This window comes from Petromyzon marinus, chromosome 43 (genome assembly GCF_048934315.1).
Source record: "Petromyzon marinus isolate PM22_M1 ecotype Great Lakes invasive population chromosome 43, UKy_Petmar_22M1.pri1.0, whole genome shotgun sequence".
Classification (NCBI taxonomy): domain Eukaryota; kingdom Metazoa; phylum Chordata; class Hyperoartia; order Petromyzontiformes; family Petromyzontidae; genus Petromyzon; species Petromyzon marinus.
In genome coordinates, this window is record NC_133709.1 from 6,148,975 (window position 1) to 6,209,922 (window position 60,948).

The 60,948-nt window shown below is 47.0% G+C and overlaps 1 protein-coding gene across 2 annotated transcripts; it reads left to right on the forward strand.

The window, feature by feature from the left end:
• The first annotated feature begins 22,765 nt into the window (after positions 1 to 22,765).
• LOC116951673 (vasorin) lies at positions 22,766 to 60,694 on the forward strand. Of its 2 annotated transcripts, XM_076073743.1 has the most exons (4): positions 22,766 to 23,099; positions 23,888 to 23,973; positions 33,534 to 44,348; positions 55,396 to 60,694. In XM_076073743.1, exons 3-4 carry the CDS (start codon positions 44,302 to 44,304, stop codon positions 57,560 to 57,562), a joined length of 2,214 nt encoding a protein of 737 aa, XP_075929858.1. In that variant the 5' UTR covers positions 22,766 to 23,099; positions 23,888 to 23,973; positions 33,534 to 44,301; the 3' UTR covers positions 57,563 to 60,694. The 2 variants fall into 2 exon arrangements, with proteins under 2 accessions (XP_075929858.1, XP_032826374.2); XM_032970483.2 differs by lacking the exon at positions 33,534 to 44,348 and having other exon boundaries at positions 22,767 to 23,099.
• The last annotated feature ends 254 nt before the right edge of the window (positions 60,695 to 60,948 follow it).

The following is a 60,948-nucleotide window of genomic DNA, read 5'->3' on the forward strand; positions in this document are numbered from 1 at the left end:
AATTTGATCATGAGGCTAAATTGTGACAGTCCGCTGGGAATGGGGGTAATACATTGCCAAGTGGCCAATAAGTCTGTGGAATAAGTCTGTGGAAAGTCAATATTTACTCACTTTACTAACCTATTAAGCATATAACACCCCCCCCCCCAAATTTATTTTTATTAATCTGCAGCTACCCAACACTTTGTTCCATGACAGTAGCAGCAGAGATATGTACACTCCTATCGTGAAATCAAAACCAACATGACGAGTAGATATGTCTGCTTCAGAGCCAGTGACATTACACCATTTAATTTTAGTCATCTGCTGATTAATAATAATACCTTTGCTCTTCCAGAAAATTGCTTTAGCCAGGGACGTGCTGAGTCATGTGGCTGATATAAAAACAATTTTTTTGCATTTTTCAGTGCACTACAATGCAGACCACGCATTTCCATTAGCGTATTTATAAACCGCCTAAACACCGTCAGCTAGCGAATAAGTAAAGACATACAATAGTGAGAGGAATATTTCTTAGAACATTAAACCAACATATTTTGCCACGGCGTTAATAGCGGACAGCAACACAGGAACTTGCAATCCAGAAGGTGGCACTGTTAAACGTCGACCTCCCGGCACGGCAGTCAAAACGATGGGGTGCAAGTTTCTTAAATGCCCACGGCCACCTCTGCCCACCGAGTCGTACAGATGGACACACCAGGTCGCGCGCTGTTGTGATCAATCGTGGCGACTCCCACCTCTTCCAATGCGTCTGGGCACCGTAGAAGAGTAGGGCAAATACCCCCTCTAGAGCCCCCCCCCCTCCCATCGTATAGGGCCTTCCGCCAGCATTGCCACTTCAGCAAGAAATCGCAGGGCCTTCACCTTTCACGTTGCTGTACAGGAAATGCATTGCAATGGACGTCGTCTAGTGCTTGCGGACAGATGTTGACACACAACTAATTGCGATGAACCCATGAGTTTATACCAAAAGATAGCTCGTGTAATGATGCCCCCGAGTGAAACGGAGCCGCATTTCTCTGCTAGTGCCCGCAGAGTGGCCATCTAAAAACCTGGCCTGCTGCTGAAAGTCGGAACAATGAACCGTTGTGTCCCCCCCACCCCCGCTGCCCCACCGCCCCCGGCTTTGTGTTTCCTTCAGCCTTAAGCTAAGGGCAAATGGAGCCACTTCATTTCTTAGTTTTTCGGGGGCAAGATTTCAGACGCGCACACGGCAGACGCAGGCGGGCCCCGTGGCAGGGGAGTGTGCGACCCCCCACCCCACCCCAGCCAATCACGGATGAGGGCTTTGCATTGTCTCCATGTCTCTACCATCTCGTGGGCGATTGAAGCACGGCAACAGCCCCGCAAAATCTAAAGCGTCCATTCAGAATTCGTCTTTTTTTTTTTCATCGAGGTAGGCTTAGGGTATTATTGCCAAGGAATTCTTGCCACCGCAATAATCCTAAGACTGTTAACCAGGCCTGCCGATAGAAACATGTTGCCTTTTATATATTTTGGCTACGATAAATTTCCACGTGGTAAACCACTTCGTTGAGCTGTCATATGTGGCAAGGTCGCTTCTGAAAAACGAGCTATATAGCTCAGTGGGCTTTACCTGATGATATATATAAATAAAAAAGTTGATAGTTTAATGGTTTTAATGGTGGCCTCCCACCCCTTCCCATCTCCTCCCCTTCCCCCACGTATATTCTTGCAAAAAGCATCAACGTTGCACATGTATAAAGGTTGTTAGACATTTTATTTTCTATATTAAGCTCTTACTTTGGAAATGTATTTATTTGTGTCTTAAAATAAATGAGATAGGTAGATGACATATTACTAATACAATTACGTCGGCGTTTTCTCCTGACCTTCAGTATGATATCGGAAATGATTTGATTGCTGTAATGCCAGTGTTCATTGAAATTTTGAGGTGGGTGGGGGGGGTACGTACATACGTTGAACTTCATTCGCACCGTACGTGGCCAACCGTGCTAATCGGAGGTGCCGTAACAGTTGTGCACCCCATCCCGCCTCCTCTCGTCGGGGGCCTGCTGTTCACTTCCGCTAATCGTCTCTGTGTGTGTTGTGTGTGTGGTGTGTGTGTTGTGTGTGTGGTGTGTATGTTGTGTGTGTGGTGTGTGTGTGTGTTGTGTGTGTGGTGTGTGTGGTGTGTGTGTTGTGTGTGTGTGTTGTGTGTGTGTTGTGTGTGGTGTGTGTTGTGTGTGTGGTGTGTGTGTGGTGTGTGTGTGGTGTGTGTGGTGTGTGTGTGAGGTGTGTGTTGTGTGTGTGTTGTGTGTGTGTGTGTGTTGTGTGTGTGTTGTGTGTGTTGTGTGTGTGTGTTGTGTGTGTGGTGTGTTGTGTGTGTTGTGTGTGCGTTGTGTGTGTGGTGTGTGTGTTGTGTGTGTGGTGTGTGTGTGTGGTGTGTGTGGTGTGTGTGTGGTGTGTGTGTTGTGTGTGTGGTGTGTGTGTTGTGTGTGTGGTGTGTGGTGTGGTGTGTGTGGTGTGTGTGTGTGGTGTGTGTGTTGTGTGTGTGGTGTGTGTGTTGTGTGTGGTGTGTGTGTGGTATGTGTGTTGTGTGTGTGGTGTGTGTGTGGTGTGTGTGTGTGTTGCCACGTCGGCGCAACGTTTGCCCGAAAACGTTTTGAGCAACGCATCCATCACGACAGAGTGAGTGGCTGGCTCTCCCATTTCTAAGGCGATCGGGCGGGCGAGCAAACGTTTTGCTTGTGCTGCCCGTGTTGTTTGTGAACTCAAGTTTCCGTAAAAAAAAAAAGAAACCTCGCGAATGTTTGTTAACGCACCTTTGTGTAATTTCGAAGCTGTTCGACAGATTTCTTTTTTTCTCCGGGCTCGGGACAAGATTTACGGAGGTATTTTACCAAAACGCGTTGGCATTTCAAGTACTACTAGATGATTATATATATAAATGTTTAACCGTACATTGTATCGTAAATTGTTTTTATATATATAAAAAAAAGTTGCTTTTAAGTCAAATTTCCCATGCTACTTAGGCCAATGACGAGTGCGATACGAGTGCGTGCCCAAGCATCGTATTTATTGACTCGCTCCGCGCCCAGCACTCAGGGACGTGGGTGGCACGCAGCGGGAGACTCAACTGACACGCATCCGCCCCCCCCCCGCCCCCCCCCCTTTTCAAACGCCCAGCAGTTCCTGAATTTTCGACTACCGCCGCGTCTTTTGGGGGAATATATTCCACATCTTTTTTTTGCCACCCGTCTTGGCCCCGAAACACACTATAGGCCGCGCAGGCGGGGGAAATCCGCCTCCCACGTCAAGTGTAACCTCAGCAGGAATTACCGTTGCCAGTAAATGCCGGGTTTGTTTTGGGGGTGGGGGTTCTTCTACGGGAATGCTGCCCGACGAAATTGCTGAATTTATTTTTGCTACACAGAAGTCGAAGAAAGTAACAGACTCTACTCACAAGTTTTATATATGTATTTTTCTCTCTCTCTCTAACTCTCTTCGGCAAATATCTGCTAGTCGCGGATGATTGTCTTCCATCGATGTCTTATCTGTGGGTCCGAATGTGGCTGTTGGCGGGGCCCAATCCTGGATTTAGAAACTGGAAGGGGAGAGGATATATAGTGCACAAAATATAACGAAACGGGCATGGTGCACCGAAATTCTAAACGTTTTGCGCATGCAGTAAATCTGACAATGAGCACTGCTCACAAAAAAAAATCACTTATCGCATTTAGTTGACGGAAAAAATGACGCCAAAATCCAATAGCATGTTCTTTTTCTCCATGAGACTTAAGAGAAAAAGCCAAAAAAGGATATTATCCGTGCTTGAAAAGTCCAATGTGACCAAACTTATCATCGATTTGAAACTGCAAATGTAACTTTAACTATACGGGGAGGAGGAGGAGGGGGACGGGCGGGTGGAGGAGGAGGAGGGAAAAAAGTCAATTGAAAGTTGGACGTAAGTCAAAGTTTGTCCATAGGGCTTTCCAAAAGAATGCAAGTGCTCTTTTGTGTTGGGCAGGGCGGGGGGGCGGGGTGGGGAGCGAGTGTCGGCTTTATAAATGGCTCTATAATTGCGCACACATGTGTGCCTCAAGCTGTGGCCCATTAATTGCGAGATTTCAATCGAAACGTCTGCGGGAATCTCTCAAGGTCACGGCGCGCGCATTTGTTTAATGCGTACGCGAGCACCGAATATGAGCCGCCACTTGCTGCTGCTGCTGCTGTCAGTTTCGGATGCTGTTACCTTCCTTTAACTTCGGGAATGCCCGGCAACTCTCACGGGGGCAGCTTTTGCCCGAGCATCCCGGTACGCTGGACGTTTCGTTGAGCTGCGGGACAGGCCCGAAGGCCTTTTGTGCTCAAATGAACAATGGGAGCCGCCGCCACGGTGGTAACGGGGTCAGCTAGCGCACCGGCCTTGCAAATCCCAGAGATGGCCGGGTTGGTTTAATAAATACATGGAAATACCTCTCGCCTCTATCCACTCTGCAGTATACGCAGGGGGCACAATCACGGTTGATGTGGCAGGTCGCGTGTGGTGGATTAAAGTGTGGGTGCTACCACCTTTTCCAAGACATCTAGCCAGCGTAAAAGAGATTTACACAAGGCAGCAGACATCGCGGCTATCGCGATTTCCACCTGAAGACGGGCGCTTGTGTTGCGTTCGAAACGTCGTGATTTATTTTGTTTTATTTCTACCCTACGTGACTTTACCGAAAGAACCAAAGAGTATGGATTCCTGCAGTCACGAAAGCTTCAAACCAAGATTGAGATATACAAACCAAGATTGACATATACAAACCAAGATTGAGATATACAAACCAGGATTGAGATATACAAACCAAGATTGAGATATACAAACCATAATGCAGAGCGGTTCCCTTGAGCTCCCCTCCAGTGGCCGTCTAGAACGCTCTTCCTCCCGATATTAGGAATCCATTGGAGCTAAGCACTTTGACATCTAGATTGAGAACTCATTTCTTTTCAACTGATTTTCCGATTAAGTTTGTTGTCCTTCCCCCGGCAGCTTCGATGAGCACGGTTCGCTACGTACGGTGCGAAAGAAGTGCAACACACGTACATTACTTCCTGCAGCAGTGACGTGAGCAAGCATTTGCAGGGCTGCCCCGTAACCTTAAAGAACACACTCGCGGCACAGTGGCATGTGCATTTCACAGGCATGGTATGTGGACGTTGCATTGGCTCTCGGGTTGGCCGAGGCTTTGTGTAAATTCACAATGGTCGCTCCTTTGCCATTCAAGAAGAGATGTTTTGACAACAAACGTTTTAAAGAGCAATTTCAGATTATAACTGCACATCCAATTATTCGCAAAAGCTGCACTGTACAGGCTGTTGGGGTAAATGCTGTTAGCAAGCACCCTATGATGGCCGACACGGCACACGAGGGGATGGGTGGCCAGCACCACACCCAGCCGCCTTTGTCTCCCTAGTGGCGATGTATACACACCGCACTAGGTACTCATTGAGGCTGAGTCGACCTAGGGGAGGTCCAGAACTGGTGCAGATAATATAATATCGGAAGGAAGAGCGTTCCAGACGGCCACAAAAAAATCATATGAAAGCGCTGCACGATGGAGCCTAGCTGAATCCTAGCCGAGCTCAGCAACTGAGTAGCACACACATTTTTAAAAAAAAATGCTCGCGGCTTCTTTTGCAATGAGCATTTTTTTGGTGATGGATGCAGTGGCCAATTTGGTGGGGTCCTGATATCGTGGATAGGGGAGCAACTTCACCTCTTTCGCATATACCGGACGGCGTTGTGATACCACAATAGCGGCATCATCACGCGGGCGGGCTTAAAGGTCCACGCATCCCCGTGAAATTGAACTGTCAAATGCCATGTGCATGATAAGCTAATTCAAGTCACACTGGCCCATTAATTCTTGTATGTTGAAAATGATTGATGGGATAACAATTAAACAAATAAACTTCACTAAAAACTAGTTTTCATTTTACCGGGTAAGGCCTACTGAGCCATATAGCTCTTTTTCAGGCGCGACCTGGACACAAATGATAGCTCAACGGAAGTGACTTAACACGTGGAAAATTCCAGCAGCCAAATACTCCAAACCCATGTTGATTCTGAATATGGAGGGAAAAACCGGAGGACCCGGAGAAAAATCCACGCAGCCGCAACATGCAAACTCCAAATATGCAAGCGGTCGGGGTAGGAATCGAACCCACGCACTCCTACGTACCAGGCGAGGTAGTTAATATCTCGACACCGTGACGCGCAAAATGACGTGCCGATGCTGCTGCTTTGGCAGTGGTGTGCAAGCACAATTGACAAAATAACTCAACAAATGAGTCAATAACACTGGTAATATATATATGTAATAACCGATGGTTCGGGCAATGTCCCTTCTTCACAGTATATATATAGTTCGACGTTTTCGGTAATGCCTCTTCTTCACAGCACATATACATTGCCTAAAAAGGTTACATATTATTATTATATATTTTTACTTAAAAAAAAACTATTATTGACGAATGTGTTGAGGATTTTTTTTAGCTTGTTCACGATTAAGGTGAAATACCGCTGAAATCAATAATTCGTTATTCTCACTTAAAAGTAATATTATTGTTTGTGCCACAGGCGTTACATTGCGCGACCGAGATTGATTCCCGTTAACGGCCAACACGAGTGACGATTATCTGAACCGGTTCTGGGCCTCCCCTAGGTCGACTCAGCCTCAAATGAGTACCTGGTGTGCTGTGTAAACATTGCCAGTGGGGAGACAAAGGCGGCCGGGTGTTGTGCTGGCCACCCACCCCCTCGTGTGCAGTGTAGGCCTTCATAGGTGCTCACTAACATCACTTGCCCCAAAGTCTGGTAAGGCTATACGGGGGATATTGTCTTTATCTTTTTTTAACATTGTGCTGCAGTGCACACGATTTTAATTTAACGTTACAATTATATTTTTAACGAGCCAAACAGTCTTTGGCCTTCATGTAGCCACTTGGCGTGATTTCCAAGAAAACCTCGAACATAGCCTGAGGGGTACAAGGTGAAACAGCTACACTGCCTTGCGTAAACAACGTTAACAAAATACAAATCACAGTCAAGAGCCCGGCATGGAAAAACACTCTCACCGAGTCTATTTATTTCACAGATATTTTCAAAAAGTATTGGATGGAGAAAAAGAGGCTCACAAATGAATGGAGAAAATATGAACCGTCCGAGAGAGTCACTTGACGTCATTGTCATTATAACAACGGAACGGTGACGAACTGCACACAATCATTGCGGAATTTAACAAACAAGCCGCCAGCAAGAGTAGCGCGAAAGATCAATACGAGTGAAACAAAATTAATTGCGCGACACGTTTGCTAAACAAAAAGGATACAGTTTGACGAAAGGAAAAACGGGAAAACACGACAATGTGTATATATAATATCTCTAGAACGATTATTGAAGATGAACCTGGATCAGAACCTCGATGGAGACCATTTTTTGGAAACTCGCATTTTTCATCATGTGAAGTCGCGTTCCAATGTTCCTAACTAGGAGAGGTTTGGATCAATGCAAAGGACGTGGAGCATCAGCTGAGAGGTGCACAAACAAAATATGGAGCGATGCGTTCTGGGAATTACACTGAAAAACAGGAAGAGGGACACTTGGATCACAAATAATAAAAGTAAGTGGACGTAATAAACCATTACACTAACCAATTTTTTTTTTATTTTACCAGGTAAGGCCCACTCGGCTTTCGAACTATTTGCCACAAGCGACCTGTCCACAAATGATAACTCAACGAAGTGGCTTATCACGTGGACATTTATACCCTACAGTATTTGGCTGAGGACCGTTTACTTTTAACCCCACTTAGAAGTCCGTGAGCTTGGGTGGAACACATCACGAGAAAGAATGATGGCCGAAGGAGGGGGACACACCTCAGAGCACGACCACTGCAGTACAGAGATGGAGCGATACGATTCACACAGGGGGCGTGAGTGGGATGGATTGTGGCATCGCATCACCATGAGGGATGGCAACGACGGAAGGAGCCCATTCGGCAGTGGATAGAACATGTCTGCTTGTATATACTGTTTCAAACAGGTTGGACGTACGAGTGCCCAAAATGTTCCAACAAAATTAAGCAAACTAAAAATATGGAGTTTATATTTTGAGTAGATATCGTTTGTGTGCGCACGCACGCTATATATTTATATATGCACACACATTTGCTGGTTCTCTGCTATTCCTGTCAGTGTCCACTACAAAATGAGGGCAGAGGCGTGACAAGGGTGGAATCAATGGGGTATTGTCTGCATGCGGCCTTGCAGAAGGATGAACAGAGGAACGTTTAGTTGCTGAGGTGACCATGGTCAAGTGAGTGTCTTAATTCAGATTTTCCCACACTAAGCTTAGACATAGCCATGTCAGCCCTGTGGCCCTGTTTAGTGCTGCTCGATTATCTGCAGTTGCATTTTCCATACGGTTGTTTAAATGGAATTGAGTATTTGTTAGTTTGTGCCGCACTCCCGTTACATTGTTGGCATGTAATGTAACACATGTCCTGTTGTGAACATATCCAGCGTGGTTAGACGTGAGGAATGTTGGCCTGTTGTAAATTTACAACAAAAATGTTGCACATCAGCCTTGATTATTGGATCAAAGTGTCAGTTCAAAATCTCACAAATTCCCAGGCCCCTCTAGATTGAAGTGCAAAATTGTCAAAGCCAGAAGGCACGCTGAGAAGCTAAGGTCATGACATTTTGGCAAAAAGACTTGCATCGTGGCCCCAGTAATCTCTTGCGATCCAGAACGTATGACTTAGTTGCAGCATATGATCGGTCCTCACAATCGGATAAATGTTTTTGAAACAGATGAAATATACTCTTTGGTTCTATTCGGTAAAGTCACGTAGGTAAAAAAATAAAACAACAAAAATCACGACGTTTCGGCCACAACACAAGTGGCCTTCATCAGGTGAAGGGACTAGACTGTCTAGAGGACAAATCTAGAACAGATGAAATAATTAATGAAAAACAATACACACATTTTTGGAATTCAATACGGGGTTTTGTCTTCTTCTTCTTCTTCTGCTTTTACAATTCAGTAAAACTGAACAATGTATTATGGCTGCGACTTGGCTACTATAAATGTCCGTGTGATTGGCCACTTCTTTGAGCTATTATTTGTGGCCAAGACGCTTCTAAAAATAATCGATACGACTCAGTGGGCCTTACTTGGTAAACTTACTCATTGTTTTTTTTCGGTAAAGTCACGTATGTAGAAATACAATAAAATTATATTAAAACAAAAAACAATCACGACGTTTCGATCACAACGCAAGCGATCTTCATCAGGTGTCAAGAACAAATCACGGAGGTAAATACAACAAAAAGATGAGAGATGAGAATTCAACAAACCTGAAAAAACATTATGTGAAGCACATCCAGTCAGGCCAACAACACAGTGAGACACTTCCTGGCGGACCACGAATTTCAGAAGAGTGTTAAATTTCGTGTTCAACCTTTGGATTGCACATACCAGCATAGATAGAATGAAAAATACGAGGTACACGGTCAGTAGAAATACATATACAAGTTCACCAAGAGGTAAGGAGGGAGGAAAGACGGACAGGGAGGCACTCCTATCATGTTTTTGTACTGTTTGTTGTTGTAACGTTCTGACCCGCCCCTACTGGGCATCTGTGATAAAAGAGCTTCTCAGATTCCTCCAGCATAAGTAAATTAAGATTCTAATTCTGAAAACACGAGCCCCTTGGCATGAGCACAACAGACTTCCCCATGTTTACCTCGAGCAAGCAGCGATCTCTGATTACGTGTAGAACTTTCCCACCCACTTCATATCCAAATCCTACCTTTTCCCGTCGAATATTGATTACCGGAGCGTAACTTTTAGTCAATATACGCTCACAACGGAGAGTCAAAATCCATATACTTTACAGCGGTACAGACGACAGCCCACGCTCCAGACCATATCGGCAAGTTAAATGAACCCAAAAGTTTTAGGTGATCTACAAAAAGTTCAAAATAATCAAATGTAAACGTGTAAAGGTTGCAGCCCTGTAATAACTTCCTCACGCCAACTGCTCGTGGAAGGGCTTCCACTTAGACTCTTAGAGGGAGCTCGGGAGAGCTCCTCTTAGAGGGCATTTTGGCCTACTCCTTTACAATATTACAATAGCCAGACTTCTTGAGAAAATGGTGGGAGTACCCACACTTTACCCCACCACACGCAAACCTGCGGAATCACTCGCCGTGGTGTGCCCATTGATCCTGCTCGTTGGATCGGGGCAGGGCAAGGCCAGGCAGGGGAGGGGAGGGGGGGTTAAGAAATGTAGCCAATGTTTCAACTACCACACCTGTTGATGGAATCGAACTTGTGAACGTCTAAATTGCAAGCCTAACCATTACACCATGGCGGCATTCCTAAAAATAATAACCATCGTTTGTTGTCCTTCCCCCCCCCATACCTCCGATTAGCACGGTCGGCTACGTACGGTGCGAACGAAGTTCAACGTACACACGTACACCATTTTAAGTGGCTTAGCGAGGATTTTTGCTGAAGCATGTGAACTTTCTAACACCAGGGCAAAAAGGTCTTGTAGCCCTGAAAGACCTGTGGTGCATCTGTCACTCGCTACCCAACCCGTCGCATGATCACACGAGGAGGGGAAGAGCAGGTCTGAATCGTGCGACACTGCCCTCTTAGCTCCTGTGGGGAACGCACGTCGGGTATATCCGCAGGGCCACCGCTTTCGATCCTTAAATGTGCGAACCAGCAGTGTACACAGGTGGAGCCGGTGATCCACCTCGCGTTTAATCAGTGTGTCCTCAATTTAAACGAGTCCACGGTTTTAAATGTTTTCTGCCTGTCCAGCCCATGCGGCAGGGGACACGTGTATCCATTTTTTTTGTAGCGTTATGTTACGTATATATTGACATGATATAAAAAAAAAACATTGTGTGGAAAGGCTTACACTCTTTCGGCCCCATCACCGCTTCTCACGTCACATGTGGATATTAATTAAGAAATGCCCGTGTGCGTATTTTTTTTGCGGCAGAGAACTGCGCAAGTCAATGGGCATTTGTGAGTCTCAACAGATGTCTGTTGAGGGATGCACAGAGGTCTTCTGTTGTCGTGCTGGACCCGTCAGATTTTTCAGCTGGGTTTATCATGCCCCCTTGTCCATGTGCTCACAATGGCTTTGACCCCACAAATGTTGAGCCCTGAGGGCTGTTCCACGTCGTCGCAAAGGAAATAGCATTCGTTGAATTAAAAACATAAGCAACGTTTTGGAGGCAATAAAAAAAAACAAAAACTCGTTTTTCTAAAGAAAGAAAAGTAGATCATTATAAATGTTACAAATAGAAAATTGACAAGGAAAACAAATCGTGAACGTACATGGATTCTGTAACGCTGCAATAGAGAGGTGTAGACTTAGGAATCACGATAAGAAAGAAAAAGGGAAAAGTGGATAAGAGAACATGAAAGTTAGACATATTTCATTTTCATGTCGGATTGGACAGAGCATGATGGTAATGAAAGCATGGAGAAATGCACGCTTGGAACTCAAGTAAGAGACACAGAGAGGGGTACACGGAGCATGCAACAAACACAAATCAGAGCCATTGTCTTCATCCAGCAGTGGATAAATCATAGCGTCATCTGGTCGAGCACCAATTGGGTCGAGGCTCAAAAGAAAGCCGTCCCTTGGTGTGGACCAATCAGTTTCAAGGACAATGCATATATTATCATAGTATGTTTTTTTTGCATTTTAACTGCAGGTATTGTGGTTAATGCAGACATGAATCCTTGTAAAAAGGTTTCAGTTTTGTTGCCAGAAAAAAGGGGAAAGACCCTATTATTAAATCATAGCTGTTCGTGAAGATGACGAAAGGAAACTTAGGTCTACTGTGGTCTGGCCCAAATGTTCTTGCTCGGGGAGGTACAAGGACCATGGCCAGAGAAGCCAGCCGAGGCAGGCCTGGCCTTGCTGGGACAGATAGAGGGACGGGCAGATGAACTGAGCTCACGCATCAACGTTAGTTGTAAAGCATCACAATGTTAAAAGACACAAATAAATGGCGTACGTTTTAAAATTGTATTCACCATAAAAAGGAAGAAAAAAATAACTTGCTCGTAATTATACGCGCAACTTAAATCCAACCCACTGTATTTATACGGTCCGATAAGTAATGTTTTAAAAAAAAACTGTTTTTAAAAACACGCGTTAATTAAATGTACCGTACTAATAATGGAAGAACTCCACGACTCCAAGGGACCGTGGTGATTTACAGCCAACGTTAGTTGAGCGTGGACAATTAGACCCGAGCCGATACATAACAAATGCAAAAAATAATGTTTAAATATATATTTATATTTTTAATGATAGAATATAGTCTTGTCATCAGTATGACATACGTATACCACGTTTGCAGTCGATACCACATTGGAAATTCGGTAAAAATTGAGTTACAAGATTTGAGGATAAAACAATGACGACGACAACAACAATAATTAAATAAAAACGTGTAACAACAACAGACAGAGTGAGTTAAATAAAAGCGTGTAATAAAAGAGCAGCGGTCATTACTTATTTTGCCTGGTGACATCGGTTACATAAGTACACAGTTGGGGGTTTTTTTGGGGAGTTTTACAAAGTATTCGTGGTTCTTATTGCAACGTGGGCCGCTTCCTTTACGAGGGACACCCACCCCCACTTCCAAACTATGGGCAGATTAATGCACTGCTTCTCGTATTAAGTCCCTTTTTTCCCACGAGAACGTTGGACAAGGATTCACTCGATAGAAACACACTTGTTTTTTTTTGCCACCCGTGCACCATTTCCCACGTTTTTAATTCAGTTCTCTGTATTCGAATCCTGACACACAAGTACACTGCAATAAACACCGCGTGTAACGTCACAACGAGATCGTTGAATGCACGCAGCTTTTCCCAGGCAGGGCAGAGCAGAGCGAGCAGGGCCAGACACATCTGCTATTGCTAATAATCTGTGACCTCAACGCAGAATGCTTTTAAAATGAGCTGACGGCTAAATGGATTTAAAGGGGACGGCTTGGTTTGGCCCCGCGAAAGGCAAACCCCTCGCCCCGCCCCGCCCCCACCGCCCATTCGCCGCCCGTCTCTTCCTATTCCAGAGCGCAGTGCCAGGCGCATCTGGCCTTCCTAACGGTCAACTCCTGCAAAGATTCCCATGGACGGGCGTCTCGGAGCCGAGTCCACTGGCAAACCCCAGCCTGTTGAAAGCTCCCACGTGCAGCGTAGATTGATGCCCGCGCTCGATTCCTCTTCGTGCAAGTGGGGGGGGGGGGGGGGGGGGAAGAAGGCGCTCCCCACGAGATGCGTTGCCGATTGGTCCGGTTTAGTCCCTGTCACTCAAAGAGTGGCCGGTTGGCTGGCTGATCCAGGCACTTTTATTATGGAATCCGAAGTCGCCGCATGGTTTTAAATCTAGATTGAAAACTCACTTATTTTTGTGTGTGTTTAGTTTGTTGTGCCCCCACTCCACCTCGCACCTCCGATTAGCACGGTTGGCGATGTACGGCGTGAAAGAAGTTCAACATGCATGCATGCGTACGCCGGAGAGAGTGGTATAATCGGCTGCTAATAAGGGAAGCAGACGGGGTGTTTTGAGTGCAGGTCACAACAAAAACAGGGAACAAATTGCTTTAGAGATATTCATACCAACGAGAGTAGAAGTAGGAGCATAATCTGGTATTGTTTTCAGAACTGCCATGTGCAACGTATTTCTGTAGGCAGTGTCATAGTAAGGGTTAAAACTTTGCAATGGTTTTAATCCTGGCAGCCGCCTGTGATTAAGCCGTGTTCTCAAGATTTAGTGCATTGCTGGGTTCGGTCCGTTCACCAAATGTTACAAACGTAAAAAAAAACCCAATCATAATAAATACAATTCCCAGTTTTGAAATTAAATATAGAATTTTGACTGTCGTGCAATGGACATTTCTCTGAATTGTATGTGCTGCCCCCACAGTGTGTGTGGATAAGAGATTTAAAATATGGTCCCACGATATCTAAATATATATAGGTCACGTTTTGAACAATGGCCCTTCGTGGCCCTTACTGTGCTATGAGGAAGGGTTATTACCCAAAACGTCGCCTATTCAATATTTGTTTTCCTCTTAAGGCCACAGTGTTATTGACGAACGCGTTCTTTTTCTTATTTGGTTTGCAGTCTAATAGTGCTGACGTACAGACACGTCCGTTCCCGCTGCACAACACCCTAAATAACACATATTCGTCGCGTGATATAACGTCGAGCGAGGAAAGGAAAAAAAAAACCCATAACGGAATAACATAACTTCGGGGGAAAAAAATGTGCCAAACATAACACGAAAAACATGAAAGGGTGTTTTTGTAAATGTGAATTCATCGGGGGTGACAGCCACGTTTTCTCACTGCAGCAGTTTAGGATGACGCTTAACACCAGATTTCCAAAACATTGCGGGGAAGGGAGAAAAAAAGACGCTCCGTGGGAGACAACAGCGTCACATGATGAGTTTCGTGGGACGCATGGAAGGCGGGGAGAGTGAGGGTGTTTTGGCGTTGTCTGCTAATCAGAATGTTCTCCTGCACTCAACACTTACCCACTTCGTCGCGAGCATTTTTTTCAGCTGAGTGGGTGATCACGTTCTCAGTTCGTCAACGCGGTCACTTAATTGGACGCGAAGAAAAGAACGTTGTTCGTGTTATGGTTATCGTTCGCGAAAGGTTCCACCCCCCCCCCCCCCCCCCGCAAATGTAATGAACGCGCTGACACTCTTGAGGCCTTGGTGATGTGTTTTGGTCCTGCAGGTATAGAGGAACTGTGCATCCACGCGCAGAGTTCGTGGTAGACACGTGGACACATTTCAGCTGCGGGTTCTAGCCGGTACGAGGACCCGGGAAATATGTCCGGACCCGGAACATCGCGTCCAGTGAACCTCTCGCTGTGGGCCGTGGCCACTCCGTTACGCGTCGAACTCCGCGAGTCGACCGGGGACACGGAACATATTCAATGAGAAATTGAAGTATCTCAAAGCGCTGCACACAGAAACAAAACCGCACTCGCAAGTACAGATACAATCTAAGCGAAATAGATGACAATAACAACATCAATGACTACACTCGAAATTCCAATAAAATGAAGAACTGTGATTAAAGCGAATAATAATTACCGAGTTATCCAATCAGACAACAAAACTGTTTTCCCAAAATTGAAGGCACGGGGAAAGCCTGCAGTGCATATAGGTGAGTTTTAAGACGTGATTTAAAACATTTAAACAGACTCAGAATCCCTAATGGACGGAGGAGAGGCAATGGAGAAACGGTGCGTCTCAATCTAATCTAATTTAAGGCTGCACTGCGAGGCCTGCACAGGTGGGAGCTCACCCGACAACACGAACCGTGGCCGTGGTGTTGGTGGTAGTGCAAGACGAACGATGACAATGATGAAGATGATGGTGCGCCTTGCATCACCGCATCGCGCACTTTCAACTGTGATGCTTTTGAGGCCGTCTGGAATGCTCTTGAAAACTATTTTTTTAGAACACCTTTTTGCGTTAAGTTTGTTGTCTTTCCCCCCACACCTCCGATTAGTGCGGTTGACTACGTATGGCGCGAAAGAAGTTCAACATCCATAGGATAGATTCCAACCGCACCTCCAATTAGCGCGGTTGGCTACGGTGCGAAAGAAGTGCAACATACATACATGTAAGTTGATGTAGGGATAATGTGGGGGAGGGTGGGGGGGGGGAGGCAGGCTGGTGGTCAAGGACTAAAATCAAATAGAGCTTACCACTGAAAGCTAGCCGTAGCCAGGAATCGAACTCAGGTCACAGAGCTCATTTCGGTGCAGTGCAACGAGACATTACCACCGCTGCACTCTGCTCGTGCCTCTTAGTTTTGTGATAAAGGAGCTGTATGGTTGTATTGTGGCGAGCGAATGGTGCGCATTGTTTACGAAAAAAAAAGTCACCCGGGCCTCTTGTGAAGTTTCACGGGAGGCTTGAGATGTGTTCGCCGGCGCTCTTCCGGCGCTATTCAGGTTCAGGTCACAGCGTTGACGCTGGCAGGTGACAAGCGAGGCAGCAACCGTTAACAAGAGTCTCCGTGCCACTCACCACGAGGAACGCCCCCGCGGCAGCCTGCTGACAGACTTTACATCGTGAACCTGATGGATCATCGGTGTAGAGGGATGCGACCAAAAACAAAGGTATTTATCAGTAGACTGGATCAATCGCCTCCCGTGGTAGTTCATTTTCTGTGGTGAATTCCCAAGGTGAGGCCGTGCTCGGATACGCACCCGTCACAAAACAACGAGCGTCCCGTGGGGTTTTTGCCCCTGGCACGGCAAGTTAGCGATGCCCGGGCGTCGGTTGCCATCGGCGCGCTTCGTAAAGACGGCGACGGAGGCGGCGGCGTCAGCGCCGAAGGAAGCTCGTCAACTGCTCGTGCCACCTACAGGCGTGGTTAACAAGCAAACAAAACAACTCAACACATTTGTCAACAACACTGCGGGGCCTTAAACATGCACGTAATAGGCGACACTTGGGGCGGTGACCCTTCTACCGTGCACACACAGATCGGGAGGCCGGAGATTATAAAATGGATTATCAGAGTTTGAGACTGCTCTTTAGACTATGGGGCATAATGAGTATTCCGTTAAAACACAAATGTTTTCTGATGAACAGTTTTCAAATTGCCAAATGAATAGTTTACACGCGTAGTAGCTACTGAGTAACAGATACACCCTTCAACAATCAAACAGTATTACTAAATTAACGCATTTATATGAGTGGCTAAAGAGACCACACAATCCAGCAGCGGAGGAGGACAAAGTTCTGGGGTTTGTTTTATGTTCCCCCAAGGGTTGCGACACATTTTTGTAATCGTTCTCCTTCCTTCATTCTGAATCAAGCACTTTTTTTTAATTCTCAGCCAGATCTCCAGCGTGGTCTTTCAATTGCTCTCGTGTCCCAGTTTACACGACGCACGTTTGAAGGATTTCAAGTTTCTTTTGGCCCGAATTCGACCCAAAGGTGGAGGCATCATGGCCAAGAAGTGTTCGTCTCTTTTAGGAAGGTTTAGTCCGCCGTTTTTTTTTAGGAACAGGTGGTCGGATTTTGGTCATAAACTGGACTGCAGATCTCAGGAATTAGAGGGGTTCATCAAGGCCATCAGTCAAGGTTGCTTCATCCTGAGGAATCCCAAAGGCTTCTGTTTGCTGTGAATCTGTCAGCGAATGCACCGAGTGAGGACTGTTTTCGTTTTTTGCACAGGTGAAAACCACCAGCACACCTTGCACCAAACGCAACGGTACATCCACAGCAATCGCGATGCTTCAACGAGGCGCTGCCTTATGTTGGCGACAGAGGCTTGAGTGACAATTGATCTCAGTAGAGCTCCTGCAAAATTAGATAGGGGTGCTACTGGACATTTGTGGAAAAGAGCTTCATAGCTCATGGAATTCCTCCAGTATAAATATTCTGATTCTGATACCAGTGTTCGCTTCACCATCCTGCACTGACCAGCGTGGTGAAGTATGGTCAAACGCCCCACCCCCCCCCCCCAAAAAAAAATGTAATGCAACAAATGTGTTTCATTAATTATAATTAAATTGTAAATTAATCTCTGTGGTGAATAATCGATTCGGAAGTTGACTCATGCCAGTCGGGTTGCTTGAGGTTAATGTGCCTCTATGAAAGGCTGTTGGGATAATAATGTAATTATGTTTTTCAGTACCGTAATCATAATTTAGAGCCATTTGGTAATCCACTTCTAGATGATGGCCTCCCCACGCCATGTCAGCCGTGGGGGGGGGGGGGGGGGGGGGCGGGGTGGGTTGTTCGACCATACTTCACCAGGCTGGTCAGTGCAGATATGTGAACGGCGCGGGGAAGTGGAACCCAGGGTTCAGTTCAGATATCACTCATCACCAACGTGAGCGATGACTGGGAATCGCGCTGAGATGCCGGGTTCATGGTGAGACGCACGAACCCCTGTGCTGCCGCTTGACCCCGCTATTTTGAACGGGAAATAACGACGCTGTTGTGCATTCATCTCCGTTGCAGATAATCACTTGGTAGAAGTTGAGCGGTTTGTGCGTGAGAGATGCACGTGACACTGCCCGGTGCTCTTGGGGGCAGCAATGATACCACGACGCAACCGTGACCTGTCGCGACACGGGGCGGGGAAGCGGCACGCGGTTACCTGCAGCTCCCGACCCGCTGTGCGCCAACAGCACCGGCAGTGGGAAGAACGCGCGCCACGGTAAACAGGCTCGAGGGAAGCCCTCAGTGTGAGCGCAAAGGCCCTTTTAAATGCCACTTGCGAAACCACGCGTCACGGTTACTCCATTTCACCTCTTAGCACCACGTGTCAATAGGTAAGGTGGTACAACTATAACCAAGACGTTTTATTTTACCAGGTAAGCCCCGCTGAGCAATATAGCTCTTTTTTTTTCATAAGCGACCCGGCCACCATTGATTAGCTCAACGAAGTGGCTTGTCATGTGGGAATTAAAAAAAAAATACTCTAAACGCATGTTTCTAAATGTGGAGGGAAAGACCCGGGGAAAAAAATCGACGCGACCACGGCGAGAAACATATAAACTCCAAATATACAGGCATCATCAGAGTCGGGATTGCACCAACGACCTCCTGTATACCAGGCGAGGTAGTTAACATCTCGTCACCGTGGTAAAGAGATACAGCCTTGGCAATGTCTTTGCTTAATGCCGCCGCCTCTCTAGAGGATGTTTTTGGCCTACTCCTCCACGATGGTCAGACGTCTCGCAAGCTAGAGGTGGGGGTGTACCAACACTTTCCCCCCACTACACGTTTCGATCTGCCCATGGACTAACTACGGTGTTCCCATTCACACCGCTGGGCTACACATCTCAATGACGAATCGTTATCGTCAACGTCTCGCTGCAGTGGCTCGTGCGCGCGCGCGCGTGTGTAGGTGTTGCAGACAAAACGTTAGAATTTGCAACACTTTGAAAAAAAATAAAACTACGCACGGCAGCTGCCGACAGGTTTCTCAGCCGAAGTGTTTTATAGTCTGCTCATGATCGGGGCTGGCGAGCAGCGAAACGACCATTAACAAGGACGCCTTCTTCTTTGTGGGATTGTTTTAGCGCCGCATTCCTAATTTATATCCGTGGCTTTTTCCCACACTTCTGCCTTTCCCACCGCCTCTCACTCACTCTCCCTCTCTCTCTCGGTGTCTCTCTCACCCCCTCCCCTCCACTCTCTCACTCTCGCCCTCTCCGTGGTTGCTGCTTTTCTGCTGCTGTGTCCCCTCTCTCCACACTGGCCCCGTCCTCTCCAGCTGTAAAACAAATTAAACATGTCTCCCGCTGGGCACGGAATAGTCCAACCCCCCCCCCCCCCCCACATCTACACACACAACGACGCACACCTACCACACATAACAACAGCTCACAGCGACGCACACCCATCACACACAACAGCACACAATGCACACCCACCACACAACGTACTCACTACAAAGGCACACATGCACAACACTGCCTTGCACACAGGCATGCACACACATTAACTCTTTTCATTTTACCAGGTAAGGCCCACTGAACTATATAGCTCTTTTTTTTTAGAAGCGACCTGGCCACAAATGATAGCCCGACTAAGTGCCTGATCATCATGTGGACATTTATAACAACCAAATACTCTAAACGCGTGATGTTGATTCTAAATGTGGAGAGAAAACCCGGAGAACACGGAGAACAATCCACGCGACCACGGGGAGAAGACACAAACTCCAAATATACAGCAGGCGTCAGGGTCGGGATCCAACCCACGACTTCATGCATACCAGGCGAGGGAGTTAACATCTCTCCACCATGACGCCCCATACACACACATGCACACACCCTTGCACACGGGCGCACACACACACACACGCAAACACAGAGGCAGGCACACTCATACACAGAGGCACCCCCACACAAACACACAGGCAGGCAGACTGGGCGGGCTTGTGGGTGGGTGGGTGGAGGGGATGGGAGGGGGAGTGGGCAGAGACAGCGCATTTTCCCACAGCTCCCCGATGGGTCTCTGTGGGCGGAGGGAATGGGGTGGAGGGAGAGAGGGAGGGAGGGGGGGGGTCCGTGTCACTTTTCAGAAACTTCCCACACTGGGCCACTGACCAGCGAGACTTTAAGAGCATTGGAATCCATTTCCGCAATATATAACCATCGACTCCCCAACCACCGCCACCACCACCATCCCTCTCCCCCATCGCAGCCACCCACCCCTCCCCATCTCCTCGACTACAACTGACCAGAAACAGCTGTTTTGATAAAAAAAAATTTTTGCAGCGCAAGTTGAATTGAATGAATCAAGGGAGCTTAACCCCCCCCCACCCACCCTGTCATCCCCGTAGACGTGATTAATTCTGAGGGCCATTTATCAAGTTCAATGACTGGCTTTTTTTTTACTATTATGCAGATATCAAGTGCAGAAAGAGGGGGGCGGTGGGGGGGGGGGCTCCGCTTAACGCGGCAAGGCTATTGAGGTGGCTTTTGGTGGATGCTCCCTCCTTCAATTTGTTTCTTGTACTTGTTTGGACGGTGACAGCACCCCAGCGTTTTTTTTTCGCCCTCGGGTATCTGAATGATAGCTCGGGGGTTTTTTTTTTAGGCATTCATCGGAAAAGGGCTGGCCAGTTTATGTCATTGTTATGTTAGTTAACGTCTTTTAAACAAGTTGCGGGGTTTTTTTTACCCACTACCCCGCTTCTTGCTCCCTCCTCCCTCTTCCCCTGCCCCCCCACCCCCCCGCCGCCGCCGCCGCCGCCGCCCCTTCCAAGTTCCACTCCTTCCCACACTCAGCCTCTAATTCCCACCCTTATTCCCTCCAAGAAAGATGAGTTATTTATTTATTATTTTGTTAATGCGGCAAGACAAATTCTACTCTGGAGGCTGATTGCGATGATTACAGTGCGCGCGCGTATTGCGATTGGTTACGTAGTTTCGGTGACGCAATGCCGTTTTAAGTTATGGAATCGTATTGTTTTTTTTTAATTATCACAATATAGTTGATACTGTTGTGTAAACGGCAATGCTGTGATGTGCTGTTATATTATTGCATGATCTCTGTGTTTAGTTTGTTGTCTTTCCCCCGCACTTCCGTTTCGCACGGTTGGCTACATACGGTGTAAAGTTCAAAACATATACCATACGTGGCATGCACGTAGTCATTTGCTTTGCACGCGGCATTTAAATCAAACACACCCCTTACACAACAAATTACTCTATGCACGCGGTATATGCAGTGTATGTATAAAGTAGCATCGAACAATATGCATGTTGAACTTCTCTCGCACCGTACATAGCCAACCGTGCTAATCGGCGGTCTGGAATTAGCCATCTCCTGCAGAATTGACGTTAAAGATCGATTGATCTAATTCGCATTTGGGTGGAGCGGTGGCGTAGTGGTGATCTGAATTTTATTCTCAGCCACAAACTAACATCAGTGGTGAGTGATATATGAACAAATCCTGGAAACTCCCACTCTCCCCGCTCCCTCGAACCTATAAAAACGATATATTTTATTTTTTTCAGGTAAGGCCCACTGAGCTATATAGGTCTTTTTCAGCAGCGACCTGGCTATAAATTATAGCTCAACAAAGTGGCTTATCATGCGGAAATGTATAGCAGCCAAATACTCTGAACGCGTGTTTCTAATTGCGGAGGGAAAACCCAGAGGACCCGGAGAAAAATCCCCGCTACCACGGGGAGAGAGAGAACATGCAAACTCCAAATATGCAGACGTCAGGGTTGGGATCGAACCCACACCCTCCTGTATACTGGGCGAGGTAGTTAAAATCTCGCCACCTCCTTCACTGATCAGCGTGGTGAAGTATGGTCAACCTGCCAACATTTTTTGCAATCTATCTGTACAACAGACACGAATTCATTATGTGTTGCTGCGGGGCATAATGTGTACCAACATGTGAAAACAGACCTCCGTTCCTTTGGCTTTCCACAACAATATTGTTATTATCCAGCACCAACCAATGCTGCAGGATAAGCCAATACAGACTATGGTTATTGTTTTTATCGGTATGTGGAGACACAATGGAGAGGTCTGTTCATGTGTGCTATGAATAGATACAGTTATAGACAGCCATCGAACAAAGACGGCCACTTGCATCGCACACTTTTGGATGCGCTTCTGTGGCCGTCTGGAACGCTCTTCCTTCTGATATCAGGAAGCCACGAGAGCTATGCACTTTTAAAGCTAAATTTAAAACTAATTTCTTTAAAACTGATTTTTTTGTGTTGTTAGTTTGTTATCCTTCCCCCAAACCTTCAATTATCACGGGTGTCTACGTACGGTGCGAAAGAAGTTCGACATACATACATCAATTATTTCTCTGTGGTCGTGAGTGTTGGCACGGCCGCCCATAGGTTCGTGGAGGTCCGTCGCAGAACGCGTTGTGGGCCACTCTTTTGTGCAAGGTCCGGGACAAATTGCCCCTTCTGCTCCCCACTCTGGGCGGCCCTGTCCCAGTGTTGGGATGCGTTCGCATGTCACCAGGATTATCGCTCATGCAGAGTTTTGATCCCAGTCCCGCCTAAACCCTAACCTCTGCTTGACCTCTCCCCAGCCCTGGGGGCTGAGCGTTGTGAGACTGTGCAGCATGACCCACGACAGAGCCCCCGTTTGCATGGGGCGGATCGCCTCGCCCTGCCATTGGAGGGGGGACGCGTGGAGGCGGGCGTCGCTTGACTGATGCTGCCGGGAGCCCCTCGTTTTGCTGCCTGCCTTCACGCACGACGACGAGGAGGGAGGGCGGAGGAGGAGGAGCGGCGTTTTATCCACACCCAGTGGCTTGCCTGTGGTGCGCATTTCGCCAGTTGTCTCGCTTTTAAAAGTCTACGCTCACCGGAGTCACGTTCACACTGACCCTCCGCAAGCCCTGGTGGCAAGCCTCTAGCTCTGCACGTGTCTTCTGCACGCGCGCGTGCGTCGCTGGTGTCGGAACTCAGCCGTTATTACTCTTCGCATGTAGACTTCACGCGTCCTCTGCAGACTGGCAACCGCGCCTTCCTAGCAAGTGCAAAGAACCTGCTGAGCCAGAGGTGAGTCGAGCGCGCACCCAGCACCAAACGTCGCTTTGCTGTTGCCGCTGGTAATGCTGCCTCTGCTGCGCGCGCGACGTGACTTTGTGTGGAAGCCCTGGGCAGGACATATCCGTCCACACGGTGTCCGAGACGTGCAGAAAACAGCGTGCTTCTGGCTGTTGTCAATAAACTCTAGACTGTGGCCTTAAAATATAAATAATAGACGCCGTTTCGGTAAACGGCCGTTCTCCATAGCACATGCTAATTGCAGATGTTTGTGAATCGACTGCGAATGAAAATGCAGGGTATTATTTACACCTACCTGTGCTACTCTCTCGTGTACACGGTGCATACGCGGTGGGATATCAATGGTAGGCTGGTAATGATTATTGAGAGATGCAGTGTATGGTTATGCATTTAATAAAAAAATACTTTAATCAAATTCCAACACGTGTTTGTTCTAAAGTGTCATGCACTTTAGGCAGTGCATAGAACATAAGGAAATGTATTAACATTAAACATAACACTTTAAACCTCAATGTGTAGACTTCAAAGTGGCATTGAGAGGTGGCGTCATAGCTGATGAAACTAATTTTAATCACTGCTGTAAATTTTGTTGTCTTATCCTGAGAGATAATGGGCTCTGGCAATTTAGACATAGGCGAATATATGCTAGGCATTCCACACAAGTATTCGCCGACTGATAAATGACTTTCTTTAAAAAAAAGTAAGACGATATAGGTGCAAATTTGTTAGTGCATTTCCTGGTAAATACACCAACTCAAGTGTTGACTTTAACCCGTTAGGAACTCACTGGATCCCTCAAGCCCTGTACATTGTCTCGTCACAAGCTGCCTGGGTTGAACAGGTGTGATTGAAGTTCCCAAAGCAGGTAACCACAGTCCCACACCCTTAACAGACACCACTCAACTCCACACTAAGCTTGCAGTACAATTCGAGTTGGACTTACACGGTCTCTAAATGCAGCTGCATCTCAATGTTGTTGTTTTATAATACAGCCCTTCAACTCTTCATAATAACATCACATTTGCCCTGCATTCATATTGAATGGTGGTTCCGGATGGTCTTGTTATGAGAAAGCTTCTGCCGCAGTTCCCCTTCGCGTTAACTTCAACCACTGATACCTGCACCCTTTTTAAGGACGCGGGTCTACAAGGTCGACTGTTTCGTCTCATCCACACTGCGCTCAACCACCATACACTGCAGGTCACAGCACCTCCCTCTATGCTTCTTCCCTCCTTACCGCTTCACTTTGGAATTCCATCCAATCATCGATATTTCCCCCAAGTTCTTATAATAACCACGCTAAATTATCTATTACTTTAAAAGCGCTGTTTGTTGCTGGTCGATTGGCGTCATGGGCCTTTAGGCTGATACTCAGCAAGTGATGTGAGAAAACAACGAGTGGGCTTAAAGTCCTGCCAAGGCTTCATGAGTTTGTAACACAGCCTCGTAACAGTGTACAAACTAGAACAACTTTAAAAAAAATACACAGCGATTGATTGCAATAGTTTCTTATTGGAAGCATCTCTTATATCCGCTATTGCACGGGGTGGATGAATGGAACGTTGCGTCTGAGAATTGGGACTTGCGTTTCGTGTCGAGTCACAGCATACGTGAACTGTGCAGACCTATGGACTGAATTCAGGAGTTCGATCCCAAAAGTCGTGCACGGATATGCAGCAATGTATACCGTGGCAGATTTGTGGTACCAGATAAAAAGGAATAAAGGTGCCTTGGTCGGACCCTTGTCAGCCTCTGATAGAATGGAGGTGGCAGGGTTTTGCTCACGCAGTAAAAACCAAACGGGCTCTGTGATAAAACCAGTGACAAAGGGCTTCTTCTAAGAGTGGGTGTGTAACTTGGGCGTTCTTACCACAAAGCAATATTAATCCAGTACAAGGTAATTGTTTTAGTTTTTTTCTCAAGTACTCTTCTTACAAGTTACAAGTGTTAAAGTTCTGGAAACGCACAAACGTTTCAGTGTACACAATTGATATATGTGATATTTATAAATAACGGCTGGCTTCAGTTTTTCTACATGTGTGGTCTGAAACTGCAAATTATTCTGGATACAAAAGATAGGGATATATTTTTTAATTATACGTTTGCTGTTTATGTATTAATCATCATGCTTATCATTTTGTAATTATAAGCGTATTGGTGTTGTCACAACTGGAATGCATATTTTTAAAAGTGGTTGGTTTATGTAACTGTCGGTAGATCCAGAGCAATTTTAAATATAACTGCAGGCTTAATGATTTTGAGAGAGTTTAATCACCCAACCTCCCCAACAATACCCACGAATAAAAATAATCAACTTAAAATTCCAACGATACTTGAAAATAGGAATGATCAAGGGTGTAACACACAACTACTCAGGGGTTATTTTTATCCAGATTTGTACTGTCAACGTCTCATTGCCCTCACGGTTACAGGCCAATGTCTAATGATTGTAGGAAGATTGTCCTTTAATAAAAAGGTGATACCAGTTCTTGGTAATTTCCGTAGTTTGGTTGCCGTATCTGAGGGTCTTCTGGAATGCAAATTACTTCCCTCTTTGCCTGGATGTCCACGGAATAATTGTGATTATGTCGACGTAAAATCTGAATTAAAAAAACACGAAACCCTTAGGCTCGTGATTTGTCTCATGTTAGGGTTGATCTAAGCATGCCTCGGCCGGGTTTCATTTCCAATTAGTAGCAAATGGAATGGGTTTGTAATTTGAGCTGGGACCACATTGCAGCTGTGTCTGCCCCTACACAGCAGTGGCTGTGGGTCAATTGCACCGAAGCGTGGCGTGGCTGCCCCTCCAGGAGCACCTTAAAACCTGCAAAACCAGACCTCGCTACGTCTGCGCCCAAGGCGGCGGTGGGGTCAGCGCAAATACTTGAAGAACTGGGCTGCCTCGAAGGAAATGTAGCTCAGTTTTGCTTAAGTGGTGGCGCGGTTCCAGATTTGGAATTGTGGGTGGGGTGCACTTTCAGTGAGGGTTCAGTCAGCTTTAATTGAGTAAATGAGTAAGCTCATCTCGCTCTACCCCCTTTCACGTATCCTCCGCTCCAGCAACAAGGGCCTTCTGTCAAAACCCTCAGTCAGCCTTCGCTCAAAGGGAGGGGGGGGGCACTCCTTCTCTGCTGCTGCCACCCCCCCCCCCCCCCCGTTGCCTGGAATTCCCTTCCTTTGGCTGTTCACGACTGCCTAGCACCTTACCCTGTTCAAGTCCAGGCTCAAGACTCTTCTATTCTATGACTGACCCTCCCTGTGAGGTGTCACCATTTGCACTTATATCATAATGTCGCCTCTGCCCCTAAGCATGTTACCTGTCTTTCCCTTTAACAAAAACAAAACACCATCCGCGTATTCAAACTCTCCAGGTGTGCGCGTGTCTTACAACCACTTTGTATCGTGACTTGACATGTGGCCGCATTTAGATGCTCCTATGAATCTGAAACGTATCGTAACACAGGTTTTTATTATGATAAATCGACGTTTTTTTAAAGCTGGAATAACCCGATGAGCTATGAATCAAGGGGTCGGCAATGTAGAAAATATATCGAGGAAGTTACATAGGTAGGCACATTAAACAATCGTTCATCAGCTCAAGAAAATGTAGATGCAATTAAATGTGCACTCAATCATATTTAAACACGACCAAAACAATATTATATTTACTGTATATATCATTTTAAAAAATACACCGGTAGTTAAATATTCCACGGAAAAAGGATACGTTACATTTGCAAATGCACAGCTGTCAAGCCACGGTTGCAATCCACAGTTGCAGGTCTCGGTTGCAATACACAATTGCAAGTCTCAGTTGCAAGCCACAGTTGCAAGTCTCAGTTGCAAGTCTCAGTTGCAAGTCTCAGTTGCAAATCACAGTTTCAAATCACAGTTGCAGGTCTCAGTTGCAAGTCATAGTTGCAAGTCTCAGTTGCAAGTCATAGTTGCAAGTCTCAGTTGCAAGTCTCGGTTGCAAGTCTCAGTTGCAGGTCTCGGTTGCAATTCACAATTGCAAGTTTCAGTTGCAAGTATCAGTTGCAAGCCACAGTTGCAGGTCTCAGTTGCAAGCCTCAGTTGCAAGTCTCAGTTGCAAATGAGGCTATACATTTGTTGACAACGTTAATTACATCTTCTGAGCAGTTCCGAAAGGGGACAGAGAGAGAGAGAAACATCGCCCACTCACTATTTTCCCAGATTTTAATTCAAGGAAGCATTTAGGGATATATATTTTTTTCCGTTTTCACTTCTTCAGTTTCTCCAAAACGTAATGAGACATTCTTATTATTATCGACCTCAGTGTATGAGTTCATGGAAACATTATTTTCCTCTCGCACGTGTTGTTTCTGTTGGAAAGTCAAACGAAGTACCGGATTTTTTTTTTGTATTTTTTTCATCCGCTCGTAACTAAAGGCTAAAGCCAGCTCACAATGGCCAAAGAAATATAATTGTAGCCAATAGGACGAGGAAAATGCGAGCTGTTTATTTTGCGTTAGCAAATACTTGCTAACGCCACTAGAGGGAGCCCTAGATAGCATATCTCTATAAGAGGGTATTTGGCCTATTCTTCCAAGCTGGTCAGACATCTCGAAAGAGCTGGGAGTAGCCACACTTCACCCCACCACACGTAGGAGTACCCACACTTTACCCCACCACACGTAGGAGTTTCCCACACTTCACCCCACCACACGTAGGAGTACCCACACTTTACCCCACCACACGTAGGAGTTTCCCACACTTTACCCCACCACACGTAGGAGTAGCCACACTTTACCCCACCACACGTAGGAGTTTCCCACACTTTACCCCACCATACGTAGGAGTAGCCACACTTTACCCCACCACACGTAGGAGTTTCCCACACTTTACCCCACCACACGTAGGAGTTTCCCACACTTTACCCCACCACACGTAGGAGTACCCACACTTTACCCCACCACACGTAGGAGTTTCCCACACTTTACCCCACCACACGTAGGAGTAGCCACACTTTACCCCACCACACGTAGGAGTTTCCCACACTTTACCCCACCATACGTAGGAGTAGCCACACTTTACCCCACCACACGTAGGAGTTTCCCACACTTTACCCCACCACACGTAGGAGTTTCCCACACTTTACCCCACCATACGTAGGAGTTTCCCACACTTTACCCCACCACACGTAGGAGTAACCACACTTTACCCCACCACACGTAGGAGTTTCCCACACTTTACCCCACCATACGTAGGAGTAGCCACACTTTACCCCACCACACGTAGGAGTTTCCCACACTTTACCCCACCACACGTAGGAGTTTCCCACACTTTACCCCACCATACGTAGGAGTTTCCCACACTTTACCCCACCACACGTAGGAGTGCCCACAGTTTACCCCACCACACGTAGGAGTTTCCCACACTTTACCCCACCACACGTAGGAGTTTCCCACACTTTACCCCACCACACGTAGGAGTTTCCCACACTTTACCCCACCACACGTAGGAGTTTCCCACACTTTACCCCACCACACGTAGGAGTTTCCCACACTTTACCCCACCATACGTAGGAGTACCCACACTTTACCCCATCACACGTAGGAGTTTCCCACACTTTACCCCACCACACGTAGGAGTTTCCCACACTTTACCCCACCACACGTAGGAGTTTCCCACACTTTACCCCACCACACGTAGAAGTACCCACACTTTACCACACCACACGTAGGAGTTTCCCACACTTTACCCCACCACACGTAGGAGTTTCCCATACTTTACCACACCACACGTAGAAGTACCCACGCTTTACCCCACCACACGTAGGAGTTTCCCACACTTTACCCCACCACACGTAGGAGTACCCACACTTTACCCCACCACAAGTAGGAGTGCCCACACTTTACCCTACCACACGTAGGAGTACCCACACTTTACCCCACCACACGTAGGAGTTTCCCACACTTTACCCCACCACAAGTAGGAGTAGCCACACTTTACCCCACCACAAGTAGGAGTGCCCACACTTTACCCCACCACACGTAGGAGTTTCCCACACTTTACCCCACCACACGTAGGAGTACCCACACTTTACCCCACCACATGTAGGAGTTTCCCACACTTTACCCCACCACAAGTAGGAGTGCCCACACTTTACCCTACCACACGTAGGAGTACCCACACTTTACCCCACCACACGTAGGAGTTTCCCACACTTTACCCCACCACAAGTAGGAGTAGCCACACTTTACCCCACCACAAGTAGGAGTGCCCACACTTTACCCCACCACACGTAGGAGTTTTCCACACTTTACCCCACCACATGTAGGAGTTTCCCACACTTTACCACACGTAGGAGTACCCACACTTTACCCCACCACACGTAGGAGTTTCCCACACTTTACCCCACCACACGTAGGAGTGCCCACACTTTACCCCACCACACGTAGAAGTACCCACACTTTACCCCACCACACGTAGGAGTGCCCACACTTTACCCCACCACACGTAGGAGTTTTCCACACTTTACCCCACCACATGTAGGAGTTTCCCACACTTTACCACACCACACGTAGGAGTACCCACGCTTTACCCCACCACACGTAGGAGTTTCCCACACTTTACCCCACCACAAGTAGGAGTGCCCACACTTTACCCCACCACACGTAGGAGTACCCACACTTTACCCCACCACACGTAGGAGTTTCCCACACTTTACCACACCACATGTAGGAGTTTCCCACACTTTACCCCACCACACGTAGGAGTACCCACACTTTACCCCACCACACGTAGGAGTTTCCCACACTTTACCCCACCACACGTAGGAGTACCCACACTTTACCCCACCACACGTAGGAGTTTCCCACACTTTACCACACCACATGTAGGAGTTTCCCACACTTTACCCCACCACACGTATGAGTACCCACACTTTACCCCACCACACGTAGGAGTTTCCCACACTTTACCCCACCACACGTAGGAGTTTCCCACACTTTACCCCACCACACGTAGGAGTTTCCCACACTTTACCACACCTGCCGCTCGGCTAACTGTAGGTGGGTTATTCATTAATACCGCTGCGATTTTATTATAATTATCAACTTTTGCCCTCAATAATAATTTTTACTTCTGCGCCAGAAGTTCAAAAACCGTAACACAGTGGCAGATAATAACAATGCAGCACTTGCGGCATTAAAAACAAAACATGTAACCAAATAGTTTTTTTTGTTTCATGGGAACGAAACTTTATTTGTCAACTACTTCAGGATGGCGACATGCCACACAATCATTTGTTTAGCGATGTCAAATAATGAAAAAATAAATAGACTTTATTCTTTTTTGGCAATAAAACCAGGTGTTAAGATGTTCAAACACCAAACATAAACCTTTTTTGCAAGGAATCAAGTTCGCATTAACCACACGTACGTATGCATATATTATTAGAGCACGTTTGTTTGCGTGTTCACTACAAGTTCGTGTGTGGGTTAATGCAAACACGATCCCTTGCAAATAGGTTTCTATTTCGCGTTTGAACATCTTAACACCGCCGGTTTTATTGCCAGAAAAGGGTAAAACCGATAAGTTTTTACACTTTGATACTAACAAAAAGGTCCCAGTTTTGATGTCATGTGACCGTGACTGCTCAGGTATACGTTGTCTGCCCTACGTGCAAATAAATGTCTTGCAACAAAAAAAACCCCGAAATCTACACAGATCTTCGTACACGCAACTTTACAAACCAGTGTTGACCCACTGTGTCTGTCCCATCAGGAGAGTCGGGCTTATTAAACGAACTTTGTTGCGTTTTCGCGATGTTTTTCTGACGGGAGGGCGATCGCTTTTTAATGCAAGGCCATCATCGTTATGCTAATTAGGGGTGGGGGAGGGGGGCGGAGCTACGATTTTCCCGCCTTTTTTTGGGGGGGGGGGGTAGCACCGTGCGTGGCGGCGTTGGTTTTCATCGACGGACGATCCCCCAACGTTGTTCACAAATTAACAAAAATAGTTTCGCTCGGACGCCGATCATCCGCGGGTTAGCCGGATGAGAATTAGAGGCAGACGAACACGCGGCACACACAAATCGCTTCGCTAAATGTTCTCCTTCAGGGCCGGGGTCTAACCTCAATTGAGCTGCGTGCGGCCAAATTTGTTAACTTGGGAGGCCCCTTCGTGCCCTCTGCTGGTTGAAATGTGGTAATTGTGGTCATTTGTTCCCTCGACGTTGTTTCGACGTTGCTTGCCCACTGCCCCCCCCCCCCCGCAGCCTCCCCACAAAACTAAAACTATTAAACATTTTTTTTAAAATTTATTTTACCAAGGAAGGCCCAATGAGTTATATAGGTCTTTTATTTTATTTTTTAGAAACGACCTGGCCACGAGTGACAGCTCAATCAAGCGTCTTATCGTCACGTGGAAAGTTATAGCAGCCAAATGCACACTATGATGCCTCCACAAAGCAATGCATTCACGTTCGCATTTTCTGTATGTAACACATTTTCTTCACTAACTTATATAACGTGCCCATTTTCGGGTTCTTGTTTCATTTTTTTTGGCAAACACTGCCTAATAATGAATGGTTCAATAACTGTCACGAGTTGAGTGGCAGTCACAGGACTTCTTTGCCCCTAGGCCAATCCATGTGCCCTGCACTCTTAGTGCAGCGATTTGCATGCTGTGCCAATCGCTGACCTAAGTTTGATTGCCGGCCATGGTTATCATCAGCGGTGATACCCGAACCAATCTTGCACCCACCCACCACCGCCTTTCGCCAAATTGCATTGACCAGCACGGTGAATTGTGGTGAACAGCCCTGGAAAAGTCTGCATGCAGAGGTCGAATCACAAAGGGATGTAAATTACTTTATTACTAGTGGTAGTAATATATTGTCATTCAATGGAAATGTGTGGTGGGGTAAAGTGTGGGAATTGTCACCTCTTCCAAGATGTTTGACCAGCGTGGAAGAGTAGGCCAAAATAGCCTGTGGAGTTCTAGTGGACGCCCTCCCACCAGCAATGACGTGCACAAGCAAATGCAGGGTTGCATCTTTACATTATCATTAACATAGGACACATAAACAAGAGAACAATTAAAAGAGGAGGATTGATAAACCTCGGGCACATGTACGGGTGAGACAACACACAGGACCATGGGTCTATGCATGAGAGTTTTAAGAGGCTTTGCTGTAGCAGTGGACTGAAAAATACTGATTGTGGTGGATAATTTGGCACACACAAAAAATAAGCAGTGGGAAAGTTTCAGAATGAAGAAAGCCAGCTAATCTGGCTGCGGTATGCATGGACAGTGGCTGCAGTCGAAAGTGGCCGCACTCAGACAAGAATGCGATGATGAGTGAGGATGCGCATGACATCTTGTCATCCGACTCAGCAGACAGATTCCTGCGCATCAGCAGGTGATTAAGCTTCATTGCTCCGGACAGCACGGAGACAATGAGACAATTGTCTTTGGTAATATAATATGTCCCCACTTGCATACCTGTCTTCATGTGGATACTATGCTCAGACAGCGAATTAATGTTTCTTTAAAATATGTACTCTGGTTATCGGGGTGGCTGCATTAGTCCCATGATTTGAAAGCGGCTTTTGCAAGAATAAGCAATTTTGCAATGTCATATTTTTGTTAAATTTATATTTTTGTAATTTCCCTCCTAAATTTAGCCCGACTGTGCCATCGATGAGGAAACCATTAGGATTTATCGCAGAGCAGTGCAACCCTTCATGTTAGAGAACAGCCAACATAAGTGGATATCACAGAGCTACCACAGAGATATCTTTCAAGTGACCTCTGGTCCACTACAGTAGAGGGCAGCACTTTCACCACCCTCTCTGCGTATGAGACTAATTGTTGTTGCATGACAATCAAACCGATATTTCAATTCACAGAGCTGACGTTTAGCAAAAATTAGGATGCAGAACCAAATTAATGTGATGGGATTTTTTTTATATGTATTTTTTTTTTGGTTGAGACCATCTAGTGTCATTTTAACAAACGCAAAGTGTGAAAATTAGTTGCAACTAAAGCAATTTATTTAAAATATTAACTTCCTCTTGTTACCAATTGTAACCTAAGTGGGGATTTTTTTCCAAAGAGTTGGGCTCCCAGCTACTTGAATAAATGGCACTGAATTTACAAACCATCATAGGCACAACTGTGTTTAAAATATTTTTTTTTGTACACTCAAATTAAACAGAGCTGATGTAGATTACATGCCAAACTAATTAAAAAATACCTTTGATCATTTTTTATGCCACGAGACACCCGGCGCTGATTGCATGATTAATTTTTATTTGGCGTTGATGGATATGTTGGTGCCGTGTGGATGGCTTCTTTGTATTAAGATCGGCCAAATGCAGTGAATAATTATCCACGGGCAACCTAAATGAATAGCTTTTGTATCTTTTTAAACGGAGTGTGATGCTGTCCCGTTAGGCTACTGGGAGAGACAGGCGGCTGATGTCGTGGAGCAAGCAAAGCCCTCAAGGACACTTGGGATATGTTCTTTTGCAAAACAATAAACACGTGGAAGTGCTCATCATAAATGATCGCAGTTGCAGCAAATTTTAATTTTAAAAAAAGTGGCTGCTACCAATGTTAATAATAGACTATTAGATAACTGACGCATGAATATAAGGGGAGGAGGGGTTTTCGTGAATCTTCATAGTTGTTCCTTGTAACGTCGTATAAAATGTCAAATAAAAGTATTGTAGCGTATTGTTTTGCACAGAGCATAGCGTGACTCGATTATTTCTACAATTAATGAAGTGCAACGATGTTGTTCAACGGTTATAAATAGTAAGTGTCAATTCCTGCTCAAATTAGCACAAAAACTGCAACACATTCCAAAGTCGAGGTCTGCTAGCCACTAAAGGGCTTCCGGAGGGGGGCAGCGTTATTTATAAATGTGTTGAGGTTTTGTTGTTTTTGTTGTTAATTGTGCTTTTGCACCACTGCCAATTCAGCATCACGCCCAAAAAACTAAATGTCTTTAAATAATGAATTAATAAGAACTGATGGTCAGCGCTGGGTCACTGGTGAGTTCCCGTGTTCCTACAGCAGGGTTAGTCCATCCATACGACAGCGTACTGTTAACTTTCCACAATGCGGTAATAATTGTATCAGCCCTGGAGAGATGGAGTTATCATACAAAGTAATCCATTTATAGACACCCCACTAAGTAATTGAGGGAAAGTACGGAACAAACAACAGTGTTATGTTTAAATGCCTCTATACATCTCCCACCAATCTAAATTCACTGCTTGAATTTTAACACAACAGAGCCAGTCCGATTTGCTTACAACAATCAATTGAAAAGAACGTAAGAATGCCGTTAGAAATAGGGGTTTGGGGGGGTATCTATAAATGGACCACCTTGTACATACTTAGTGCATCCCATTGCAAACAACGTACTTGTAAATTGAAATCGCAGTCTATTGTTGGAATGTTGGCAATTGTGACGAGGGCACTGTCACATTGTATACGATATGCGTGGCTTTTCAGCTGGCGTGACACAACGCAGCTTGCTATTTGAATTGGGAACCAAGTGAGAGATAAGTCGTCCAGGAACAGGTGCCAGCCCAATGAAACCGAAGTCGAGGCTGTATACAATCGGCAACTCAAAACAATAAACATGGGCAGCGCTCAGCAATTCGGGCTTATCCGGTGTTGTCCTGGTGGTCGGCCTGCCCAATGCCATCAGGACCGAGTCACACGGGAAAGGCAGCTCGATTCTCCCCGCCGCCAGGCCAGCAGTTCACAACCCTTTGGGGTCGCGCGATCTCAAAGGGGGCACATAGCCTGCGGCATGAAGAACGACGCAGGTGACGTGTAGACTGTGCGAGAGGAAACTTCACCTCCACGCCATACGGCGACCTGAATTTGATTCCCCCCGGCCATAGCTGGCATCGGCCGTGAGCGATATCTGAAACGTTCCTGACCTGGTCCCACCTTCACCAACTTTCAATGGCCAGTGTGGTGAAGTATGGTCAAACAAAAAACCCCCACTTCCAACACTGCGTGCGAAAGTCTTTCACCCAACATGCTGTAATTAGTATTATTCAGTTAGTATTATTATTCAATTGTAGTACTAGCATTTAGTAAGGGTTCTTGAAAAATATGTTGCACTTCAAAGCTAAATATTATAATCGAATTTAATATTCCCCTATTGTGTATGTGCATTTACGTGACACACATCTCGATATTAATGGTCACATTGCGCAGTTCCGCTTAAGAGCACGACACTGAAAGTGGCGTCGCTGACGGGAGCGTGTGGAGGCACTGGAAGTGTGTCCTTGTGTGTCTGTGATTTCAAACCTCGCAGCAGAGTTTCCTCCCAAGGAGTGGCGTGGAGAGGCCTCTTTTCTCTGCGCCGAGTGTTTGCGCGTTCATTAGAGGCCAGAGACGCACGAGTCAAGGGGTCACAGAGACCAAACGCTGCTCTCAAAGCAACGGCTCGCCTCCCGCCACCTCGGCTGTCGTGCCCTCTCCATTCGCGCGTTTTTTTTTTCAGCTGAAGTTCTATGACTGAATCCGCTCATCAGAGTTCCCGTTAAAAGGGCCAGAGAAGTCCCTGCATCTGACATCATCCCCATAGCTCAGGGCTCGTACCCATGGCAAATGGTCTGCATCTTTCGCGGTCTCCGGCATCCTACGTAGACGAACGTGGCGAAGTATGGTCAATCAACACCCGTGACTGACACGGTACACAGGGAGGCCTTCATCTGGCAGCGGTTTGACAAAGGATTTTAAGTTATTTAACAGGTCCCTGCAGGGTGGGCTGGTAGGAACATTGGAATTTTGCGCAATTTTATTTTTACACCCCAACAGCACGAGATTTCACTTCGTTAAAGTATTGAAAGGGGACGGACGGACGGACACATTAATCTATTGCAGGCTGGTACACTCAGTTTACAACTTCGTTCCTACCAGTATTATGAATGGATAGTAACGTGTCTCATTCAAGGGTGCAAAACATATGCAAAAAATACCCTTATGATGCTAAACTTAACTCACGATTTGCGATGGCATTTTTGGTCACGGGACGGACCCAAAGAATATTGGGCTCACTGGCGCACAGTGTGCAAGGCAGGCTGAGGAGAGTTGATTAGCTGCGGGTGATGATTTAACGCGAGACGTGCCGTGTGTGCGTGCCAGCTAAGTGCCCCTCGTGGAGATTGGAAAGCGATTGAGTCAGAGACGCATCCGGGTGAAGGAGCCTGGGGTGGTTTGAGCTTAAGGCCACATTCCGTGGTGAATTCCACGAGACATCGCTGCCAGGAGAGCTCAGGCCACGTAAGTTAAGATATTTCACCTCGAGATGTTGTTGAGTGCCTCGACAGTTCAGGCTCATATATATGTAACGGGTGAGTTTAGAATAAAAATTAAATGTAACAGCAATACAAAAAGGGAGATTTTCATATTATTTACATCTTGTAATAGTTGAACGTGTCTTCGTGCTATCGAAAGTGAGGAGGCATGGGACCGAATGCCACGTAGAGCCTCCTTATTTCATGGTGACAAGAGACACAGGTCCGTTACGGGGCCCCTTCTCTGTGTGGGCAGCCCTGGTTGGGATTTTAGAATAAACCTCCTAGTTTTTTCCATACACGTAAGGAAGCTCGGGTCTGTTCGAGCGAAGTTTCAAGCCACAGCATGATTCTGTGCCCTCACATATCTTTGCTGCCCTTATAATCAAAACATCAAAGCTAGCTAGTGAAACCTCTTATCGTGGGCATCCTGAAAGTAATATTATATATGTGATGAAAATCTTTGATTTGGTCGAAAAGTGAGATATTTGGTACCGCTATTTTCAAAATATTAATATTTTATCCAGGGCTTTCCATTGTACAAATCGCTGCACAATTTCTAACGTTTTTCGAAAGCTTGTCCAAACAAAATAAATGTTGTGCGGCAGTTCAGCAGTCAAGCGTTGCGCCTTTACAGCTGATTGGTATCTGTATCTGCTGCCTGCTGTCTGGTGCCCTGACCGTTCCAAAGGGAAACTGCTGACAGAGCGTGGAATTCTCAGATGTTTTGCTTTAATGTCAACACCAGATGAGGCACGAGATAAAAATTGGGGAAAAGGGGTCACCGTTCCTTTTTCATAATAAAGAACACTTCCGGCGCAAAAACTAAACAAAAAAAAAGAACAAATCACTCCACACGCTGGCGATCCAAGCAGGGTCTTTCTGTATTGTTGAGGCGATTTGTAGTTTGCTTGCCAGAGAAATTTTAAAAAAGTTGGTACGGGCTTTTTTTTTCGCGATTGCGCTGCATCACTGTCCGACGTGTTTTCAGAGTTTTGCCGCGCGTCGTCTGGCGTGATATCGGAGGAACTTATCCCGATGAGCTTATCCAGTTCCTGAAGAAGCTCCCAGCAAGCGGCATAAATCCCGAAAAGACATTGGAGGGAGGAAACCATTTCGTTAAATTGCCATGTATTTATTTGTTTGTTTAACTCTGTAGTCTTGCTTGACCGGCCCCAGGCGCTCACACTTCAGCTCACAGGTGCTTGAGCATGAGCAGTGAGTGACCGGGAGGCAGTGCCACAGAATAACAGATGCCCCTGAGGGGGCCACGCTACAGGACCCAGCTGACCCTTCACACAGCCGGCTGAAAGCTTTCGAGGGCCTCGGCGTTATTGCAAAACAATCGGGAGGTTAGGGAACGGAGGTCGCACCTGGAGGGCCTTGTCTTTGTCTGGAGTCGCCACCTCCAGCCACTTATGGAACACTCGTGTAATAAATATATACAGTTTATTGTAATAGGCTTACAGCATTCATTTTCATTGCTGGAAACGAGTTGGTTGTTTGCGATTGTAAGCTGTCATTGGATGCAACGGACCAGCCCCTAATTGAAGTTTGGTAACTTACTGTCACACTATATTCTGTGATGAAAGGTAAAAGTGTGCCACTGCAAATTGCTCGCTCGTACCACTGCTGGCAGAAAGGTCCTCTACTAAGGGAGAGCTCTCGAGTCCCTCCTAAACGTTAATTTGGCCTACTCTTCCACGCTCGCCAGCCGTCTTGAAGTCGGTGGGAGAAAGTTGCCCATTGTTTCCACCGCTCGTGGCAGGAGATCAAGTAGAAACGGCGGCCTCTGGATTCCAAGTCCAGTGTGAAGGCCGTTCTGCCGGCAGTGGGGTGAACAAGTCATTTCAGGGCTGCACCCTTGCCTTTTAAGACTCTCTTAGGGGAAACACCCACAGCACATTCCATTAAACTTTTTATTTTATTTTACCAGGTAAGGCCCATTGAGCTATATAGCTCTTTTTTCAGACGCGACATGGCCACAAATCATAGCTCAATTAAGTGGCTTATAATCACGTGTACATTTATAGCAGCCAGATACACTAAACGCACGTTGCTTCTGAACGTGGAGGCGAAAACCGGAAGACTCGGAGGTAAATACACGCACCATTGGGGAGAACGTGCAAACTCCAAATGCGCAATACAACGACCTCCTGCATACGAGGCGAGGGAGTTAACCGTCTGGCCACCGCGGCGCCTGCATGCACGTGCTTGCCTTGGCTTTTTTTATGTTCCACTACGCAGCGTTAATCACTCAGCAGAATGGCTTTCTGTCATGGGTACTTGGCTGACTCGAGGCCGTTGCCGTGCTTAAGAGAAGAGCTGCCGTGAACTCGGTTGGAAGCACAAAATGTAATTCTTCTCGTTCGAACGTGTCCGAATACTGATTTTTTGAGCTGTCGAAAATAAGTAAGCCCCTAAGTTCTTCTGACTTGTGACTACTGTATTCTTGGTTCTTTGGGTAAAGTCACGTAGAAGGGAAACAATAAAATGATAAAAATATAAAACAATAAAATTCTCACGACGTTTCGACTGCAAAAAAGCAATCATCATCAGGTGTGAAAACCACAACAAGAAAATTTGTGCATTACTGGCCTTCATAGAAGCTCGTGAGCAGCACTTTCCCCAAAAGTCTGTTAGGGCTATGCAGGGGTTTCTTGTCTGTGTGCGTGATTTAAGTAGGAAAACGTAGGGGAGTGATTAGCACACCGCCACCCGAGTTCGATTCCAGCTCAAGACCAACATCGATGACGAACTTCAAATATTTTTTGGCCTCCCCTAGGTCGACTCAGTCTTCATCGAGTACCTGGTGCTTTGTAAACATCGACACAAGGCAGACCAATGCAGCCCGGACGTGGTTCTGGCCACACCAACCGCTAAAGTGCCCTGCCAGCCTTTATTGGTGCTCGCTTCCAAAGCTTGCCCCAACAGTCTATAATTCAACAATAATTCCGCAGTTGATTTAAAAGGTCCAAAATATGTTTTCATGTGTAACCTACTATCCTTAATTGATTTAAAAAAACAAACCTTTTCCTAAGTAAAGGGTGTATGCACTGCAGCGGCAGGTATATATTGATCTGTGCTGGTGTTTTCTCATTCCACTACTTCGGTCAATATTTACCCCTTGGCCCAAGCTGATAAACACTTAGTTGTATGTATTTACCTATTGATTTGGCATAGCTTTAGTCTGCTTCTATGTTTTTTCAGAAGTCAGTGACTAGATAGTGAGCTGTCCCACACGACTACATATCGACCATGCATGCTGTTGGATATTACCGTATTCTCTGGATTATAAGACGCCCCCCCCACACTCCCCCCGTATTTTAAAATAAATGTTGGTGTTTAGGACGGTCCTGCAAATCATCTAAAACGAATGTTTTGGAGATGGTTAGGAAACCGGAGTGCCCGAAGGAGGTAATGCTCAAAGCACCGCACAGATAGGTTTAAGCATCCATCTCTGTACTACCATTTCCTGGCCATCTTACTGCCCAAGCCTTACCTACGAAAGCAAAACCCGGCATTCTCAGGCAGTCACCCTATCTAAGTGGTCACGAGGCTTAGGCTCATCACTACTTCGCTTCTTCGACCTGATAAGATCAGATGCAATCGTAATAATTTGATTTGGAGGCATCATAATATGCGGCAGACTTTAGCATGCTGCTTTTGCGTGGTGTGTGTGTGTGTGCGCGCGTGTCTCATTGTCACGCATACACATCGTTATTGTGTATTCGAGCACAAATAACCCACGACGAATAAACCGATCGAGTGAAACGCATAGCCTGGCCCCGTCCGTCCAATTCTCTCCGGGGCCCAGTTTGCAAAAGAGTCTTGGAATTATCCAATTTTCAGTCCAGCCTGGCACTGAGCCCAGAGGCAGGATTATATGGCCTTAGCCAACCATTTCTCTGGACCGAGAATATTAACACGGCGTTGTTAAAACAACAAGAAAAATGCACCGTTGGGCACACTCTACCCTCGACTTCGCTTAGATCACAGGCCAAGATAGGCTGTAGACAATTATGCAAAGTCTGCCTCGTAGCTTGCTCACGTTACTTTTTTTTTTACGGACAAATAGTTTAGAAGAGCCTAGCCGTGAGGGTGAGTTCGTTCGTTTACCTGGCGGTTCCTTCGCCCACTGCAGTGGTATGCAGCAGTTAAAAGTGGACGCCTTTGTAACGAATTATCTGATAGCAATCGGCCAGCATTCAGATTGGGAAAAACGTGGCCTTGCGTGCTCGTTTTACGAGCGCAATGTAGTTAACGTTCGGCTGTTTATGCGCTGCTGATGGAAACGTCTGGGCCACGAATCCCACGATAGTGTTCAGAATTGAGCACTTTTTTGCTTTTGGGCCCCAATGCCCGTTGTCTGACCTACCCCGACTGGGTATCTGTGTGAAAAAGAGCTTTTCGCCCGTCGGATTCTTCCAGTATAAATAAATATTCTGATTCTGTCTAATGGTTACACTCATTGCACGGTATACATTTTGTGACTGGCGAAATCTGGGTCGAGAGACCGAGTAACCACATTGCGACAAATATTGTCTCGGAGAATATTGGCAGCTGATCCTTCCATCGGTACGTTCCATTAGTTCTCGACGTTATGGACACGCTGCACGTGACATCACTGGACGATTTGTCCCCAAACAAAATGCATAGGCAGAAACGAGAGACTAACACCTGTATGATCAGGAGACAAAAACAACGTTGTAAGTCACAACAACAACGTGTTCACAATGTCACTTGCAGACCTCATAATGATGTCGAATAAAACACAATCACTGCAAATAAAGTATAAAGCCCGTGACCTGTAGGACTGACACGACACGCCTTAGTTGCCTGCAACTATCTTCCAAAACAAAGCGTTTATAGGCAATAACATGTTTGAAAGCGGGTGGTTATCCTGCAGACTTTGGCTGGCCTTTCATGTTGACCACAGTATGTCCTGGCATCTCATCCCCTTCTCTGTACCCCATGACTGGACCTGCTCGACTTCTCAAGCGACTTCGTGTGGCTCTTTCAGGATTCCACTTTGATTTCCAGATTCGCTTATGAGGTTAGGCGCCGCAGAGTTAGTGTGTGTTCACTAAACTCTTTTTGCCAAAACGTGGTCAATAATTATTTTAGGTTTTTGCTTTATTCAGAAACATTGTACTGATATCCCCCCCACCCACCCCCCTCTACTTCATGAGCGGAGAGGCAAAGGGTTCCTCCATTGTTCTTTGTGAACTGGGCAGACACGTGATTTGTAGAAATTGAACGTGTTTCTGCATCGAAGAAAATATCCGGTTTATGTATGTCAAGTGCACTTCTTTCGCACCGTAAGTAACCAACCGTGCGAATCGGAGGTGCGGGGAAGGACAACAAACTAAACACAAAAAGCAGTTCTTAAAAAAAATGTAGTTTTAAAATCAAGATTTAAATAGTGCGTAGCTCCCAGTGGCTTCCTAATATCGGAAGGAAGAGCGTTCCAGACGGCCACAGAAGCGGATCTGAAAGCGCGCGATGCAATGGCCGTCTTTGTCTGATGGCCAGGCAAAAGACGCTGCGAGGATGACCGGAGTTCAGTGATGTTGTAATTTAAATGCGGAAACGTAATTTACAGTCCACTTTGTCAATCCATTGCTGGATGAAGGCACCCTGAAGTCGTATCGTGTCCGGTCATGGGGGGGGTTGTTTGACCTCCGGTTTAAATATAATTTGCCGCTGATGCAAGCTGTGGCTGGCAATTGAACGCCGGTCACTGCATTCACATACTGCAGGGAACGATCGATCCTTACGTAGGACATTCAGTCAATATTTACGCAAAGTTTTTTCGCGTAAATCAGCAGTATGCTGAACATAATTGCGAAGGAAGAAAAAAGCATTTGGTTATAAACATCCATGGGTAAGGCAAACTGACCGAGCGGTCAACTGATAGCGTCGGCATTGCGAGGGCATGGCTAAGGGTCAACCTTCGAGGTCATCGCTTCCAGCACGCGCACGCCACTGCGCTACAACGGTTGTGAGTTTTTTCGAATTAAAGAGCACCCCAGCGACAACACATCAATGATTCATTTAATTTAAGTGGATGTGGTGAATTCCCAGCATGTCCTCTCAAGTTCTATCCTGTGGTCACACCTGGCAAAGGCAATCATTTAAAGGCATTAAGAAAGTTGAAAAAAAATACTAAACTGGAGTTGAGTAATATTTTTTGCGGGACACTTTGGATTTGTGTTTTTTTTTTGTGGTGGTGGTGTTGGCCCAAACCCGGGTCCCTACCATAGGAGGACAGGAGCCATCCCGGTCCGTACTTGCCGGCCCTAAGGTGGAGTTGGGACTGCTGCTGCCGCTGTTGGCGGCAGGAGTTGGGTGGAGTATTAGAGCGAGTGAGTGAGTGGTTTGGTTTTTCTGTGCACTGGTCTCTACCGGAGCAAGACGTATCATCATAATGATCATCAGTGGGCAAGTCTCATCATGCCTGTACCCTCTATGCCTCATTACTCCTGCCCAGTGACGCCCTTATTAATTGGTGGCTTTTTTGCTTGCTGACGGTATGTTGACCAGCAACACAGATCTGTAATGTTCCGATGATCTGGTGACCTGCGTACAAGCCCTTTGTGTGTGTGTTTGTGGTTTGGTTTTTGCTTGTGTGTTGAGTCTTGCTTGGAAGTGTTCGTGTGTATTACGAACGCACGTAGCCTACAACCACATTACCCGCAAAGCGCCCGATCTCGCCAGATCTCAGCAGCTAAGCAGGGTTTTGAGCCTGCATAATAGCCCTCGGATGAGTGGCCACCGTGCAATGACAACAAATGAGCAGGTTATTATAGGTGGCTTCGGGGCTGTCCCGCTCTGCACGAGAGCGGCACTTGAAGCAATGGGGAAACTTTCTCGAATGCCTCCGCCTCTGTGCACCGAGCAGTATTGATGAGCAACGCCACAGTCAGACGATTGGGCGGTCACGTGTGGTGGGGGTTAAAATGTGCGTGTGCCCACCGCGTCCAAGAGCGGGGAGAACTATTTAAAAAAAAAACATCTACAGGAGCTCTCTTGTGCTGCCACTAGTGCAGTGGTTCTTAACCAAGGGGTGCGAAATGCCCTTTCTGGGGGGTGCGAGACATGGACGGATTATTTTTTAAAAAGGTAAATAATCGAATAACAAATTAAGCGCGGTCACGTAAGTGATGCTTACTTTGTTTCGCAAAACCCCAGGCATGTATTAACATTATACACAGTTTTAACGATCGAAAGACAAAGCGGTGCAAGGTTGCAGTCAAGGCGAAGGACCGCTGCTCTAGCTGGGAGGATCTTCCGTCGTACAGTGGCGCGAGGAAGCATGCGGGGCTGCGCCTCTACCGGCACGTGCGTCACTCACACAGACACACACACAGACCAACGCTCACGCGCGTGCGTGTGTGGAGGGACACAGCGCGGTGGATTTGGGTGGAGCTGTTTCGTGCATGAGCAGACTGGCCTCAGAGCACCACCACCCCCCCTCTGTGGCCGTGCGTCTGTGGCCGTGCCGAGCAGAGGCTGTGGGCGCAGCGTCTGCAAATCGTCACTGGGGCGAAGCGCGGGTTGGGCTGCCGCTGCTATGGCACGCCCTGTGCCACTGCAATAACAAAAGTTGGAAGAAAAAAAACCACACTCGGCAGCAACGCGGCCCAGGCGGATTTATCAAAAAACCTGCACATCCACTCACTCACTCAACCCATCCACTCACCGACCGCGACTTCAACTCCTGTAGCCAGCGGCAACGAGCCTGGCTGCTAACAGTCCAGACCATCTCTGCAGAGCGAGACGCACGGAGAGAGAGAGGGAGAGATACCTGTAGATTACATAAAGTAGGCTGCGAATCCTGAGCGGAGTCTGTTTTTTACGAAGAGTTTACAAACCCTGTCGCGTGTCTTTTGATGACACGTATACCACTGGGGGAGAACAAGCGATGCGAATTCTTCACGTGAGTACCTTGCGGATTTGCTTTCGGTTGATTGAAGGCGACGGAAAATGTCGCGCAGACGTAATCCTGGGGCTCATTATGGAGCATCTTCCTATGTGTGTGTGTGTATTATTATGATTGCATCCCATGACGCACCGGAAAGTAAGACGCGGCCATAGAGTTATGCATATATAGTTTCAGACACCACGCACACTCACCGGAATATAAGACGCACTCTCAACGTTTGCCGTCAAATAGTGGAGGGGAAAAGTGCGACTTATAATCCACTGCTGGATGAAGGCTGTGGTAGCCATGGGCAGGGGGTGGGGGGGGGGGTGTGATAGAATATACTTCACCACTCTGGTCAATGCGAGTTTGTGATGGGAAGGAGCGGGTGGGGCGTGGGGGGGGGGAGACAAGAACTGGTTCAGAGAGCACTCGCCGCTGTCGTTGGCTGTGGCCGGGAATCGAACTCATAGGGACTCGGGTTCGTAGGACATTTCTCTCCAACCACTCCGCCTTACCCGTCCTCCGTCCAGTTAAACGTTGTAAGCGTAAAGTTGCAACGGCTAAGACTTTAGTACGGATCGTGAGTTGTTATTGTATAGGGACTTAGGAAAAGAGACGAATGGAGGGAATTCCAAAGTCGGGCCGTGCTGGGGAAGAAGCGGAGATATGTGTTGGGACCTGCAGTGCGGTGAGTGGGTTGAGCGGTGGCGCAGTGGTTAGCGCACCGCCATACGAACCCGGCGACCCCCGATTCGATTCCCGCTCACGGCCACCACCCGATGACGATTATCTGAACCGGTTGTGGGCCTCCCCTGGGTCGACTCAGCCTCAAATGAGTATGCGCCTGGTGCGGTGTGTAGAACATCGCCACCGGGGAGACAAAGGCGGTCGGGCGTGGTTGCTGGCCACTCACCGCCCTCGTGTGCCGTGCCCGCCATTCAAAGGTGCTCGCTAACGGCACTTGCCTCGACGGTCTGTTAAGGCTATACGGGGGGGGGCGGGCCGGGGAATCTTTGTCTTTGTTGTTGTGATCTGCTTTGTGGTGATGGTGGTTGAACAAAGCGCGGATGAGATGAGTCAGTGCCTGGGAGACCGAGGTCCTCTACACGTGGAGGTAACAACGCGCGAAGTGCACGAGGGAGCAGTAAAGCCACGGCGGTTGCAATTCAAGTGGTTATTGAGTCCAGCCACCTGAGTTCGATTCCCCAGCTGCAACAGCTGCTAACCAATCACCAACTAGCATTGAACCGGCAATGGTGAAGTATGGTCGAGCAACTTCCCCCCGCCTCCCCTCTCGTGACTAACACTTTGTGGGGAGGGAGGGAGGCAGATGTCCAGCAGTGGATTGACAAAAGGGCTAAACACATGGTTTATACAGTTTTTGAACAAGAATGAGTATCAGTGTATTCGAGGTCTGGTATTTGGCATTGTAAAAAAAAAAGAAAACGCTTACCAAAGTGAATAGAGCTACGTTCTACGGTATGCTAGCCCCATGTGTTTTAAAGCACAACATTCCACCTCATAATACGTCACTTATTATATGTTTCTCAATTTTGAAAAAAGTAACCTAATGCCCCAGCGGTGGGGGAAGTATGCGCACTTGCTCCCCTCATTACGAATCACATTTCATGGGAGTACAAAAAAAACACACACAAATTAAAGGTGAATGGAAATCGTGATGCTGACGACGACTGTGAATCGAAATCCATGCGTGCATACCAGCTCGCTCTAGCAAACCTGCATGAAACCACACGTGCGGGCAGGTGGGGGGGGGGAGGGGGGCCCGCTGAAATCTTAAAAGGTCGAGGAGATAATATTCCCCCTCCGAAGTCTGGAGGGTTCCACAGCAGTCACCCATCTGGAACATATCTGCTGTCAAGCGGCAGATAGCGAAAACCAAAAGTCCACCCCCACCCACTGATGAGCGCGCGCGCGCGCGCCCCTCTCCATCTTCAACTAAAACTCACCCACCCACCTCGTTGCGCCTCTTACCCAAAAGCGGCACCACTCCGCTGTGCCTCTGCCCCGTAACTGGATCCGAAAGGTCACAACAATGGCTGTCATCGCCCCAGAGAGTCAAGGCAGCCCTAACGCGCGGAGCAGAACATGCATCGGCTGGGCTCCACGCTGTGTGTGACCGACCACCTGGTATCGTCCCGTTCGGAAATTAGATCTTGGGCAGAACAAGGCGGCGTCGGGCCTCGGCTCTTTTGGCCCCACGGGACTCGTGAAGGGGGGACGCTCGAACGTGGCCTTGAATAAAATACGTCGGGAGAGAATCGCACATTCCCGACTTGCTTATTGCTCCGCGGGAAGAGGTTTCATAAAAGCACTGCGGCCGGGTGGCTTAGCGCTCCGGCTGACTCGCCACTGAGCCAGCCTGCACCGAATCCCACGTAGGGGGGTTCCCCCCCCCCCCCCCCATCGCGGTTGTGCGGTACGGCTCTCTGGTGTGCTTTTATTTTTTTTTGAGGGGGGGGGGGATGTGCGCCACCACGGGCGTAGTTCTGCACGATGTCCAAAGCTTTGCCTCCACGTGATGTGGAGCTTCGAGATCATCGTCATTTCGCCTTCGATTCGGGAAGAGGATCCTCGCACTTCGGAGCCAAAGGTCGGACATCACGCCGATCGATGGGCTCATTCTGTCGTCATCTCCTAGGGCTTTGCAGCACAAGTCGCGATTTGCGTGTATCGCCTGTGAACGGTGATTCGACTTGACTGAGTGAAGAGCATTTAACATGGGCGCTCTTTTAGATGCTGAACGTTTTGGTTAATGCCCAAAACGCCGACTGTTATATATTAATTCCTTTTCAATCCAGAGTAATGGATTTGAGTTACTCCGCTGCATTACCAATGCACTATGTTCCTGAATTGGTGGCAAGTTTAACTGGCTATATAATAACAACAATTATTATTTGCCCAGGAATTATTAAAATAAATCTACATATATTTGGAGAGGTTTTGTTTTTGTTGTTGTTAGCCATACGCAGTAATGTTTGACGTTAATGGGGGGGGGGGGGAGTTAAGCTTATAAATAGGGGCGATCACGGAACATGTGATAAAATGTTATCGGCCTCATGCTGGAGCTTGTTTCTTATTTGTCAATCCCACTGCGGTTAGGGATGGAAGCCAAACATATATTTTTTTATTTTGCAGATTAACGCAAGTGTGTTTCTCTGTCATCACGTCATTTAAATATATAATAATCTCATAGCGTTCATTCTAAACTAAACTTTTTTCTATTTTACCAGGTAAGGCCCACTGAGCGATATAGCTACTTTTCAGAAGCGATCTGGCCACAAATGATAGCTCAGCGAAGTGGCTTAGCAAGTGGCAATTTCTAGCAGCCAAATACTCGAAACGCATGATTCTAAATGTGGAGGGCACGGGGAGAGCGACACCGCAAACTTCAAATACACAGCAGGCGTCAAGGTTGGGATCGAACCCACGACCTCCTGCAAACCAGGCGAGGTAGTTAACATCTCGCCAACGTGGCACCATTCATTTTCAGAGAGAGAGAACGACTCAGAAGCACGAGGAATAGGGTGAGCCAGCGACAAATTCCACCACCCTAACAAGCTCTGCGGTCCTCTATATGTTAAGGTGTTATTGGCAAATTAATTCGTGTTTGTGTGAGGAAGCCACGCGTGCGAGGGGGCAACACTCTATCCCATACAGACGGTACAATTGAAGCCCACATTTGCTGTACCACCTTCTCCTGGCAAGCCAGGGTATGGCGCCACTATAGCTTCGTGTACTCCTCTTCTTAGGTGCTCGCTAACAACAACCACAACAATTGCCCCAACAATCCGTGCAGCCCCAAAAGGCGTAATCTCTTTCTTCGTGTGTGCGCGTGCCGTGCGTGTCTCTGTGTGTTTGTTATCTGTGCGTGGGGAGCGGTAGTGTAGCGGTTAGCGCTACGCTGCGCTATGAACCTGGCGACCCGGGTTCGATTCCCGCTCACGGCCAACACCACCAGTGACGATTATCTGAACCGGTCCCGGGCCTCCCCTAGGTCGACTCAGCCTCAAATGAGTACTTGGTGCGGTGGATCAAAAAAACATTACCACTGGGGAGACTAAGGCGGTCGGGCGTGGTGCTGGCCACCCACCCCCCTCGTGTACCGTTCCGGCTTTCATAGGTGCCCGCTAATAGCACTTGCCCCTACAGTCTGTGAAGGCTATACGGGGGATCTTTGTTATCCGTGCAGCATTCTTGCCTCTGCCTTGTAAATCCGCGGCCTGCCTTGTTTGAGCGTTTTAGCAATTCAGCAAAAACACCTTGGGAGGGAGGAAAATCCGACCCAGAGAAAGCCAGGCCTGGGGGCGGTGGGGAACGAATGCACGGCGCGGACTTTGTTTTCGTAGAAGGGTTTCTCCTCCCTCCCCGGCCTGTGCCCTGTTTACACAAAGTGCCCCGGGAGCACAGGCGGCGTCTCCTCGGAGCGGCCCGCTTCTCCTTGCGTCCAACCTCTTTGCTTTGCCGTGACGAGGATAATGCTCCTGCCATCACTCCGCGCGCAATTAACTCGGACGACTCGCTAAAGGGCCAGACACTCTGTCGAGCACGTGACCGAAGGTGACGCGATCCGAAGGTTCGGATGGTAAAGTCGCACAGCCGTGTAGGGTTGACACCTCCGCTGTAGAAAATGCGGGCACGCCGAGGAGGGAATGATATCTCACGACACTGGGGGCGAGGGGGCGAACTGCGTGTAAATGCATTGTCTTGGAGTGGTGTAGAAACTAGTCGGCTAACTAAAGCCTCGACTTTTAATGACCCAGGAAGATTTACAGATTTCCCAGGACAGCTACTTTAACAAGAGGGCGGACGATCCTGAGAAGAAAAAGAACACAGGACACGTGGCTACTCTACAGCCTTGTTGTCACTTACTAAGAACGCTGTCTTTCCTCCTATGGGTTCTAGAACTCTTTAAGTATCTTTTTTAAAAAAATGATTTGATTTCCTTTATCATACGGTTAAGATCTAGCCTGAGCTCTTCCAGCGGGTAACAAACAAAAGCCCTTTGGGTTTGATAGACTGGCTGTTTAAAAGGCACATGCATCTGTTTGAAAGGCATATGCATCTGATGTTATTGGCTGTACTAAAGGCAAAGTCTTTGTTTACAGTTACGGCGAGATGATGTCATTGGCAGAAAAAGCCTTGGGCTATTAGAAGCAGGCCGCGTAAGAGTCTTTTCTTTTACATTTCTTTGAGATTTTATTTTACTTGCATAAAACAGCGTCCGTTTTACGGTGCTTCATGGAAACCTAAACAATTAAAGATTATTGATACCGATTTTCTTCAAGTCAAAAGGCGCACAGTACAAATTCAGAAGGTGAAAGTGTTCTTTTCAAACAATTGACATGATTCACATATCAGATTTTTCTTCAAATGTCCCATTCAGCCATAGAGGGTGATGATTATGCTTTTGAGTAAAACCGTGGGGTAATTTTGTGGATTATTGTTAGATTGTGGAACGGTTGAGGGCCTGATTAAAAGACAATTGTGAGGCGACACCACGCTGATTGTAAACGTTTGCGCGCCTTGTTGTGAAAAAGTTTTCAGCTTTTTTTTGTTGCTGCAAATTCCACAAACTCCACTTTCATGTGGCATGGCCCCTTTAAAAAAAATTCCCACCAAAATCTGCAAACTTCACGTGTTCTTTTGCATTGGGTTCACCTGCAGCTCACGATAACATCGCTTGATACGGTCCCGCGCACGTCACGACTGTGATTCGACGAGTTTGTAAAACCCCGGGCTATCACGACCTCGTGGCAGACAACAACACTGCGTGAAAACTCTTGTCGCTGAGCGGTTAAATGCCTTCTAACCATAGCTAAGGCCTCGTGGTGATCCTCCTCCTGCCCCTTGCAAGAAAATGTGACAGTTCTCAATTCTTACCCGCCACCCGTTCGGTAGCAGAGCTCTCGAGTTATCAATCCTTCGTAGCAATCATCACCGTGCAGTTTGATGGCACGCAATAGGCCGTGCCAATTCCGGGTCTTGCGCGTACATCTAGTCTGGAGTTTGAAAACCTTTCGGAATGCTTCACAAATTGATGTTAACTTGCTACAACAGCAAATACAGGCCATGTACTTATCCCCCTCACCCCTCCACCCACCCCGCCATGGCAATTCCGTGAATTCCTGTCTCATCTTCCCCGTTTGTTTGCAGTCTCGTTCGCGGTCTCGTGCGCACCATCAGCCGAAATGGGGCATTAGCATGCCACGATTATATATTGATATATTTTTTTTGCATCGGTCGTAAATGATCGATTCTCACGCACGCATGATCTGTTTTGACACGTATCGTGAGACTTAGCATCCTTTTTCATTGATGAAACGACGCCTTGCTGACGGTGCATTTTCAGAATGACAATTTAATGCAAATCTTCAACTCCAGCTAATAGCTCACCACAAGAACAGGAAACGGGGGGTGGTGGTGGTGGGGAGAGCCTTTCTTGCCTCCGTTACCAATTCAAAAGATGGCATCTCTGCTGCTACAGCTGGAGAGACGTGGACGAGTGGGTTAAGCCGTGCGTACAGAGAGACTCCCTTGTTTAACGGTCAGAAGTGAGGGAGCTCCAAAGCACTAAAAATATAACAATTAAGCCGTGGAATACTGCTTGGGATGTTGCTCCCCCCAGCCCACCCCCCCCCCCCCCCCCACACGATTCCAAGGATCTTCCTTAAGTCTCTTCAGTTTGGCTAATTTGGAGCCTTTTGACATTTTACACCTGAATCTTAAACACGCCTCAACGTGGCCTGTTGTGCCTGAGGCGACTTGTAACGAGGCCCACGTTAACGAATGAAAACGCGGGGAGTTTACATTTCTTTTCGCGGCTCAGCCGATGTTTAACTCAGCCAAAAAGAAAAATATGTATACGTGTGTTGTTTGGGGTACAAATATTCGCAGGCACGTGCAAAACCTGCTCGGATGGCAAAACGCACGAGCCGCTAAAAACTCGGCCGTCCGGTTGGCCGTTACGAGTCTGAAATCACCGACAACATCGCGCGTGACTAAGCTAAACTTTTTAAAACCATATTTATTTTTAATTTTACCAGGTAAGGCCCACTGAGCTAAATTGCTCTTCTTAAGTGGCGAACTGGCCACAAATGAGAGCCTCGACGAAGTGGCTCATCGCGTGGAAATTCACAGCAGCCAAACACTCTAAACGCACGTCTCGAAATGTGGAGGGGAAAACCGGAGGGCCCGGGTGAAACAAATCCACGCGACCACGGGGAGAGAGAGACACACAAACTCCAAATATACAGCAGCAGCAGCAGGCGTCAGGGTCGGGATCGAACCCACGACCTCCTGTATACCAGGCTAGGCAGTTAACATCTCCTAGCCACCGTGATGATAATGCTGAGAGAGAGAGAGAGAGACACACACAAACTCCAAATATACAACAGGCGTCAGCGTCGGGATAGAACCCACGACCTCCTGCACACCAGGCGATGGACTTAACATCTCGCCAGCGAGAGTGGTGATGGTGAGCGAGCGACACGTATCCGCGGAGATGACTTCATTCATGAAACTGTAAACACGGTGCCACACACACACACAAAACACCCCGCCCCATCACTTGCGGCACTGCTGCTGCTACTGCTGCTGCGGTGGCGTGCCACAACATGGAACTCAGACAGGAGCTCTCTGTCCTAAGATGACGCTTCCAGTTGGCATGTCTGGCCGAATCCTGTTCGCCGCAACATGTCCCACATTGCACTTGGATCGCCCGGCTGCCCCGATCACTTGCTCCTCGGTCTTTTCGATTTCACCGCTTTTGTTTCCCCACTTAGCAATGTTTTACTGCTCCGACAAGTCGAGAGCGTAACCATTTGGAAGTCTGTCTACCTTTCTGTGGTTTTAACAAACGAAAAAAAAACCCTCACCACGCTTTGTTTATTTTGTTGTCCACCCGCAGAACGATTTGTTTGTGCGCCGGGAAACTCTGCAAAAATGATCGTGTGCGCTCTCTGAGTGGAAGATAACAACGCGTAGAGTAAACGTTGCCGATAGACGTGTGCGTTTCTCTCTCTCGGCTGCTGTAATCCGAAAAGCCGCCCCTGTCAGTGTTGAAGATGTGCAGTCGTGGGCGTTGCAGGGCAGCGCATTCTAAAGTGACAGCGGGGGGGGGGGGATATGGGCTGAAGAATCTCGAGGGTGTTGTACAAACGAATCCGCGGCTGTGGCCTTTTTGGAGGAGATGAGTTCGGGGCGCGAGCAAAGGTTGCAAGGCACAACCTTTTACGGGGATTTCACGGCAGTAGGATAATCCCTGTAAAACTCGCAAAGAAGGGATATTGAGAATACCGTAGTTGCATTATTTTGACCAGCAGCAGGCGTCAGGGTCGGGATCGAACCCACGACCTCCTGTATACCGGGCGAGGGAGTTAACATCTCCTAGCCACCGTGATGATAATGCTGAGAGAGAGAGACACACAAACTCCAAATATACAACAGGCGTCACCGTCGGGATCGAACCCACGACCTCCTGTATACCAGGCGAGGGAGTTAACATCTCTCCAGCGTATATGCCAAATACACTTTATTTCTGTTTTCATTATTCCAAGGGAAAAATACATACCACTAGTATTAGTGTGGATAAGTGAAAGCTTATATGGATCTCAGTGGTTCCGTGACGAGTCTCTTCATGAGCTGTTGTCTAAGCACGCGGTGATAACACTGCTAGTTGCGAGAGTTTGAAATGGACACTTTGGTCTTTAGACATGACACTGATAGCACGAATGGAAGAATATTTGGAATAAAGGATAATATCGTTCGTTTCTCAATCCGCTTGTCCTGGTGAGGTTCGCAGCGGCAGCATGCTGAGTAGGGCGGTCCAGACCTCCCTAAACGATAATATATTACTTAAAATAAAGTTTGATACCTTTTGAAATAAAAAAATGGCTTCGCCAGTGGCTGGCAGCGGACGTTCGAATAAAAAACAAGGTCAAATGCGGTAATAACATAAACCACAATTTGAGATTACAAAATCTCCAGTTGTATTGTCAAAATCAAACAAAAAATGTTTCGAGGGGAGTAATTATATAGAGCAAATTGTTACAGAATCTAGAACACAATTACCATGTTTAACATAGAGCTCTGCGATGTGTTTTCGGGTTGTACCACGTGTTTAATTGTACACGTGGGCTTTCACGACGAATACAATTCTGATTTTTTTAATTGGTTTGTTATGGGTTAGCTGGAGATCTGAGCTCCTGTTAAAAAAAAAAAGCTGATGATGCTGCTGGATATAATTTACAGCGAAACGTCCGTACCCATTGAAATGTTTGTGGGAATTCCTCTCCAACGACGAGCACAACAGGACCGGTAGTGCGAACTTAAGCAGTCAATACACGTGACACTTCTCTGTGTCAGTTGGAGGAGGGTTTACGGCACACACATTTTTGAAACGATGACCTCACCCAAAACAAACCGATTTTGTACCTTGTGTTGTTCGGCACCCTGTCTGATGTTTCACTCCACGTGCTGGGAGCTTATTTAAGGAACTGGACATCACGTGGTACAAACGGAAAACATACCACAGCACAAACGGCAATGTTGTTTACATCCAACAATTATACACATACATATAATCACGTCGTGGGTATTACCTGCATATTCAAACCCTCCCATCTGTGCCGGTGCGCAAATGGGAGCTTAAACTTAGCCTGAATGTCACTCGTCAGACAATGCACTCCACTGTGGACACTTAGTGTTAATAAATACAGCGGTGTACAAAAGAGTGGCACACAAAAGCTACTCCAGACGCTCCACCACACAAGAAGGGCTTCGCAACAAAAGGCTGTGTTCAAGGACATCTTTCTGGTGGGGGGGGGGGGGGCGCGTAGCAAGCTGATGCATCCCAGCAGGAATGCATCCTATGTGCCAGCTCTAATCTCAGCCCTCATTCCGATACGGTGATTTTGCCACGCTCAAACAGACCATGTTATTATTATTATTTAAATATAATAAAATAAATTTTACAAAAATCCCTGGTCGTAAATCTCAAGTCAGCGTGTCTCGTGCCTTCGTGGTCACGATCGTCATCCTGAAGCGCAGCCGCTGTGGGCCGTAATGAAAAAGTGAATTACTGCTGTCGCAAGTCATTCTGTAGCGTGTTGTTCTCGGGCGGATTTGGTCGCCTCGTGGTTCAGTTCTTTAGTCTTCGTCTCTGTTTATATTGCCGACGACCCCGCCCTTGCCATTGTAGGCCCATGTGCCAGAACAGAATTCGGTAGCACTCCGAGGTGCCAAATGCCTGTTGCGCGTGGCTAATCGAAACAAATAACACGCGTCTTTAAACACGTCGTCCCGGCCACCTTCATGCCAGTCGTGACCAGATAAACACCAACGAGAGACCGAACATGAGTCATCTTGGTCGTGCGGTCGAACAGTGTGCGCTGTGACACAAAAACAGCAGCTCACGGTGCAGTTTTATTTTCGTGAGCAGTCGCTGACGCGTTCATTAGCCTGCTTGTGGTGCGTGACTCAGGACCATCGCTCGGCTATTTGCACGAGACGAGGCTGACGAGACCAACTTACGGGGCCTGATGGATGGCGAACTATTGGGAGTGCCTTGGCATGCAATGCATTTGTTTACGGACCAGCCACTTTGGGTATCGTGGGTGTCCGAACACTCCCAACATATTTGTGTGTGGCCAAGAGGCACGCACGAACTTTGGGACAAAAGTGATTGTATTTCTGAGTCCACAATTTTTTTTTCTCCCTCCAGCAAGGTGACACTAATGCTCATTGTACTGAGGACAAAACCCTTAAATTCACAGTGGTGCATGAATGGTCGGCTCAGCACTGAGTCAGTAACCAGTAGTTGCAGAGATGTAATATAACTATAGTGCAGTAGAACTGCTTTTATCCGTGATGAAGGGACGAACTTCATGGATCCTATCTGTAATCTAACCAACATGCCCCAGTAACCATTTGCCAGGAGAACTTCCCCAACTATGAACCGCGTGTATTATTATTATTTATTTCCAATCATTCAAATACTCTAACACTGGCTTTGTTTTCTCCCTGGTTCTCTCATTGACAGAATGCCGAGCATTCCCATGGCTGAGATGTCTCTCTCCACGCTTTTCGGGCTTCTGCTGCTGCTGATATCGCTGACGACCGCAATCCCACCGCAGGAGGCATGTCCTACCAATTGCAGTTGCAACCTTCAAACGAACATGATCTTCTGCGTAACTAAGGAAATGTCGAAGCTCCCCTCCAACATTCCCATGGCTACTCTCCACCTCTACCTGTTCGAGAACAAAATTTCCCAACTCGCCGACTCGTCTTTCGCTGGACTCCCCCACCTGCGCACGCTCGACCTCTCGTACAACCAGATCAAAGTCATGCCGCTGGCCCTCTTCCATCCCCTGAGAGACTTGAAAAATATCGACCTGTCAGGGAATCTCATCGCCAGCGTCACCAACGAGACGTTCCGAGGGCTTGCCACCCTGGAGAGGTTGTATCTGCAGAACAACAAAATCTCAAACTTGCAGCCAGGCTGCTTTGACTCTTTGGAGAATTTGCTTGAAATAAAGCTGCAGGGTAATCTTCTGAAGACATTTTACCCAATACGGGCGCCGAATCTGCTGCTTCTGGAGCTGAGCAGGAACCCTCTGGCGAGGCTGGAGCCCCACACATTCAAGTCAGTGAATGTGGAAATCCTCAGCCTGTCGGGAGTGGCGCTCGCTGAACTGCGAGACGATGTTTTTGACAACGTGAGCAACATGCGGGATTTGGATCTGTCCGACAACCAGCTGACGTCGGTACCATCAGTCCTCCAAAGGATGTCCAGCCTCAATCAGCTGAATATATCGAAGAATTTTGAACTCTCTCCGGTGGTGAGGGAAGACTTCAAGCCATTCCTCCGCCTCCAGGTTTTGGACGTCAGCTACTGTGGAGTGCATTTCTTTCCGCAGCGATTCTTCCAGCTCTTTCCCGTGCTCAAGGAGGTCAACGCAGCCGGAAACCCATTCCACTGCAACTGTCAGATGAACTGGCTGGTTCACTGGCTGAGAAGCACCGACGTAGCCTTTTTCAACTTGAAGGAGACGAGATGCCACTTCCCGCCGACGAACGCCGGTAAGCAGCTGGACAGCGTGCAGTATGGAGACCTGGGCTGCCCCAAGACCACCGTAGTCACCACGACATCCACAGCTTCTACAACCACTGCCAGCACCACCACTACAACCACTGCAACCACCACCACCAGCACCACCACCAGCACCACCTCTGCGACAACAACAACAACCTCACAGCCTACTCATCCACCACCTCTTCTCACCACCACCCCGCCTGAGCGGGTACTTTTATCGGACCATGAGCCTCAAATTAGTGTTGAAGAGCCTCACCCTTCCAAAGCGCCCGAGTCGACCTGCGAGAACTTTCACTGTCACCATGGTGGAGTGTGCAAGATGGAAAAGGGAAACGGACCATTTTGCCTTTGCAGCAGGGCATGGCTTGGACGCAACTGCGAGATCCCAAAAGAAATTGCAGCCCCATCTACGGAGAACAATTCCGAAAAGAAGCCTTCAGAATTCAACTTGATTTCCGCCGTCTTCAGCACAGCAGTCGATATCCAGCTCAAAGACGCGCAGATGCAAGACCCCGACCTGCGGGGATTCCAGCTGACCTTCTATGAAATCTCCAGCACCGACCATCGTCCCACCACCCTCAACCTGCCACCCAATTACTACATTTACACGCTGCGTGGTCTGCGTCCAAACTCCACGTACATGCTGTGCCTCCGGCCCATGGGCAGGAGCGGCTCCAAGGAGCAAACGGCGCAGAGGTGTGCGCAGACCCAGACCCACCCAACTGTCCAGACCCAAAACCTGACCCAGCACTCGCACTCCTTGGAAAACCAGCACATGTCTGTCCTGCTAGCGTCGGTGGTGTCCAGCTTAGTGCTGCTGCTCGTCGTGCTCATAGCCCTCGTCTGCTACAGAAAGCACAAGTCGAAACAGCACGCGGGCGACCCAAACTACGACGCCGTCAAGTACAATCACCACGGCGCAGGTGGGAACACGGCGCCTGGAGCGGCAGGCACGGCAGCAGAAGGGTTCCGGCCTTACACGGAAGAGGGCAAATTCGTCGTACAGAAACCACCGCCGACGGTGTACAGCTCGCAAACGATGCTCGCGCAGCACTCATTACAAATCAAAGATCAGACCTTCAGGCCACTGCTGGGCCACTCGAGCCTTCTATAGCATTGAAATGCAAGGACTATGAGAGGACGTTTGTTATTGGGGCCCTATTGCGCGAGCACCACGAGACTGGTTTGAGGGGCTGCTGCAACAGCCTGTTGCGCAAACGCCGGCCTACGTACATCGGCGTATAAAACCTGTACTAAAGAAGTATGACAATCATTGGACAATGTAAACGTTGACTACGATAACCCAACATCTTTTGTTTTTTTTTTACAATGTAAAAATGTTTATTATCATTATGAACACGACGTAATGGCTTATATGAAGTTTATATTTTCTTAACATTTTTTTGTCAGTAGAAAGTAGAATGCATCGTTACAGTATTCGTGCAGCACTAATGAAGATGATCATTTTGCTTTGAGGCGAACTGCATTTCTTTGTGTTCATACATTTTGTCTCTTGTTCACTAAATGTCAGTCGGATTCAATTTAACAGCGTATTGCCTACAGTAAAAACTTGATTAACAAAAGACAATATGGTGTTTTCATGCATCAAATAATGTCTGGATTTGATTTAAATTATAAGAACAATACTGATACAGTGCTATCTTGTCTACCAGATAACACCAGAATCATTGCTGATTGGATCCAAGGGCACATGTGACTAAATTGGCGCTTATGATTGGTCACAATGAAGGGGTTGTGACGGTGACAGCTGTGATTTCTTGTGGAAGTGCTGTTTAGTTTTATGTTTGATAAAAATACACATTTTCACAAGGTGAACGTTCTTAAACTTGTTAAGCTGAAGCAGCATGATGATGATACATTTTATAGAAAGGTGTTTTTGGTTTACTGGACGGTGATAAGTGACATTTGAAAAAAAAAATGGACGCATGCTTTCCCCGTCGCTGTATTATGGCACTTTTTCTTGTCCTCTTGTTGGTTATGAATGTTTATTAATCCTACCGACTACGTCGTCTCAGAAACTTTGAACTTTTACAATGACATGTGAGCCTCCGTCTAACAGGGTGAAACTCTGCAGTACATTCCGCATCGTTGGATTCGTCTGGCGACTCTTGTATACGTTGAGAATACCTACGTATGACGCTCCGTTCGTGTTTTTGGCTCATTTTCAAAGCAACTTTTTATTTTAAAAGTGACCATGACACTGCAGATAATTGTATCGGTCATTGAGCCTCAAATTAGTGCTGAAGAGCCTTCTTAGTCCATTCGAAAGCGCCCGAGTCGACCCGTGAGAAGTTCCACTTGTCACCACGCTGGAGTGGCCAAGATGGAAAATAGAAATGGACCATTTTGCCCTTGCAGCAGGGTTTAGCTTGGACCGCACTGTGAGATCCCAAAAAAAACAAATCGCAGCTCCATCTAACGGAGAACAATGGCGAAAAAAAGCCTGCAGCCTTGATTTCCGCAGTTTTTTCAAGCACGGAAATCGATATGCAGCTCAAAGACGCCGCAGATGCACCACCTCGACCTGTTCTGTATTGAATACGGTGCAGACCGGCTGTTTTTTTTTAAATCGTACATAATATCAGGGGTGTAACAATCCTCCACACCCCCCCTCCCCCCATGTTGTTTTAGAGAGCTGTTATAATTTCGAGACCATTTAAACACCACGCGATTTCATGAACGTATCTCAGCCTGTAGTGGCTGGTGGAGTCACGTGAAACCCCGCTACGATAGAAGGAATCAAACACCGTCGACGATTACACGCGTCCGACGTGCGCGCATCGTGTCCCTGAGACTGATGTTCACCAATCGGCGTGTCCGTTACACGCCTGTTTCACGAGCAGCGATCCATTTATAGATGACCCACGAACTCCTTCTTTCACGTCTCGCACCGACGTTAATACACCTGATTTAAAGCTTTCGTGGCTGCAGGGATTCATATTCTTGGTTCTTACGGTAAAGTCACGTAGAAGGGAAACAATAAAATAAAATAAAAAAATCATAAAAATATATTTTAATGTTTTATATTTTTATTATTTTATTGTTTCCCTTCTACGTGACTTTACCGAAAGAACCAAGAAGATGTTAATACACCTGTTACACTCAGACTCATCGTTTTATTTTAGCTGGTGAGGTACATTGAGCTTCGCAGCTCTTTTACAAATATGACTCCAACCCAAGACTGTCTGGCAGTGGTGGCAGTTACAGGACATCATTGCAGGGAGGTGATTGTGAAAACTAACAAGAACAGTAGCACAACAACAACAACAAAACTCATGCCAGAACTTGCTGCAAACAGCAAAAGCAATAATAGTGCTTAAGATACAAATAAAATAAAACAGTGCCAAAAATCCTGTCACAGACGCCATTGTAAATACAGCCTCAGACATATCAGAGCTTAGTTATATATACAGCATTCACAATTGTGGCAGAGATATTCCTGCAGTATATTCAGTCTTAAAACGCGTGGATGAAAGGAGGCAAATTTTGGTTCTGGGGACATTCCAAAATGTTGGTATTGCACAAGAGGAGGCCCTGGAATCAAATATTTTAACTCTCATTCAATATGTGCAGCCATCACTTTGACAATACTCAAACACTGGTCAGTATTATAGTAGTAAATATCCTTTATTTAACACAGGAAGTTAAATATAGACCCGCTGAGACGCATTACACATTGCCTCTTTTGAATAATTAAAACATTTTCAATTGACAAAAAATCGAGACAAAATTAAAATAAAGTTCACAATTAAAAAAAAATGTGAATTGCACTTACAAAATGTTTAAATATACAATAATAAAGAAGGTCATAATAAATCAGCGAAGTATCTATAAATGGATCATAGTGTACGACTTAAACATGTGCTGTAACACACACGCTAGGTGTGGGACAATGCGCTCGAGTTGGCCCATTGGGTCAGTCGCGATCTCGTTAGATCGAGGCGAGCAGTGTTGTTTGGATCGCGGTGAATGACGCTGGTCACTTGTTATTGTTCTGGGCCGCTATATACAAGCATTGCCTTCATTCCGTTACTTCGCCGGCCTTTTTAAATTCCTCCTTGTTTATAACACTGTACCAAAGATATGGTTTTGACTTTCACTGCCTTGGTATGCAGCGCATACATCGAGTGTGTACATAGAAATATCTTAAAAGTAACGTTGTTGTGTTACTGTAGGTGAATTGTCGTGTAACATTTGTACATAATAAAGAAAACATTTCGGAGTACTAAGGAAATCATATTCTCGCGGTTTTATACGGAACACCTTTGTGTGCTATTACGCTGCAGATGCTGCCGTGATGAAATGGTTAGCACACTTTGACTCGCAATATAGAAGTTGACATTTGAAACAGTGTGGCAGGTTTATGAAATGCCTCCGCCTATGCCACTCAGCAGTATAAATGGATAAAACCCACAGCGAGCCAATCGGTGAGTCATGTTTGGACGGGGTTAAGTGTCGTTCGTACTCCCATCTCTTCCA

Coding starts and splice junctions, on each gene's coding strand:
- LOC116951673 (XM_076073743.1), top strand. CDS start 44,302: ATGACACGTATACCACTGGGGGAGAACAAGCGATGCGAATTCTTCAC. Junction 44,349..55,395: donor AAGCGATGCGAATTCTTCAC/GTGAGTACCTTG, acceptor TCTCATTGACAG/AATGCCGAGCATTCCCATGG.